A 71526-nucleotide genomic window follows, 5' to 3' on the forward strand; every position below is an offset into this window, starting at 1 on the left:
ATTTTTTATTAGTGTTACTTATGCCCACTTACTATAGAATAATATTTATTTTATTTTGCCATGAAAAAATTTTAAAAATTTAATTTTGTATTAGAATATAGTTGATTTACGATATTGTGTTAGTTTCAGGTGTACAGCAAAGTGATTCAGTTACACATATACATATATCTATTCTTTTTTGAGATTCTATTTCCCATATAGGTTATTACAAAGTATTGAGTAGAGTTCCCTGTGCTGTACAGTAGGTCCTTGTTGATTTATCTATTTTATACATAGTAGTGTGCACATGTTAATCCCAACTTTTTAAGTGTTCAGTTTAATGGAAAGAACATTCACATTGTTGTGCAACCAATCTCCAGAGCTCTTTTCGTCTTGCAAAACTGCAGCTCCATACTCATTAAACATCAACTCCCAGGGACTTCCCTGGTGGCGCAGTTGTTAAGAATCCGCGTGCCAATGCAAGGCACATGGGTTCGAGCCCCGGTCTGGGAAGATCCCACATGCTGAGGAACAACTAAGCCTGCAAGCCACAACTACTGAGCCCAAGTGCCACAGCTACTGAAGCCCAAGCGCCGAGAGTCCATGCTCTGCAACAAGAGAAGCCACCACAATGAGAAGCCCATGCACTGCAACAAAGAGTAGCCCCTGCTTGCCACAACTAGAGAAAGCCCACGCACAGCAGTGAAGACCCAATGCAGCCAATAAATTAATAAATTTATTAAAAAAAAAACTCCCATTCCTTCTCCCCCAGCTGCTGGCACCCACTGTTCTGCTTTCCCACTCTATGAATTTGACCTCTCTGGGTACCTCACATAAGTGTAATCATACAGTTTTTTCTCTTTTGTGACTGGCTTATTTCATTTAGTGTAATGTCTTCAAAGCTCATTCATGTTGTAGTATGGATCTTCCTCCTTTTAAAGGCTGAATAATATTCCATTGTATGCACAGATCACATTTTGTTTGTTTATTCAGCTGTTGATGGACATTTGGATTGCTTCCATCTTTTGTCTACTGTGAATCATACTGCTGTGAATATGGATATACAAATATCTCCTTGAGACCCTGCTTTCAATTCTTTTGGATATATATCCAGAAGCGGAATTCTTGGATCATGTGGTTATTCAATGTTTAGTGTTTTGAGGAACTGCCATACTGTTTCCTTAGTAGCTGCATCATTTTGCATTCTTACCAATGATGCACAAAGGTTTCATTTTCTCCACATCCTGGCCAACACCTCTTCTTTTCTTCTTTTCTAAAAAAAATAGCCATGCTAATGGTGTGAGGTGATATCTTACTGTAGTTTTGATTTACAATTCCCTAATGATTAGTGATGTTGAGCGTCTTTTCACGTGCTTGTTGTCTGTTTATATATTCCTGGAAAAACGTCTATTCAAGTCCTTGGCCCATTTTTAACTTGGTTGTTACGTTTTTTGTTGTTATTGAGTTGTAAGTGTTCTTTATATTTCTGGATGTTAACCCCTTATCAGATACATGATTTGCAAATATTTTCTCCCATTCCATAGACTGCCTTTTTATTTTGTTGATCGTGTCTTTTGATGCATAGATGTTTTTAATTTTGATATAGTACAATTAATCTATTTTAAATTTTGTTGCCTTTGCTTTTGGTGTCATATCCAAGAAATCATGGCTAAATCATTTTGAAGTTTTCCCCTATGCTTTCTTCTAAGAGTTTTCTAGTTTAGCTCTTTCATTTAGGTTTTGATCCATTTTGAGTTAATTTTTTGTATATGGTGTAACATGAGTCCAACTTCACTGTTTTACATGTGGATATCTGGATTTCCCAACATCATTTGTTGAAAAGACTGTCCTTCCTCCATTGAATAGTCTTAGACTCTTTGTCTAATATCATTTGACCATATATGTGAGGGTTTATTTCTAGCATCTCTTTTCTATTTCATTGGTCTATATGTCTGTTTTTAAGCCAGCATCACACTGTTTTGATTATAGTACCTATGAGATTAGGAAATGTGAAACCTGCAACTTTGTTCTTCTCTTTCAAGATTGTTTTGGATGTTTGGAGCACTTGATATTCCATGTGAATTTTAGGGTGGGTTTTTCTATTTCTACAAAATATGCCAGTGCGATTTTGTTAGGGATTGTATTAGGTCTTTAGATTGGTTTGGGTAGTATTGACATTGTAACAATATTAAGTTTTCCAAACTAGGAACATGAAATGTCTTTCAATTTATTTGTATCTTCTTTAAATTTTTTCAGCAATGCTTTGTAGTTTTCAGTGTACAAGTCTTTTATCTCCTTGATGAAAATTTATTCTTAGGTATTTTATTCTTTTTGGTGCCATTGTAAGTGGAATTGTTCTTGAAATTCCCTTTAGAAATTTAATGTATGAAATGCAATTGGCCTGTTGATTTTGAATCCTGCAACTTTGTTGAATACATTTATTAGTTCTAACAGTGTGTGTGTGTGTGTAATCTTTAGAACTTTCTGCGTATAAGATTGTATTGTTTTTGAACAGAGATAGTTTTACTTCTTCTTTTCAAATTTGGATGCCTTTTATTTCTTTCTCTTGCCTAATTGCTCTGGCTGGAACTTCCAATACTATGTTAAATAGAAAATGCAAAGCAGGCATTTTTGTCATGTTCCTGATCTTAGAAGAAAACTTTCATTATTTCACCATTGAGTGTGATACTAGCTGTGGGCTTTTCTTATATGGGCTTTGTTATGTTGAGGTACTTTGCTTCTATTCCTAGTTTTTTAAGTGTTTTTTTTTTTTTTAATCATGAAAGGGTGTAGAATTTTGTCAAATATTTTTCTGCATCAACTGATATAATCATGTTTCCCTCTTCATTCTGTTAATGTGGTGTTTTGATTGATTTTCATATGTTAAACCATACTTGCATTCCAGAAATGTCACACTTAGTCATGGTATATAATCCTTGTAATGTGCTGTTGAACTGTATTTACTAGTATTTTGTTGAGGATATTTGCATCAATATATATCAGCATTATTAGTGTGTAGTTTTCTTTTCTTGTAGGGTCTTTGCCTGGCTTTGGTATCAAAGTAATGCTGACTGCATGAAATGAGCTAGGAACTATTCCCTTCTTTTCAATTTTTTGGAAGACTTTGAGAAGGATTTGTGTGAATTCTTTCTAAATGTTTGATAGAATTCAATAGTGAAGCCATGCAGTCCTGGGCTTTTCTTTGTTGGGAGGTTTTTGATTATTGATTCAATCATTTTATTAGTTATACATCTGTTCATGTATAACTAGTATCATGTATAAATTTTCTATTTCTTCATTATTTATTCTTGTTTGGGTGTGTATTTCTAGGAATTTATTTTATCTTGCTTATCTAATTTGTTTGTGTACAATTTTTTCATTGTATTCTCTTATAATCCTCTTTTGTAAAAATCATTCATAGTGTTCCCTCTTTAATCTCTGGTTTTATTTATTTGAGGTTTCTCCCTTAGTTTCTATCAATCTAGCTAAAGGTTTGTCAATTTTATTATCTTTTTCAAAGAACCAACACTTGGTTTTGTTGATTTTCCCCATGTTTAAAACTATTTTGTTGAACTCTGCTCTAATATTTATCATTTCCTTCGTTCTGCTAGCTTTGAGTTTAATTTGTTCTTTTTTTCTAGTTCCTTAAGGTGTAAAGTTAGGTTGTTGATTTGAGATCCTTGTTCTTTATAATGTGGAAGCTAATAGCTACAAATTTCCCTCTTTGTACTATTTTTAATGCATCTCATAAGTTTTGGTATGCTGTGTTTTTATTTTTACTTGTCTCAAGATATAGTCTAATTTCTCTTGTGATATCTTTTTTGACCTATTGGTTGTTTGAGTTGTTTAATTTACATACATTTCTGGATTTTCTAGCTTTCTTTTTGCTGATTTCTAGTTTCATTCCACTGTGATTAGAAAAGAAACTTAGTATGGCTCCAATCTTTTAAACTTTATTAAAACTTATCTTGTGGCCTAACATAGGTCTACCCTGGAGAATGTTCCATGTGCACTTGAGAAAAATGTGTGTTCTGCTGTTGTTGGGTGGGGTGTTCTTTATATGTCTGTTAGTCCAAGTGGTCTGTAGTGTTGTTCAAATCTCCTGTTTCCTTATTGATCTTCTGTCTGGTTTCTCTATCAATTATTGAAAGTGGGGTATTGATTCTCCTACTATTATTATGTTGCTGTCTATTTCTCCCTTTAATTCTGTCGTATATTTAGGAGTTCTGATGTTTGGTACACATATTTATAATTGGTATGTCACATTAGTGAATTGAATTAACTCTTTTTCTTTTTTTTTTGCCTTACCGTGAAATATATAAGTCCTTATATTTATGACTTCTGAGTTTTCTGTCTTGTTTAGAGAGGCCTTATCCACTTCAATACCAATGAATGAACTAACCAATGCTTTCTTTTAGAACATTTTGTTTTGTTTTGTTTTAGTGTTTGATCTACCCAGTGGTCCAAACACTATTATTTAACGTGGACCTGGGCCTTTAACACTCTGAACTGACTGTGACCCCTCACATAAGCGCAACCCCCTCAGCTCTCTCCCAGTTTTTGGTCTGCCTGGCTTAGCCTTGCCTTACTCTTGCCCACTTTACCTACCACTCTCCTACCAAAGTCTAATCAATTAATTGTCTCTACCCACCTCCAGAGTGGCCTATCTCTGTCTTTGTTGGCTTTCCGTATCTGTTAAATAAAATGTGGGATTCAGCCAACATTTTACCCTTGCCGGGCACAGTACCTGGACAGTGTAAATACCTAATAAAAATTAATTAAGTGGATACATGAAAGATTGCTGTGATCTGGATTCCACACATATCCTGAGGATATAAAGAGAGACTCAGAGACAAGAAGATGAGAGATTTGCACGTCACACTCAAGTTCGGGCCAGGTCAGTCATTCTTTAATGTCACCTGGTCTGGGAGTGGAGGGCTGAACCCAGAGAGGAAGTTATTTTTGCATGGGATTCACCACCTTTCCCATGAAGAGGGGAATGTTGGTGTTTTCATCCTTGATGATGATTAAGAAGGGCATGTTGAAGTTGATGGTCAGATGCTCAGACCAGGCACTCTCTTCTGAGTGGTGGCCTCAGCATGTTCTGTCCCATTCTCACTGATGCTCATCATAGCCTTATGAATGGCCTGGAAGGGAGAGAGGACAGAAGCCTGTTGGAGGCAGAGACAGCCTGCACCATCCCCCACCCAGACCTGGGAGCTGTCCTGAGGCTCAAGGAAGAGCTCCCTCCAGAGCATTTTAAATGAAGAACCGCATGATTCACAACTGAGTCATCATGGTGTAATGGAATGAACATGACTTTCCATCACAAGGATCTGGGTTCAATTTTCCCCACTAACTCACTGTGTCACTTCAAGGAGAAGACTCTTCTTGAAACCCGTTTCCTAAATAGGAAAATCAGAGCTATGGGAGAGGATGACCCACGGCCATGATGGTGCTTCATGTGAGGAACTTTACTCAGCGTAGGTGCTCAATAAATGTGTGTATGTGTGCACAAGTGTGAGCATGTGTGAGAGCTGTGCATGTGTGTACATATGTGTGTGGGTGAATAAGGATAACAAAATCAAGATCTTTGCCTGGTAAAGCTCCATGAGCTGGTCACACTTACTTTCCCAACCCCATCCCACACTCCTCTTCTTAACCCTCCCCTCTCTGGGGGACTGGTCTGTTCTTTGTCCTTCATCACCATGCTCATGCCTCTCTCATCGCCTGGCCTGTCCTCCATTCCTGTCCTCATCTCCCTGCAGGGGACACACAAGGTATCCCTCTCAAGGACTTTGTCTGACCCACCAGGGCACCCTCACCTCTTCCTGACCAGCCTCCTCAGCATCCCTGGGAAGCAACCCACCACCTCGGGAGGTAGAAGATTTTCTTGTACTTTGTCTCCTTGGCTCCTCTCTTGTTTGTAGAACCAGATTCTAAACTCTTGGGGACCAGGACTTTGATGGGGACCTTCACACGCCTCATCCCCACCCAGACACTCGGTTCAAAGTCACTGAACTGCAGTTGTTTCTTTGGGCACCTGTAATTCTCCTGCATAAATGGCATCTTTGGTCAAAATCACTCTGTAACTCAGACTTGTGACTCACAAGTAGCTCCTGGTGTCGCAGACACAGGCGCCAAAGGTCCTTTGCAATCCCTGAGCCTAAGCGTCTCTCTGTAAATAGGGGTTTATTGGGACCCAAAGAAGGAAGGTCCCTGGTCAAGGATGAGACACAGGGTGAGTGACACAACCTCAGAGGAGGTCCCTAAAATGCACTGAGCACGTGAGGCCCCCTTTTCCCCCTCCGTCATCTGACCACATTGCAGTCTTGGTGGAGTGATGGCATTCCTCAGGGACCTCAGTCTGCAGGTGTGCCTGTGTCCCTTTGTCCCTTCCTCAGCCTCACCCCTGAGCTGCAGCCCCCGTGCACATTCTGACGTACAGACATCAAGGACCCACTCACCTTAGACAGCTTCAGAGGCTGTTCCTCAGTGACCCCTGGGAGATCAACCCCGTCATTGAATACCCTGGTGATGCCCAGTTTGCTCAGGACAGTTTTCAGATCATAGGTTCCAGAAATGGACAGTTTGGGCAAATGTAAATTGACAAACCTGTCAAAATGGTTAGAAAACAAAGGACCTTCACAGAATTGAAATATTTCCTTTTCTGGCTGTTCCTCCCACTTGGTGCCCTGTCCCTCTGCTCATACTAGGATGTGAGGTCAGCCTTGGTTTATTCTACTTTTAGTTCCTCTACATCCGAGGTCAGAGGATTTTAGAATCACAGGGGTCCTCTTGTCCTGCAAAGCCTCTCAAATGCCACCTCCTCTGAGAAGGCCTCCTAGAGTATCAAGGGTGTCTTCTGGAAGGACTGTGTGTACTATTTCCCTGCAAGGTTTGGTCACCCCCCAGACTGGGACTTTTCCAGGGCTGGGATCCCAGGGGACCATGAGACATGGTAGCATGTTCTGAGTGACATCTGTTCAGTGAATGATGAGTACTTCTCTGTATTTTCATTTTTGTTTTATATTGTACATGATAAAATAGCTCATCTGGGCATGGGCATGTTTATAAATACAGAGACATGGCTAATTTGGGGTGCATGACAGGGACCTGATCAAACCACACTCATATAATGACAGAGGAACCAGAACCAGCCTCAAACATGTCCTGGGGTTTCCCGCTCTGGGCCTTTGCTTTTCTGGCCTCTCTGAGCAGGTTTTCCCCTGTCTTGCCATGGACTTTCTATCCTGTAACTCCACACTCAACTGCCACCTTTGCCAGGAAGCCCACCTCTTCCTTCTGGGTTTGCCCACGACATGGGTTGGCATTGCTCTCCCTGCACTGGGCAGTGGCCACCAGGAAGGGGCAGTGTCCAGACTGCAGAGGAAGTCCTCAGGGACAGGACTTTCACTCCTCACCCCTAGACACCATCCCTCTTACAAAGCCTGGTCAGTGCTTCCTGAAAGGATGCTCAGTCTGTGAACGTAAGATGATGTATAGGATCTGGGTCCCCCCTCACTCCCTTGGGCCAGGCCCAATGAGGCAGCTCCTGGGTCAGCCCTGGCCTGAGAATCACCGTATCTCAAGGTATTTGAGGATTCTGGTAAGGTGCTTCTCGGAGAGCCCGTCCTCCAGCAGCTGCATCTTCCCCAGGTCGGGCAGAAGCAGGAAGGTGGCCATTCTACCCTTGTAGTGTTGCAGCAGCACCCAGCAGGAGAACTTGTTGTCTTGGTACAGGTGGAACTTGCCCAGGCAGTTGATCATAGGCACCTTGACCATGATCTTCTCGTTCATGTGGAAGTCTCCTGTCAGCAAGCGCTGAGCCTCAAATTTATCCTTCCATTTGCCTAGAGAGAGATGAAGGTGCACATCAGCTAGGGGTAGGAGCAAGTTTAGAAAAGTGCGCCAGATAAAGGAGCCCTGAGGCCCCCTGGTAACATGCTGGTCTCTGAGCCGCAGCTTAGCCATCTGTAAATTGGGGCAAAAACAAAATCATCAGGCTCCTGAAGGGCTTTGTGAAAATAATTTGAGGCTAGGGAAGGATCCAGAGTTTCTGTATTGCAGAGGCTAAATGGCTTCAACCTGGGTGGGTTGAACAAGCATTTTTTCTTGGATATGATGTTTATATAATGCATGGTCTGAGGCTGATTAACAAAAGTTATTGGGAGTGGTTGGAAGCTCCCCAGGTCATACTGGGAAACTTCCAGTCTGAATCTCCCTGCCCCTTGGTAATTGGCACTTCTTATTATTCAGGGAAATCACTCTTGTCCCTACTCTAATAGCCTTTCCCTGGACGAACATGTGACATGCAGATGCCTGGGCAGTGCTCCCTCTGCTCTACCAAGAGAATGCCACTATCCTGCTAAGACAGGGTGGGATGGTGCCTTGGGGACCCCGGGGCCCAATTTTCCCATTTGTTTGGAGGAAGAGACTGAGGCTGGGGGTGGTGAAAGCCACGTGAAGTCCCATGGCAGAGCTGGGACCTGGGATGTGCTCACTTTGGCCTTGGCACTCTCCATCATGCTATTCTCCCTCTAGAGCAAGGAGCCAATGGTGTGAAGGAGGTAGCCCCAGCCTTGATTCTCACCTCCCCTACTAGGTTACCTCCATGTACTGTTTAAACTGCCTTAGAATTCCCTCTGGGGCCCACAGGTCCTGACATTCTCATCACTCAGAGGGAGGAAGGCAAGCTGGGATTCAAATTTATTTGAGCATCTTCTGTGTGAGCGTATAGTCCCATGCTCTTTGTAACTTATTTTTTTCCCTCTAAAATTCTGATAAGAAGGGCATTATTATGTCCATGTTACAGATGGGAAACTAGAACCTCAAAGAGGTAAAATGACTTGCCCATAGTCAAACAGCTAATGTGTCATAGAGGCACAATGTGAGCCCTGGTCTTTCAGTCTCCAAAATTGTCACTATTTCTACTACACAAGAGCTGTCAGAAGTGTCTTCTGTGAAATCCTATTACCTTCATATGCTCTGCCAAAATTTGTTTTTATGGCTCTCTATTTTGAGATATTGTATATTTTGCCTCCCTCCCTGGTAGGGATTTACAATGCACATTAGGACATTTAAGGCTCTGAAAAGTCCTGCAGAGAAGATGATGATTAGACTGTTTAATCCACAGTCTCCTGACCTTATTTGATCGTGTAAAGTCCTTTTTTTTTTTTTGCCATGCTGTGCAGCATGCAGGATCTTAGTACCCCGACCAAGGATAGAGCCCGTGCCCCATGAGGTGGAAGTGCGGGGTCCTAAACCCTGGACCACCAGGGAACTCCTCACGCAAAATCTTTTAATGGTTGTGTGTAGAAAATTGAATAACTGAGATTCATAGCTACATTCCATCCACTGCCAAGGAAAATCTAAAGAACCAGCTCAGACTAGTTGTGCAACCTTACTGTCAAAAATTATGTAGTTCACCAGAGCAAAAGCCGTGTCTTCATCAAGCTCTTTGACCAAATCCACAAGTTTTCCTTGAGTTCTTATCTCTATTTGATGGTTGATCTCTTTCTTCGCCTCTTTGATGTTCCTGAAGTTGATAGAGAGGGGTCTTGAGTGGTACAGCTTTTTGACATCGTCCAAAAACTCAGGCTTTTGCTTCAGATGCTTGTCGATGAATAGCATAGCGCTGGCAGTCAGGTGGAACTGATTGTTTGGCTCCTTAAGGGTTTCAAGGAGACTTCCTAAGCCTTTGTAGATATCAGCCTTAGGCACTTTCTTAAACTTGAAGCCTATGCCCTTTAGGATCTGGGTGTAAGTATCATCTTTGGTTCCCAGGGAGAACCATAGGCTAGAGAGATGCTCACTGGGGAGAAGAAGATGTTGTTGTTGGAATGACGGACCAGTTCATGGTACAGGTTAAAGGCGAAGGTGGAGAAGTGTGGGAGATTGTTTTCATGAATATCAGGGCTGGATTGACGCATGGCGCCAGGAACTTGACCACACAGGACTGCCAGCAGGAAGAGGCCCCACGTGATGGAAGATGCCATTGTCCTGCAAGAGAGAGAAGGGGGTCAGGCCACACAATGAGTCTCTTGGCCACTGATTGATGCCATGTCAAAGCAACCACTGCTTATTGAGCATCTATGTGCCAAGCACTTTCTTACCTCAGCATCACTGAAAGACTAAGAACAATGGCAAAGACTTCATGGCGATTACCACATGCCAAGTTCAATGCTAAGCACTTTTCTGTCTTATCTCATCATGTTTTGGCAACAGTCCTATGAGGTAGGTCATATGACAATCCTGGGCTTACAGATGAGGAGACCAAGCTCCTAGAAATTGTCACTTGTCCAAGGTTCCAGAGCAGAGAAGTAGCAGGACCAGAATCACACCCCCAGGTAGCCTGGGTCTGGAGTCCATGCTCTCAATGGCTCCACTAACAACTGCAATGACCCCGAGGTATAAGTGCCACAGCCCCTATCTTGCAAAAGAGGAAAGTGAGGAAGTAGGTGATTATCCAGGAAGTGAGCCAGATCAGGCCCAGAGATGACTGGACCTGGAAGAGCCCAAGGAGGACTTCCACTGAACCCTGTTTTTTAATGGCCAGAGAGGCTGCAACCCAGAGTGGGAAGGATCTTTCCCAATGACACACAGCCAGGACAGAGAAGAGCTGTAAGGAAACCCATCTTGCCTGATTCAGGCCCAGATTCTCCCTACCTCCACACACTTCCTCCATCTCCCTTTTTCTTGAAACTATTACAGCCCACACTTTATAAGCCACGTGAGCCTGGTTGCTATCATCTGATTCTATAATGCTCTAGGCCTGGAGAAGGCTGTTCAAACACAGCACCTGAGACCCTTCCACCTCATGGCACTCACACACATTTTGTCTCATGGAGTGTTTTGCTATCTTCATTTTACATGATGTGAAAAGTGAGGCTCGGACAGGGTCATTAACTTGCTCAAGCCTGCATAGCTGGTCAAGCAGAGCTGAGACAGACAGGTCTTGTGCTTCTTGGCCTGGTGGTCTCTGTGTCCAGCGGATTGTTCATCCGATAACTGCCTTCCGAAGCAGGAGCTTGGCTGCTTCTAAGGGCTGGGCACACAGGGAGTCAGGAGTCTCAAGCTCAGTACTATTTCTGGGCCAGAAAGTTCTATGCTATGGGGGGCTGTCCTGTGCATTGTTGAGTGGTTAGCGGCATCCTAGATAAAACTAGATCCCAGTAGCCCCTCCCCAACCCTCAGGTGTGCAATCAGCAATCAAAAATCATTCAGGCATTGCCCAGGGTCCCCTGGGGTCAAAGCACCCCTGTGGGCCTCCCCTATTGAAGGAGGAAGTTCTCAGAGCATGAGACCTACTTGGGAGGCCTCCTTCTTCCCAGTTGAACAGACTTTTCTCATTTCAGAATGGGTTTGGCTCACACGATTCCCATTTGAATTTGCTTATTGGGGCCAAAGAGTTTAGTGGACCTCAGTCAGTTTGGGGTGTTCATCCTTCTTGGGTGGGGACCTTGTCAAGGAATCCCAAGATTCTGCTGTGGTAGGTTGTGCCAGGTCTTTGGGAGACTACAGAAAGGTCTCTTCATCTGTCACCTTGGGAGCTCAGATGCCTCTGTGGTCCTTTGGCTGCCAGGAGCTTGATGACCAGCACCTTTAAGATGCTTAATGCCAACAGCCCCTGAGTGTCAGGCCTGTTCCAGCCAAACACTCACATGCAGCCACAGCCTCAAGAAGCCTTTCTTGAGCTCTCTGGGGGAAGGGGATGGTGGGTTTTGCAAACTAAAGCCTTTAGGATCAGTGAGGGGCCAGCAGATAGAAGACAGGGCCATGAACCCAGATAAGAAAGGGGAGGAGGTGACAGAAAAGCTAGCAGGGTTATCTGAGGAGTTAATGAATACACCTTAACCTTTCAGAGGAGGAGTTCTAACAATGAGGTCAAGGCCAGGGGTCCACTATGCAGGAGGGTGGGGAGACCTTAGGTTCTCCTCTGAAAATCTGGGGGACAGGCTATCATGGCGGAAAACTAAAAGGGGATCTGCTTTCTCCAATAAGAAGTAAGTGGTGAGGCATGGAATCTACAGGGCGAGGCCAAGGACTCTGGCTCTGGCTGGAATTTAAAAGACCAAGGTAAGAGAGAAGACTCTTCTCAATAAAAAAAAAAAAAAAAAAAAGAAAGAAAAAATAAAGAGGAAATAATAGTACCTACCTCCAAACAAAAACAAAAACAAACAAGTAAAAAAAAAAAAAAGAGAGAAGCATCCTTAGGCAGAGAAGCATTTTAAAGAATGGGGAACAGGGGTGGGGGGGTCCTCCAAGGGGCCTTGTCCCTGCCTTCTGCAGGGGGGAAGCACACAGGTGAAGACCACCGAGGCCACGGGGTTCTGTCCAAGCCTGGGGAGGGTGGGAGAAGGAGAAAGTTAACCCTGAAGCAGCCCTGCCTACCAGCCTGTATTATTATAGGGGCCTCCTGTGTGCTAGGACCTTTTCTTTTTGTTGTTAAATATTCAGCTATATTTTCATCAGGTTGTTTGTGTTTACATTTTTTTGCCTTTATTTTGTTTTATTTTATTTTATTTTTATTTTTATTTTTTTACCTACATCCAGTAAGTTTATTATAAGTTATCATTTCCTTAGTTTTTAAGTAGTGAGGTTGTTTCCAATTTTAGCATTAAAAATAATGTTGTAATAAATGTCTTCCTGAATTTAGCATCTTCCACACACTGGACTATTTCCTAAGGATGAATGTTTCGTACGTATGCTTTTTCAGGGCAGGAACCATGTCTTTCTTCTTTCTTCTTAAGTTCCATGAGACTAGCAGAGGGTCTGCTGGTGTTGGAGGGTTGCCTGCAGAGGTGGGGGGCAGCTGTTGCTCACCGAGGAGACAGGAGCACTGGCTGGCAGGGGTTCAGGGAAGTGCTCATTGGCGTGAACCCTCCCAGAGTCCTTGCCTTTATTTTATAACATTTACTTCCTACCCCCTCAACTTTATTGAGATTTAATTGATTTATATCATTGTGTAAATTTAAGGTGTACAATGATATTTGGGATTAACATAGACACACTACTACATATAAAATAATCACCAGGGACCTACCATATAGCACAGTGAACTCTGCTCAATGCTCAGTCATAACCTAAATGGGAAAAGAATCTGACAAAGAATGGGAGGATTTGAATGATGTCATTCCATCCTCCCCATCGACTGTGCTTAGGCAGAGCAGCAAAGGCTTGACTGCCTGTCTTCAAATTCTGACCCTGCAAATTGGAGCCAAACCTGCCCGTGCCTCAGTTTCCTCCTCTGTCAAGGTGGCCCATCCTTACCCACCTGTGTCAGCTCAGGACGGGGCTGATGGAGAGCTACTCACTCAGCAGATGGACATCACTTCTTCCTCTGGGAGGCTTGCTGGGCTGGACTCACCCCACAGGCTGTCCCACACTGGCACACGCCTTTGCCTGCGTATAGGGCAGCCTCAGGGGGTTGGGATGCTCAGTCCTATGGGCCCCTACCCCCCACCTCCCGAAGTAAATAAGCCTGGGGAGCCTCCAGAGCTCAGCCAGCGATCTCGTCTGAGGGCCTTGCTGTTCTTCCCTGAAGTGGTCTAGTCCAACGGAACCGGCAGGTACAAGGCCACCTGGGAGGATGGGGTGGTGGGAGACTTACGACAACGCAAGACCAAGGGTTCATCTCTCCTCGAGACCCACCTCCCAGAGCTGTTGAGAGGCATAAGTGATTAAAGTCTGTCCAGAGTCTAGAACTGTGCCTGATGCATGGTTGACCTTTCTTTCTTTTTTTTTTTAAAATTTCTTATTTATTTATTTATTTTTGGCCACACTGCACGACGTGTGAGATCTTAGTTCCCTGACCAGGGATCGAACCCATGCCCCCTGCAGTGGAAGCACAGAGTCTTAACCACAGGACCACCAGAAAAGTATCCCATGGCTGACCTTCAAAAAGCGTCAGCTGCCTGAAGTCACAGGTTTGTCACTAACAAGGTCTCAGCCCTAGGAAACCTCACACTGGGAGCCAGAATCTGTGTTCTTTGGGGATCCAAAGCCCATTTTCCCAGGCACAGAAGGGAGCTAGGCAACTAGCAGGTGCCAAGGCTCAAAGAAATCATGTGAAAGAATGACATTGGACCATCCTGATGGAGTTAGAATCTTGCAGAATATCAGGACCTTGAGCAACCTTAATGCTCACATTTTTGCTGGTGATAAAACAGAGGGACGGTGATGTCTCTGGCTCCTGGGGCACGTGAGTGGTAGAGCTGTGAGACAAGATCAAGGGAAAGGGAAAGCAAGTCCCCAAAATATTACTTTTGGAATCTGTAGTCTTGATTAATGTTTAATATTTGGTAAGGGCCAGCACTACAAAAAGACACTTTGCACAATCATCCAAGAAGAAACCAGTGAGTTAGGTCTCTTTATCCCCATTTTGCAGGAATAGAAACTGAGGCACACAGAGACCAAATGACATGCTCAGGGTTGCACATTCATTAGAAGGCTGATTTGGGATTCCTGAATTCTTTCTACTTTGTTTATACTGCTGTTAGCATTTTCATCCTAACATTGCTGAAAATCACCTCCAAATTAAAGGAAACTGCATCAATAATATTGATAAAACTCCGGAGCATTTTTTAGGGCTATTAACACCTGAGGACTAAAGAAGAAATCACTTTTTTAAAACTTAATACATATTTCTAACTTGCTCTGTTTACTGTGCTCTCTGTAAAAGTCACCATGACATTAAAAAAATTCTGATGGCTCTGATTTCTCATTATATGATGTTCATATTGTTCTTAGAAAACCCAAGTGATACCAAATAATAAGGGAGTGCCTGGCCATGGAAAGTAAGCTTTGCCTTCTGAGAGCAAATGCCCTGGTAATCAGCTCCACCTGGGTCAGGGCCTCCCCTATGGGACTGACCTGCTGGTACCCTGTCCCACATGACTCAGCCTCGCATCCCCCAAATTTTCTGGCATGTTCTCACCACCACACCTGGGCTGACTGTCCCTGGCATGTACTTAGCACCCCTTTCTGGTACCTTCTAATTTGATTCCCTCCTAAGGATGCTCTTCAGCCTTTCTTTTCTGTCTTAGTCATCACTTCAGTCTTGCTTCTTAAGTGAAGACTTCTTTGAGTACAATTTCTTGAATTCTAGTTGTATTAGTCAGGATGGGCTGGGTTATGCTGCAGTAACAAAGAAGCTCAGAACCTCAAGGGCTGAACAGAGACAAGGTGATTATCTTTTTCACTCTACATATCTCCTGTGGGATGGATGCAGGGGCTCTGCTTATCACAGTGAAACAGAGACCAGGCTGCAGGAGGCTCCAAGTTCCTGCTTCAGTTCTTCTGACTCTAGTTCCTTTGCTCATTCCTTATGTAACCATTGCTACAGCAAGCAGGACACCAACAGCAACAGTGGTAAGAGTACTGCTACCATCAGAGTGCCTGCTATTGGCATCTTTCAAGCTTTATTAAACAGCCTTATCTTTTCTGCCTAACTGCCAAACCAGGTGAGTGAATGGACAAAAATAAAGCCTATGAGGACATATAGCACCTTCATTTTTGATAAAGCTCATTTTGGAACATGGGGTTTATTTCTGTGGGACAGCGGGCTTCCAGAAACTTGCCCCTGAGTTAGACAGCTTGCCACCCTCCAGCATTGTGAGACTGAGGCCAGGTCTCCCCATGACCTGACACCCAGCCCACTCTCTCCAATCTCTATCTGTTCACCAACCCCAAGGCTCTCTGAACCCCATCCTTTTGGCTCTTTTGGAGGCTCTGTTACATAGACACGATTGATTAACTCACTGACCATTGGTGACCGAACTTGATCTCCAATCCCACTTCCCCTCCCTGAGGTTGGGGTTTGTTTCTATGGCAACCAGCCCCTGACCTAGGAGCTTTCTAAAAGTCACCTCATTAACATAACAAAAACCACCTTACTGGTGCTCATTACTTAGGAAAATCCAAGGGTTTTAGGATCTCTATGCTGGAACCCGGATGAAGACCAAATGCATATATTTCTTCCTATTGATCATGACATCACAGCTGCATTCATTACCCATCATCCACAGCCAGAGACAAGCGTTTTTTGAGGGTGGGTCTCCTCCCCATCCCCGGGATATTGCAGATACCCAGTAAAGGTTTACTTCTCCTTGTTGAACTAATGCCCACCCCACAGGCCTGTGGAGAGGATCAAGAGAGCTTCTGGGATGGAAACCAACACGTAATCAGTATCTCCCATCTCTGATGTAGTGCGCATGTGTGAGAAGCCAGAAGCATCCCTGACCTTTGTCTTCATTTTATGAGTGAGTCTCAGATGATCCCACCAGTCAAGGCAGAGCTTGTACATAACCTCAAAGGTTCCTTTATTTACGCTTAAAAATCTAATTGGTATGTCTTTTTCCTGCAGACTAATAGGGAGGTGGAAATGTCCCTTCTATGTTGTCCCTGTCTGAGCCCAGAGCCTGCTTGTGTGTTTCCCTCTCATCTGTCTCAGAGCAGAGCTGGGTTCCTGCCTGGAGGGGCAAACTGACCTGGACCAGCCCAGAACCCCTAGTAGCTGTGCTTCAGCTGGTGCTAGGGCAGAGAGGCAGACCCCCTGTGGAATTCTTCCTAAGGTCTCAGGTGGACTGGGGAATATATGGCATGAAGGTAGTAGCTTAGGCTGAAGAGCAAGGGACCTGCCTTCCAGGACTGTGCTAGGCAGGTCTCCCAACCTGCTGGACCTCCACTTCCCCATCTGTACCTTGGGGATGACGATTCCCAGCTGGGTCCTTCAAGGACCAATTTTGAGGATCAGACTAGGCAGTGAATATATTTAAAAATTCTAAAGAGCAGGCAAAGCTGAGGCTTATGGTTGTCCTGCCTGGTTTGCAGCACACTCTTGTCCTCCTTATGACTTTGCCCCCACCCCCAATGAATGGACTCTGTTGGTTCCCATATGAACCAATGAAACCCCCTTTGGGACTTTAAACTAGTTTGAATTGGGTCTCTGCTAACCAGAGTCCAGACGAATGTAATGACAGGCCATTCTTTGATGTGAAATGATGGTATCTTAGGTGAATTCCCTGGGCTCTCAGCAATTCCAAGTGGCCTTTGCATCTGACCCTTTACTGCCCCAAAACACCAGTGTTGCGGAGCATGCCTTGTTGCTTGTTCAAGGCTGTGAGCCCTTTAACCTTGGATGGGAAGAGCTCCAGCAGATCCAGGGACTGTTTTTCTTGCAGAGACATCCTAGGCATGTGCTGTGGGCCCCCCGCACTCCTCACACTTAGAGGAGGAACTTATCTCTGCCTAAGTCCTGCATGGCCCATCTGGCATGATGTGGTGAGGTCTGGAGGAACAAGGAGAGCCTCCGAAGCCAGGTCTACCACTTACCATGACCTCGAACAAGACAATGAGCCTCTCTGAGCCTCTGTGTCTTCATCTATAGAACGTGCTGCATATAAGAGCAGAGCAGTTCCATTCCCAACACCACAGTGCAGCCATGAAGATTCAATGAGAAAATATTTGAATGACGCCTCCAGGGAGCCAGACTTAGAGAAGGCGCTCATAGAGGCAGCAAACATCGTCCCTTACACTCCCCTGCTGTTCTTTCTGTTTTAAAACTCTGATGTGAACTCCACTGCAACTCCACGTAGGTTTTATAACCATGATGAGGATACTGAAGATCAGAGAGGTTTGTTGACTCTGCTAAAGTCACACAGCCAAAAAGTAGCAGTTTGAACTTGATCCAGGTCTTCAGACCCTAACGTCTGGCATCATTCGGGTGCTGGATGATGTTTGTACCTATAGGAGTTGGAAGTCTCTAGTCAGAGAAAACTCAAGAGGATAGAGACTTATTGGAGAAACAGTCCAATCTTTATCCATTAGGTTAAGTTATGTGAAATTGCACAGATGTGGCCATTTTGACTTGAACGGTGTAAATTTTATGCAGCTCAAATCCCAGTGAGCAGCTAGATGGTGATCACTGGATTTGCGTAGGGTTGGGCAGTCCTTCCATGGGACATATGTATTCCCAGGAGAGTTCAGGGAGCTGGCTCCTTCAGGCTGGGCTCCAGCCAGGCCTCCTGACTGCAGCAGCCCTCCAGCAGGGCCTGGGAGGACCAGAAAGAGTCACGCGGCCCTTAGTGAAAAGGTTTGCTCCCAGGACATCCTCTGACTGTGGCCTAGGGAGCTGTGGTTTTCCTCCAAAGACCATGAGGAGGGAGCACCCTGGGGCAGGAACAAGGCAAGTGGAAATGTGGCCCTGGACACAGCTTAGCTAAGGGAGAGCGGGTGGAGCACTGGGGGTCGAGTGTCTACTCTACTTCCTCTCCTATGACCAAGGAATCATTGTCAGGGCTTTCCAGAGCCCTCCAGGGCACCCTGGCCCTGTGATCGGGGAAGACAAGAGGGTGTAGGGTAAGTGGTCTGGGGGCTAACATCTTGGGTGAGTTTGAGCAAGTAATACAGACTAAGACCTTCACTTCACTGGGGAGATGAGACCTGCTTCTAGGAGTGGTGTGTTTGAGGGTCCTGGGGCAGGGATGGAGTGACAGAGACAGAAATAAGTGTCCCCAGTCCAGCCCCCTGGAAAAGGGTCCCTGGAAAAAGCAGCCAGAGCCTTTTGCAGGAAAGATCTGTGAGTGGTCAGGGCTCAAGCCTGGCTCAGGTGACAGTGTGGGACAAGCAGAGGACCCGGTCTTCTCCCTCTGCTGCTGGCGACGCTGCAGCTCAGTGTCCCCATGTGAGCTGAGGGCTCTGGGAGCAGTGGCAGCCCTGCAGGGTGAGGGGCTCTCGCCAGGGGGCGCAGTGAGCACCAGCAGGTGGCGGGGGTGGGGGGGTGGGGCGGGGTGGGCGGGCCGTGGAGCACTGGATGCTGAGTAGGACCTGGCGGACGCCGGGTGGAGGTGGGGGCCACCCGCTGGATTCTGAGCCTGTGCGATTTTCCCTTGGGGATCCCAGAGGAGACTGGAAAGCCTGGAGCTTTTCCGCACGGACTGGGGCAGAGTCAGTAAGCTGTGGGTTTCAGCCAGCGTTTCATCCTGGTCTAGCCCAGGGCTGGACAGTGCAAATGCTAATAAATCCTGATGCAGTGGACACTTGAATGACCATGACCTGAATTCCACACTCATCCTGGGGACATAAAGAGAAACTCAGATTCAAGAGGGTGAGAGATTTACACACCACAGGCAAGCTCAGGCCGGGTCAGTCATTCTTTAATGTCACGGAGGGAGGGGACCTGGCCTGGGAGGGGACAGCTGAACCCAGAGAGGCAGTTATTTTTGCGTGGGATCCACCACCTTTCCCACGAAGAGGGGAGACTTGGTGTTTTTATCGTAGATGAGGAAGATGAAGGGTTTGTTGAACTCGACGTCTGGGGGAATTGACATAGGGATGGCTTCTATAAACGTGGTCCCTGCAGCTTCTGTCCCTTTCTCATCGATGGTCAGCACAGCCTTGTGCAGTGCCTGCAAAGGGGAGAGCACAGAGGTCCCATGTGAGTGTAGACAGGCTGCCGGCCCCCACCCAGACCTGGGAGCAAGGCCTGAGGAGGAGAGCCTTGCCCAGGGAGGGGGCCCACTCTTTCCTCTCTCATCACCTGGCCTGTCCTTCTCCATTCCTGTCCTCATCTCCCTGCGGGGGACACATAAGGTATCCCTCTCAAGGACTTTGTCTGACCCACCAGGGCACCCTCACCTCTTCCTGACCAGCCTCCTCAGCATCCCTGGGAAGCAACCCACCACCTCGGGAGGTAGAAGATTTTCTTGTACTTTGTCTCCTTGGCTCCTCTCTTGTTTGTAGAACCAGATTCTAAACTCTTGGGGACCAGGACTTTGATGGGGACCTTCACACGCCTCATCCCCACCCAGACACTCGGTTCAAAGTCACTGAACTGCAGTTGTTTCTTTGGGCACCTGTTATTCTCCTGCATAAATGGCATCTTTGGTCAAAATCACTCTGTAACTCAGGCTTGTGACTCGCAAGTAGCTCCTGGTGTCGCAGACACAGGCGCCAAAGGTCCTTTGCAATTCCTGAGCCTAAGCTTCTCTCTGTAAGTAGGGGCTTGTTGGGACCCAAAGAAGGGAAGTGCCCAGCCAAGGATGAGACACAGGGTGAGTGACACAACCTCAGAGGAGGTCCCTAAAATGCACTGAGCACGTGAGGCCCCCTTTTCCCCTTCCGTCATCTGACCACATTGCAGTCTTGGTGGAGTGATGGCATTCCTCAGGGACCTCAGTCTGCAGGTGTGCCTGTGTCCCTTTGTCCCTTCCTCAGCCTCACCCCTGAGCTGCAGCCCCCGTGCACATCTGACGTAGAGACATCAAGGACCCACTCACCTTGGACAGCTTCAGAGGTACATCCTCAGTGACACCTGAGAGGTCAGCCCCGTTGCTGAAGACCTTGGTGATGCCCAGTTTACCGAGGAGAGTTTGCAGATTGTAGGTTCCAGAAATGGACAATTTGGGCAAATGTAAATTGGCAGACCTGTCATGATGTTAGAAAATAAAAACGTTTCACGGAATTGAAATATTTCCTTTTCTGGCTGTTCCTCCCACTTGGTACCCTGTCCCCCTACCCATGCGAGGATGGATTTATTCTACTTTTAGTTCCTCTACACCTGGGGTCAGAGATTGTTAGGGATCCTCTTGTCCTGCGAAGCCTCTCAAATGCCACCTCCTCCAAGAAGGCTTCCTGGAGGATCCAGGGTGTCTTCTGGAAGGACTTGCACACTATTTCCCTGCAGGGTTTGGTCACCCCCAGACTGGGAATCTCTGGGGCTGGGATCCCAGGGGAGCTTAGAGGGTGGTGGCAGTTCCTAAGTGACATCTGTTTGGTGAATGATGATTACTTCTCTGTATTTTCGTTTTTGTTTTATATTGTACCTGATAAAATAGCTCATCCAGGCATGGGCATATTTGCAAATACAGAGACATGACTAATTTGGGGTGCATGACAGGGACCTGATCAAACCACACACATCTAATGACAGAGGAACCAGAACCAGCCTCAAACATGTCCTGGAGTTTCCCGCTCTGGGCCTTTGCTTTTCTGGCCTCTCTGAGCAAGTTTTCCCCTGTCTTGCCATGGACTTTCTATCCTGTAACTCCACACTCAACTGCCACCTTTGCCAGGAAGCCCACCTCTTCCTTCTGGGTTTGCCCATGACATGGGTTGGCATTGCTCTCCCTGCACTGGGCAGTGGCCACCAGGAAGGGGCAGTGTCCAGACTGCAGAGGAAGTCCTCAGGGACAGGACTTTCACTCCTCACCCCTAGGCACCTTCCCTCCCAGCCACCGAGCCTGGCTTGTACCACCTGCACGGATGCTGGCCTCTGTTGGAAGCACAAGGTCACGCAGAGTGGTCGTGGCCATGGGACATGGGTCTACCCCCCACCCTCAGGCTGGACCCGATGTGGCAGCTCCTGGGTCGGCCTCTGTTTAGGGAAGTCACCTTGTGTATCTCTTTTCCAGGAACTTGGAGAGGAGTTCCTTGGTGAGCTTGTCCTCCAGCTGGTGCAGTTTCCCCTGGTCGGGCAGGATGAAGAGGGCGGTGGCATTGCCCATGTAGTCCATCAGCAGCACCCAGCTGGCCAGCTTGTCACAGTAGTGGAGGTCGAACATGCCCAGGCGGTTCATCATGGGCACCTTCACCGTGGTCTGCTCGTCCACGTGGAAGTCCTTCTCTGTGGTGTGCTCCACCTCGAAGGGCTTCTCCCATTTTCCTGGAGAGAAGGGGCAGTGGACATCAGCCAGGGGTGGAAGAAGCTTTCATAATGATGGTAGAATAAAGGAGCCCTGAGCCTCCTAGTGAGATACTTCTCTCTGAGCCTCAGCTTTACCATCTACAAAATGGGGCTAAGACGAGCAATCAGGCTACAGAAAGGACTTTTGGCAGGATAATGCAAGACTGGAGTAGGATCCAGAATTTCAATTTTGTGGAGGCTACTAAGTGGTAGAGGGAGGATTTGCATCTTGGTCTTTCTGACTCCAAACGTGTCACTATTTCTTCGGCACTCGAGTTGTCAGAAATGTGTTCCAGGATTTCCTATTTCTTTTGTACACTCTGCCAAACTTTGTTTCTCTGGCTCTCTATTTTTGGCGACATTGCATATCATATGCCCCTCCCAGGTGGGGATTTACAATGCACATTAGGACATTTAAGGCTCTGAAAAGTCCTGCAGAGAAAATGATACTCTGACTGTTTAATCCATAGTTCCCTAATCCTATTTGATCACAGAAAGTTTTAGTGGTCGTGTATGGCAAATTGAATAACGGGCAGAGATACACTATATCCCATTCTGCACTGCCAGGAAAATTAAAAACTGAGTGTTTGTGATTATTCTGAGGTGTTTCTGTGGGAAAAAGCTCAGGCTGGTTGTGCAAACTTACCTTTAAAGAATATGTAATTCACCAGAGCAAAAACTGTGTCTTGGTCAAGAGCATCTACCAAATCCACAATTTTTCCTTGGGTTCCCTTCTCTACATAATCGTTGATCTTTTTCTTGGCCTCTTCAGCATCCTTGAAGTTGATGGAGAAGGCTTCGGAGTGGTACAGGTTCTTGACATCCTCCAAGAACTTACTCACTATCTTCACACTTTCGTTGATGAATAGGCCATTGCCGGTTGTCAGCTGCAGCTGGTTGTCTGGCTGGTTGAGGGTGTGGAGAAGATGCTGGAAGCCTTCATGGATCTCAGCCTCTGCTCTTTCAGTGAGGTTGAACTCTAGGCCCTCCAGGATCTCGGTGTGAGTGTCGCCCTTGGTCCCCAGGGAGAGCATTGCAAAGGCTGTAGCGATGCTCACTGGGGAGAGGAAGATGTTGGTGGTGTTGGACTGACGGGCCACCTGGCGGTACACGCTGAGAGCGAAGTTGGCCAGGTTGGGGGCAATCTTGTGGCAGGCTGCTTCCTGCTGGTGCTCATGGTCATGCTGGGATGCATCTGTCTCCTGGACAGCGTGTCCTTGGAGACCCTCAGCCAGGGAGATGGGGACCAGGCAGCACAGGCCTGCCAGCAGGAAGAGGCCCCACGTGATGGAGGATGCCATTGTCCTGCAAGAGAGAGAAGGGTACCACGCCCAAGTCAGGCCACACGATGAGTCCCTTGGCCACTGATTGACACCATGTCAAAGCAATCACAGTTTATCGAGCATCTATGTGCCAAGCACTTTGCTACATCAGCATCATCGAAAGACTAAGAACAATAGCAAAGACTTTACAGTGATTATGACATGCCACGTTCCATGCTAAGCACTTTACTGTCTTATCTCACCAAGTTCTGTTGACAGTCCTATGAGGTAGGTCATATGGCAATCCTGGGTTTACAGATGAGGAGACCAAGCTCCTAGAGGTTGTCACTTGTCCAAGGTTCCAGAGCAGAGAAGTAGCAGGACCAGAATCACACCCCCAAGTAGCCTGGGTCTGGAGTCCATGCTCTTGATGGCTCCACTAACATCTGCAATGACCCCAAGGTGTAAGTGTCACAGCTCCTATCTTGCAAAAGAGGAAAGTGAGGAAGTAGATGATTACCCAGGCAGTGAGCCAGATCAGGGCCAGAGATGACTGGACCTGGAGGAGCCCTAAGAGGACTTCCACCGGACTGTGTTTTTTAATGGCCAGAGAGGCTGCAGCCCAGAGTGGGAAGGAACTTGCCCAATGACACACAGCCAGGACAGAGAAGAGCTGTGAGGAAACCGAGCTGGGGAGCTGTACCCCTTCAACACTCACAGTGAACCTCAGCCCCTCGTGGATTTTCCTGAGCTGGAGGGCTGCCCTCAGGGGGAGTCCATGGCCTCAGTTGCAGCAATGGGCTGAGTTAACGTAGCTGCTCATCCTGAGGCACCTGTGTCCTGGCTTTGCTCTCAGCGTGGATTTGGATGTTAGAGGTGCTGGTTCCTCCAGTCAAGTGGGGTTTGTGTGTGTGTGTGTGTGGGGTGGGGTGGAGGGCGGGTAAGATTTCTTTTCAGACAGACCTGGGTTCTAATCCGCATCTCTGCTACTACCAGCTGTGTGATCCAAGCTGAGTCATTTAGTCTCTCTGGTCCTCATTTTGTCACATGTAGAAAGTAAGATTGTTGGAAGAACTTATTGAAATAAGTTTAGACACCAAACCTTACACTGAAGGCATCTGAGAGAGATTGCATTGAAGTGAGGCTGGTAGGAGTGCAAGCTAGAAGCCTTCCGAGGATGGCGGGGAGGAAGATGAGCTCCACGGCAAGAGGAGACAGTAGGGAATGGCAAGCCTTGTGGCTGACCCAGCAAGGTCAGGTTCTATCTAGTGAGAGTCAAAGTCAGTGTCACCTGCAGCAACACAGGGCCAGCTCTGCCCCCACAGATAGCCCAGTCTTGGGCCACTAGGCTGAGGATTCCTAAGTACAACTTCCTCTCTTCTCAGATGGAGAAAATGAGGTTCGCGCAGAGGAGAAGGGTGTGACTGCTGCTAGCTGTTAGTCTTATAACTAAAACCATCATTTTAATAAAATACAAAGACAAAGGAGGCCTTGAACTTGGCATATGAGAACCTGAGGGGAAAAAGTTGGATATAAAGGACGCTGGGTTTCATCTACCCCCTTGGACTTTAAAAAGTTTCCTATGAAACAACAAGACGAAGCACAAAACTGGTTTCTTTCCACATCTTTTTTCTGGCCTTCAAGCCTCTAAATAGTCCAAATAGAGCAGGCCGCCTGTTATGTAACACCTGTTTATATTTTTCTTAAACGAACCAGTGGTTTTAGGGCTGATGATTGTGCTAAGATTACTTCTGTATATTTCCATCGTGCTTGGGTTTCTCTCTGCTTCCCCACTGGATTTTGGTGTGGTCCTTCAGGGTTTATGGAAACTCCCCATCTTTGCAGGGCTTGGAGATCATGAGGGATTTGGGCTTCTGCAGGGTGGGGACACTAAATATGCCAAGTGGTCTCAGGGCCAGAGGCTGTGGCTTCTGGTCTTGACAGGGCTGCCTCTGTCCACTTGGCCTTGGGCAAGCATCTTCCCTCTCCCCAACTGTATAAATGGAGGTGGGGGGACCTAAATGAGGTCCCTGTGCATCAGTGCTGGATTTTTAATTAGAGGGATATCTGGGTTTGGTGGAAAAAGATGGATTGAGACATCCCACGTGGGGGATGGGGTGAGGCGCCCTCCCACTAAGAGGGCTGTTGGCCTTAAGAAGGTAACAAGGCCGGCATGGGGCTGCGGTGAAGAGGGGCTACAGCTGGGGTGCACGCAGCCCCGCCCCCCCAATCCATCTGCCTGGGGGTTACATCACCTACTCTGGCTTCCCCCTTTTACAGTAAATGGTCTGAGGCCAGGAAAGGGTCAGTGCCTTGCCAAGGCCACACAGTGAGTCAGGGACAAAGCTGGTTTGAGCAAGCCTTGGTTTTCCCACCACGCGAACTATAGACGGGGCAGTGTGTCCCCAGGTCTCAGACTCTGTGAATGTCAGAGTAAGGTCCTGAGGACTCTGACGTTGGCCTTGAGTCCCTGTTGGCTTCATTTTGCCTCCCAGTCTGTTCCTTCAACTTTGGGGGCCTAAGACTTCTCTCTCTTCACCCTTCTATCAGAGACAGCACCACACACACCCCCAACTTCTAGTGCCGGGGAGCCAACCAGAGACGAGGAAGTAAATAGTGAAATGCCCAGAGGTGTAGGGACCAAACTTTACATCAATAGAATGAAGATGTCACAGTGACACTTCTGGAGTCTGGCGCAGGTCAGGGAGAGTAAAGTGAGACATCCCTTTGCCTAATCTCATGCCATTTCCTCCAGGACATAAAATGAGCAACCATGAGTGACCCAGTGGGGTCCAGGGAAGCGACTGTAGCCTAAGGTCACAAATTTTGCTGACACCTGGCACTAAATAAGCCCGGGGTGACCCAGCTCTGCCACTTACAGGCAAGTGGCCTTGGGCAAGTGACTTCGCTTCTTTGAGCCTCGGCTTCCTATAAAGTGGAGAAAAGAATCTCTTGCAGGGCAGATGTGAGGAATGAACAAGATGAGGAATGAACAAGGTGATGGGTGGGTGGGCACCCAGTGGGTGGGGAAGCCCTCCCCGTACCTGTACTCGGGTAGGGTTCAGGCTTGAGAACTGGCAGATTTCTTCCTGGCCAGTTGCCACACTAGCCAGGACCAGAGAAGGGAATGCTGCTCAGCAAAGAACAGCCTCTGCGATTGGAAAATGTTCAATTCAATTCTCCAAGGCTTTACATATTGCCTGTTACCTGCTAAACCCTATTCATCATCCAATGTTAGCATCCTCTTCCTCCTCTTCCTCTTCATCACACTTCATAAACAGCAGGCTTTTCCTGTGCACAGTCTCATATTATTATTAGCCCCATTTTATAGATGGAGAAATTGAGAACTACAGAAGAAGTAAATTACTGAAAATCACAGAGCTGGTTGCTTACAAAACTGGATTTAATCCTAGGTATTTCAATTCCCGAACCTGGCATGTAAGCCTTCTCTGTATAAAGCTGAATCCAGAGGAACTGAAATAGAAAACCTCACAGGTGGCCTGGTTAAATGAAGAGGGGCAACATTACTTTGTGGCTAAGATCAGAGGCTATGAGGATAGAATGCCCAAGTTCAATTTGCTATCAGCTGTGTGACCTTAGACAAGTTACTCAGCCTCTCTGAATCTCAATTTCCCAGAGATGATAAGGGGGTACTTCCCCATGGAGTTATTATGCAAATGAAATAAGCGCAAAGTGCCAAGAAATTTCTGGCACGCAGCCAGCTCTCAGGAGGCATTAGTTGTTATTGACATCGTGGCTCTTTCAGAGCCCCCTCGGGGAGCCTGGTTGCCTTGGCCTTGGTCATCTCTGTAGACCCCATCTCCAAAAACCAATGACGAAAAAATCATATCCTTCCTAAACTCCAGAGATCAAGGAGTTGGGTAGGAGCAGGAGGGGAAAGGTTATCTATTTTTTGACCAAAAGGACAGAGAGGTTGAGCAACTGTCCAGGGTCACCCAGCATTAGCGGGGGCTCGAGGCCGGCCCCGGGCTTCCCGTTCCCCAGCTGGTGCCTGCGACCCAAGGAAATATCTTGGCAGTGGGCATGGAGTCAGGAGCAGGGGCTCTGGAATGAGGTGGCCTGAGCTTGATTCCTGGATGGTGTGTAGTTGGGTCAAGTGATGAACTTCCCTGTCCCCGAAGTCCTTATCTGTGAAAGGCGAATGCCATAGTAACACCTCAGAAGGTTGTCGTGAGGCTTAAATGAAGCCGCTTGTCCCCAGCGAGGGCTCAAGAATACAGCTCAAAGCCTCCTGGTGATGGTTCCCCTCCCCGGCTTCCCATCTTCTGCTGTACATGAGGATGCCCAGAGGCCCACTGTGCACAGCGGGGGCCACTTTGGTACCTCCAGGCTGAGACCTGGTGAGGTTCTGTTCTGGGCATTTCTGCAGAAGATGGAGGCCTGAGGAGCCGCTGAAACTCTGGGCTTCTGGTTCAGCCTGGCTTCCCTACCAGGTCCCTACGTAAGCCTGGGCTTACTGTCCCCCTCTGAGCCTTATCTTTCTCATCTGTAGAAATGGAAAAAGATACACACTGGAGCAGAAGGGGAGGTGGCGAGACCTATAGAAGACAACCAACGGGAAAAACACAGGAGCTGTGCCAGCAGAAATGAGCTCCTTCCTGGGTCCCAGACACCAGAGCCAGCCCCCCACCCCCCACTTCCACTTCCTCTCACAGAGGGCCAGTTCAGTCACTGGGAGGTATTGGGGAGGCTCTGGACAGGCTTGGGGAGCAGGAAAGAATCCCCAGGGCTGCTGTTGCTATGACAACAGGAAGCTCAGCCCCAGCCCGCTCCATCTCCCTGCATCCTCAGGGCCTTCCTTGGGCAGCACAGGAATCCAGAGGCCTCTCTGGAAGCTCTTGCCAGCGGGAGGCATACTTACGATTTGCTGTCCCAGGTCGGGGCTGGTGGCCACCGCTGAGGAGACAGAGCCCTGTCCTTGCCCGTATTTAAGCAGTGGACCCAGAGGGACGATGGGGGAGGTTTCTGGTGAATATTAACCAGGGTCACTGCAGTTATCAGAGGAGCAAACAGGGACTAAGTCCATTGACTGGAGGCTGAGTCGCCTGCCCACGCTGTCTGAATGTGCTCCTCCTGGGCGGCTCACAGCCTCTATTCCATACACCAAAGTCAGTCCTTGTGCCCAGCGCATAAACCACAGCATCCTGCGTCCGAGCTGGGGTGGCATGTGACTTCAACCCTCTTTGGGACGGCACGACTTTGCTGGCCTGCGCTCCCGCTGGGGAGTTCTCAGTGGCTGCCCCACCAGTAGCAAGAGCTACCATTTACAGAGCCACCTCGAAATGCCCACTGCTGAAGATGCAGGGGGTGGAGTAGATTATGAGTCCAATTGGCAGATGGGGAAACTGAGGCCCAGGGTGAAAGGCTTCTCATCCATCCAAAGCCACCACACCAGATGCAAAAACTCTCACCTTCCCTGGCAAGAAAATGGGAACTGACTGCTTTTTTAAGGCTGCTGTGGGTGGCCATGGGCACAGGCCAGGCGTCAGAGAGTAAATCTATGAACTGCTGTGTGGCCTCAGGCAAGCTGCTCCATCTCTCTGAACCGGGAGGTATTTTCATTGGCATCGTAGGGCTTTGAAGGTCCCGCTTCCTAGCACGGTTGTCAGGGATACACAAGATCACTTAGGTAAAGTGCCGGGCACACACTAGCCTCTTGATTTTGGTCTGCACAGTCCTCTGTTCAGACCTTCTCTCCAGGCTTCTCCGGGCAGGAAGAGGCTCAGTTCCTGGCCAGCCTCAGGCCCGTGTCTGTTTCCACTGGATGCGGCTCCTGGCAGACTAAAGGGATCCACAGGTTGCTTGAATTTTCCTTGGGACCGTGGCCCCGTCCAGGAGCTACTTCAGGCTTTTGGGGGCACTGGTGGTGTTTGGGGGTGGCGGTGCAGGGTTGAGGCCAGGGGGGCCCTACTTTACCCTGACCCATTTAAAAACCTAGGGCAGTTGGCATCGCACTGTGTGCACTGCCCCACGCCCCCTTGGCACACAGTGTGTGCTCCGTGGATATTTGTTGAGTCAGTGGACAAGTGCGTCTTTGTCCTCCTCTTATTCTCCCGGTCCCATGTGTGGGACTCCACCAGGTAAATAGCCTGCAGGCTCCTCTAGCTCACGCGTTCAGACCAGGGATCCCAGCACCCCCATTCATTGGCTGTGTGATCTCAGGCAAGCTAACCTCCCCGTGCCTCAGTTTCCCCATCTGTAAAATGGGGATGGTGACAGTTCTTACCTCGCTGGGCTGCTGCAAGAATCAAATGCAGCAGTTTCAGGTAAGCTCAGAGCCCAGTGTCAGGGGTGCACAGTGAGCCCCCTGTGATGTTGGTGTCCCCATGCCTGTGGGTCTCCCTGGTGTCATTCTGGGTGGGCGGCAGTGGTGGGGGCGGGGAGGAACATTCCAGGAGCTTCCCTCCAGGCCTCCCTCATTCAGTAGTGTCAGTACCCCCGTGAGGGGGGTATGTACCACCCTCCATAAAGAAGCAGAAACGAACTGAGGGAGGGGCGGACTCCCCGCTCCCGTCCCTCCCGACTCCCTGGTTCTGCTGGCTTCAGAACCCTGACTCTTTCCCCCATGCTGGTTGAAGGGTCATCTCCCCCAGGGCTCTATATTTGCCCACAGTTTGGAGGCTAAGGGTGGGGTGAGGTGAGGCCCAGGGTGGGGTGAGGTGAGGCCCGTCCTCCGTATCTCCTGGGCATTTCTTTCCCTCCTCGTGCCTCAGTTTCCCCATCCATGCAATGGTCTCCCTCCACACCCGGCTGCCCCTCCCAGCTCTCGCACTGAACGGGCAAAGGCAAGTACCCAGGCTGTTGTCAAGCTTAGCCCTTTCAGCCAGGTGGCCTGGGGCTGGTAGGAAGGTTCCGCCGCTGCCCCCAACCCCTCCCTACCTTCGATTCCTGGTTCCTGCAGCAGAAGGAACTCCTCCTCCCCCGGGGCTCCTGGAGGCAGTGTGCTGCTGAGCACAGCGCACGGGCTCTGCCAGCACAGGAGGAAGGAGGCTCTGGGTGGCTTAGGCAGCAGGTCCAGGAGGGGCGGGGACCTGGGACAGGAAGCTGCCTTGCACAAAGCTGCCAGGAGACCGGCAGATGCCAGATTGCTCTTCCTGGCTCAGGCGTCCTGTGTGTCACTTGCTGTCCCTGCTGTGTCTGGCTGTGTGGTCCAGGATGAATCACCCAGTTCCTTTGAGCCTCTTACTGTAAGCGAGGTGGCTACACCTGGCAGAGAAGATGAATGGAGATGACAGGTGTCACCCTTTGGCCCAGAGCCTGGCATCAGCATCGCGGCAGATTTCCAGGGCCACCTGTAGAGGGAAGAGGCCTGAGCCATACTCTGAAATGCACAAGAGGAGCCCTGCAGAGATTGAGATGGGCCTGTGTATATGGGAGAGGTGTGCGTCACAGACCCTGGCTGCAGGGAGAAGGGATGCAAGGTGTCGGGGGACTGGGGCACTTGCAGGAGTGAAGAAAGAGCATGGTGGGGGAGAGTGGGAGAAAGTGAGGGGCTCGGGGTTGGGGCCAGTCCCTTCTGAGTCAAGGGCTCCAGGCTCAGCCCTTCCATGTCGCCCCATCCTCACACTTGCCTCTCCCCTAGTATCTCATGCTGCAGAGAGCTCCTCTGGACATGCATCTTGGGAAGAAGCAGTGGGATGATCTGGAAAAATGGGCAAGGACAGAATGCCCGGGGTGGGGGGCACCCAGTGGCCATTCTCCAGGACATGAACCACAAGCCAAGGTGGAGAAAGTCCTTTCCACTTGGTTACCTTTGGAATTGTCGATTGTAGCGTCTGGACTGATCCCTGGGAGTGAATGTATCCTAGGAAGATGCTGTGGGCTGGCTGTGAATAAGAGGTGTCTGGGGAGACCCTATCCCCGCATAGGCCTGTCTAGAGATGGGGAAGGGATGGAGAGAAGCATGAGCGCTGAAGTGAGGGGTCTGCAGCAGGAAAGGAGTGAGAGGGAGAGGTGTGCGAAGGGCCCTGGGACAAGTAGACCAAGGACCAGAGGCCCTGACTGATCCAGAGAGTGATGGTGAACTTCAGGGATGCTACACCCATTGGCAGAGTTCCCCATAAAGTGCAGGAACCAGCCTGTACTGACTGTTCCAAGCACACACAGAGACAGGTCACATGTATCCCCACGCTCAGATCCCCCCCATACTCACCCCCCCCCCCCAGGCACCAGCTCCCTTCTTCAGGGGGAGTTTTGCTCAGTGGTTCAGTCATTGGCTCAAGGGCTAAACATCTGAGCATTCACTCACCATTCTTTCTCTGAGATCTTAGCCATTTAACCTCTCTGTGCCTCTGCTTCCTCATATGTGAGATGGAGACTAAGAATGGTCACTTCTACCAGGATTGTGGAAAGCCAATGAAATGATAACATATAAGACTGAGGGCAGCCTCAGGCACAGATGGACCCTAAGTCAATGCCAACCACGTTTGATCTTTGATGTCCTGAAATTGGGATACCTTTGAGACGTGTCCCAGGGGCTGAGCAGGAGAAAGACTTGGGGACCAGTGCGTTTGCCCAGGGATACCCCTTCAGATTCAAGCTTCTCCGTATACCCAAAGGTTACCAATCCCCTCTTCTGGGGGCTGGGCTCATTTTGCTTCCGGAGGGCACAGGGCCAGGTGTGAGTAGTGTCTTTCTGAGCACCTGTGACCTGCAGAGGGTCGAGTTGAGTGAGGGGTGATTGGAGCCGGAGGGATTTGGATACAGGGGAGGACCTCATTTCAGTTCTCTGAGCCTCAGTTTCCTCCCCTGTAAAATGGGCATACTAAGAGTCTCTTTTTTTCATATGGTTGTTGTGAGGCTTAAATGTAGGGATGTTAGTGGGGTGTTTGACATCAGGCCTGCTCTGCTAGCATAACCGGCAATGTGTCTGTCTTCTCATAACTCCTTTAAATTAGTAGGATTAGTTGCATGGTCCAGGTTTTCACTTCCAGGAGGTGGACTGAGTTTGCATCATTGGTTGGCCTCCTCCTGGCATCTTGCAAATCTATTAACTTGCAATATCCTAGTGGACCCTCTTTCCTTCTGTACACAACCTCGACGGCTGCTTCCTGGGCGTGGTTCAATTTTCAATTTTTCTGGAACTATTTAACTTATTCACAGCTTCCTGTTTCACTTTTCATCCTTAGCCGGAGAAAAAGAAGGCAACTCTATGCATTGTAAGAGATGATACAGTTACGAGTAAGAATAAAACCCCCGGTTATTGCTTCCTCCCTGCTTGTTAAAATTAATAAAAGTCATGTTTTTGCAGACATAGATACACTACCAACTGTAAATAGATAGCCAGTGGGAAGTTGCTGTATAACAAAGGGAGATCAGCTCGATGATGGGTGATGCCTTAAAGGGCCAGGACAGGGAGGGTAGGGGGGAGTCACGGGAGGGAGGGGATATGGGGAAATACGTATAAATACAGCTGATTCACTTTGGTGTACCTCAAAAGCTGGTACAAGAGTGTAAAGCAATTATATTCCAATAAAGAGCTTAAAAAAAAAGTCAGGTTTTTATTATCACTAAGTTTTTCCTACACTTTAACTTTACACTTTTGAATGTACGGACCATTACGGCCATTATGGACTTTCAGCTTTTAGGATGCTCAACCTGTCCTGTTGAACAATAATTAGCATTTCCTTTTGAATGGTCTCAAGTGGTGGCATTTTGGCCAATAAGAGTCTCTTTAATTTATCTCTTTTCTCCATTCAGCAACGCTTGCTGATATCTCAGAAAGCACACACCTGTTTTCTAGCAGTGACACCATGTCCCAGGCCCATCTCCTTTTTCTTCTGCCCCAAGACATGGTGTCAGTGACCGTCTTAGGGAGAGGAAGAGAACAGGAGTGGTAAAGGTCTTTTGGGCACCACAGGGAGGGCTGGATGTGAAGGACTTTGGGACTTGTTTTTCAGAAATATAAGCCCTGCGTGGGTGTCTCAGATAACAGAGAGCAATAGGGCTCTTCCAACTTGCCCAACACAGACCTTGGGTTGCAATGGTTCGATTTACCTTGTCACCTATTATCCTGTTGACTTCAAACATTTCTGTTTGCTTGGTTTTCACAAGTCTCTTGATGCTTTCATTTTACAATACAACCCCCCACACTAATGCCAGTGTGTGGTCTGTCACCACCTGCATCACATCATGGCTGATCCTTCGTGAGCACTTACTACCCCCAGCTTCTGTTTCAATCCTGTGCAGTGGGTTCCATTAATGTCGCCATAGTACAGATGAGGAAACTGAGGCATAGTTAGCATGATGCTGACAATCAGCCCCTCTGCCTCCCTCCCTCCTCTGCTCCTCCCTCTCTGATTCCTCCCTTCCTTCCTCTGTCTATAATCAGCTTCTGGGGTCGTCTTCCTGAATTTCCTCATTTATTTATTTTTAACAGATGTGGCTGCATGTGGGATCTTAGTTCCCCAACCAGGGATCCAACCCATGCCTCCTGCATTGGGAGCACAGACTCTTAACCACTGGATCGCCAGGGAAATCCCTTCCTTATCTATTAATGCATCCGTTCATTTGTTCATTCACTCACTAAATATTATCTATTGACCACCTATTGGCTCAGAGTTTGAGAAGGTGAAAATGTGTGGTCCCAGTTGCTCAGAAACTCACAGCCTGGGGGCCCAAGCCCCCTGGGGACCACAGAGGCACTTTCAGACATCCTGGTGAGGGAGAGATGGGGGTGGGGGATAGATGTGAGAGAGAAACAGAAGGCAGGAGCAGCAGACTCAGGTAGACATTGGGAGTAAGTACCAGGAGGCACTGGGGTGGACCCCAGGGTTCCCTGGAAGCCCTGCTGCAATCCACATGTCCTGACTTTCTGTTCAGTTCTCTTTCTGCCAGCCCTCCCATTCCCTAGGTAGAGTCTCTCCCATTTCCCATGAAAAGAAGGAGCAAAGACTCCAAAGGCAGATTCATGGCCAGCTGACAGGGCCCTGCAGACAGGGGGATTCCACAGCATCCTTCCTCTTTTCCTCTTTTCTATCCCATCTTAGTTCTGGGGCTCAGACCCCCATCACCTCACCCAACTGCCTCTCCTCATCCTGTGTACTAATCAGGTAGCTGAGACCCATCTTCCCCATAGAGCTTACTTCCCGTGAAGTCCTCTCCAGTAGCGGCTGTTTATTCTACAACACACTTGCCATGAGAAGGTCCAATTCTCCTGACCCCCACCACTGCCTCCAAACATTTCCCCCACTAGCAATCATGTAGCTACCTCCCTGGACAGTCCCACTTCCCCCAGCCCCATCCTTGACATCCACAAGCCCATGGATCCCATCCTATTGATGCATCACAGGAGAAGGGCATCTTGCCCAGCCCAGTCTGTTCTGCATCACTCACCATCCATGTGGATGGCCCTCTGAGCCCCTGGCCCCGTGCTTCCTGTCCATCTCATCTCCCACAACCTCCTTCACTCCTCTCCACCCACTATGACCCACCTTGACCTTCGATGTCAGGTTGGAGGTCTCTTTTGTCAACTCTTCGTCTATGGCCCCCTCTTGGTTGCCCGCTTCCCTCTGTCCCTGATCCTTATGGGATTGCCAGTGTGGACACATGGCGATGGTGTAGTGTCATTTGCTTAAACCTCATGGTCCATCCCTTTGGTCCATTTCTGTCACTACCTTTGTGATCAATAGAATAACGTCCCCAGAGATGCCCATGTCCTAATCCCCAGGACCCGTGAATGTGTCACCTTACACGGTAAAAGGGATGCTGCAGACGTGACTAAGATTAAGGATCTTGAGATGGAAAATTATCCTGGATTATCCAGATGAGCCTGGTATAATCACAATCCTTATAAAAGAGGGGCAGGAGGGTTGGAGTCAGAGAAGGAGACGTGATGATGGAAACAGAGGTCAGGGTGACTTGAGGAAGGGGCCTCGGATCCAGAGATGCAGGTGGTTTCTAGAAGCTGTAGAAGGCAAGGGAAAGGATTTCCTTCTAGAGGCTCCAGAAGGGATTTAGCCCTGCTTCCACCTTGATTTTAGATTTCTGATCTCCAGGACCACGAGATAATAAGTCTGTGTTGTTTTAGGAAGTAAGTTATGGTAATTTGTTATAGCAGCAACAGGAAACTCATACAACCTTCAACTCCCTTTATTTTTCCTTTATGCCCACCCAACAAACTCTAACCCTCCATCATCTAGTCAGGCTCTGTTCCCCTCTTCTTACCTGCTACTGGGGACCACAGCTTGAGCCCCGACACTGGCTTCTTGTTGTTGTAGCTTCCACAGCCCAGCCCATCTCACTCCCCTGGGCTCATCCCAGCCTCCCCTCCATAGGGGTTGACAAATAATGTCCCATAGCCCCATCTGGCCTGCTGCTTGCTTTTGCATGGACACCAACCCAAGAATGGCTTGTTTGTGTTTTAAGGCTTGATTAAAAAAAATCAAAAGAAGTATAATATTTTGTAACACACACTAAAAAATATGAAATTCAGTTCTCAGCATCCACATTTAATGCTTTATTGGGACATGGCCACGCCCGTTTGTTCATTGCCCAAGGCTGCTTTCATGCTTCAGGGGCAGGGTTGAGTAGTTGTGACATAAAACCATATGACCTTCAAAGCCTAAGATATTTACTACCTGGCTTTCGCAGAACAAACTCACTGATCCCTGACCGAGACCACAGTCCCTTTCACACCTCTATCTCACTGTCACATTGTCATTGGCCTGGCATTGCCTCCTAGGCTGCCAGCATTTGCCAGGCTGCTCTCCATCCTGTGAGGGAAGCACCTTTCTCTTCCTCCTCTTGTGGCTGACATCTGGGTCCAGGACAGACTCATCTATAAGCCTTCCTGGTCCCCCACTCCCACATCCTGGTGTCCCTTCTGGCTGCTTCCACCTCCTTTATAACATTGATCATAATAGCTGACACTTATTGAGCACATTGTGCATGCCAGACACCATCCTAAGCATTTCAGAGAGACGAACTCTTCTTGTCCTCACTATACGCCTATTGAGGTGGGTACTTTTGTTATTCCCATTTTACAGATGAGGAAAATGAGGGTCATAGACATCAAGCAACTAGCTCCAGGTCATAGGGTCAGAGAATGGTGAAGAGGAGATTCAAACCAAGCTGTGTGACCGCAGGGCAAAACACAAACCCCATGACTCAGCTCTACCACCAGACCGAGGTTACCTGAGGCCAGGGCCCTGTTCTTTCCATCTCTCTGATCTGACTCTGGGCTGAGCCCAAAACAGGTGCTCACAGGGTGCTTGATGAACTGAGTGAAAATAAATGAAGGAGAATAGAAATGAAGCGTTTTTTTTTTTTTTTTTTTTTAAATCAAGTGGTTAAGGTGCCTTGCTGGGGTAAAAGCGTGAAAACCTTCAGGATGCTAAAAATTTGCACGAGGCATGCAATTTCTTAGATTAAAAAACAAGAAATTGTTTTGGCTATTCGAGCCTGACCAGAAGTCATCACCTGAGGATTCTGCCATGTGCCCCCACCATGGGAAGGCCGAGGGGAGAGTGGTGGCCGGTTGTCCCTTACAGCCTGGACCTGGAGCCTGGTTGTCCTGCTCGCCACGCCTGGCCTCCCCCCACCGCCCAGAGCTGCTTCCCCATCTGCCTCCTCCTCTGCACCACGAGAAAAGGGGAACAGTTTATGGGATGACAGCAGAGCGGGGGCTGAGCCATAGTGGTGAAATGCCACCGAGGGAAGGGTATTGTGTCATAGCCACTGTCCCCCCTTCCTTTCTCCCTAAGGCTCAGCCTGGTGAGTGCGGGGGCCTGTCTCCTTGGCCCAGGAGCTGACCCTGCCATTCCCCCTTCCCCCAGCTGCTCACAGCAGAAGCTCCCCAGTCTCTGCTTGGCTACTGGGAGCCGGGCACTGTGTACACAGACTCTCATCTTCCCAACAGCTCTGCAATAAAGACCTTGTTATAGCCACTCTGCGGGTGAGGCTCAGAGAGAGTAAATAGAATGAATCTATAAAACCTCCCTCTTGAACCCTCTTCTCAATTGCTACCACCTTGATACGTGCCATGCTTGCTTCCCTGCCTTACTTTTTATGTATTTATTTTCACCAAAGTGTTACTTACACCCAGTAAAACCATAAATCCTGAATGCACAGTTCAATAAGTGTTTACATTTGTGTACATCTGTGTAACTGCCGCTCTGATTGACATATAAAGAACAAATCCCTCAACCCAGGAAGTTCCTTTCCACCTACTCCCCAATCCCCTCCCCGAGGGTAACTTCTGTTTGGGTGTTGGTCTTCATAGATTAGTCTAGCCTATTCTAGAGGGGCATGTAAATGGGAGAATACGTTCTGTACATTTTTATGTCTTTTGTTCAGCGGCATGTTTTTGAAATTCATCCAAGTCATTGCCTCTATCAGCAATTTGCTCGTATTTCTTACTGAGTACAGTTCCATCGTAGGGATGGACCACAATCAGCGTATCTGCTGAGAATGTCTGGGTTGTTTCCGATGTTGACTGTTAGGAATCAAGCGTCTATGTGAATTCATGGGCAAGTCTGTGTGTGAACCTGTTTTCATTTCTCCCGGGTGGAAAGGTTAATGATAAGACCTCTTACACGGAACTTTATAAGGAACTGCCCTCTCTCCTCCACTTTCCCCTTCCTGATGTCCAAAAAGGCTTCCAGGATTGGAGCACAGAGGCAGTTCAAATCCAAGACCTGACTTTAGGAGCTGAGAACCTGGATCCAGTGGCCTCATCTACTCTGCGGAATGGGGATGGTGATTTGGCCATCATGGGGTTCCAGGGAGCATTGATCACATGAGATACCAATCATGAAAAGTCTGGTTCAATAAATACGATTTCCCTTTTTTTTCTCATCCTTGAGGCTGTGTGGTAGTGATTTTAACAGCAGGCAACTAGGAATGAAATAATTCAGTGAAATGACTGGGAACAAAAAATAATATTGCTCCCAGAATTTAGGCGAAATCAATGATTTCCATTCTACTTATTCAGGTTTTGGGGCCTCGTATTCAACCGTCCACCTTCCAGAATGTTGGGCAAGGAAGGCAAACACAGCTAGGTCAACACTGACTCCTGGGAAGAGGGTCTGTACAGAGCAAACAGTGAGGACGTGTGTTTTCAGGGCCTTCCTCTGCCCTCGTCCTCCACCTCTGGCCTCCATGGGGTAAAAGGGAAGCAGGTGGGCGGGGCTCTGTAAGCAGATGGGGGAGGCTCAAGCCCTGGAAATTGAGGGGACGGGACTCAGGGTGACGTGGCCTCCTCCCGTGGGCTGGAGCCTCAGGCTCCTCAAGGAAGCTGGGGCCATTCGGGGGGTCGAAAGCAAACACTTTGGGCACACACATGCACACACACACGTAGACATGTTATCCCCCCACACGGGACTTCAGGCTCCCCCTTCTTGTACGCAGAGCTCTGGAAAAATGGTGGTGCTGACACTGCCTGTGTCAGTGTGGACTTTGGCAAGAAGGTGGGATTTGGGGACAGTCAGAGCTGGTTTCAGTTCACTGTGAACAAATCACTTAACCCCTAATGGCTTCACTGTCCTTATCCGTAAACGGACAAGGTCGTAGGGTGACTGGTAGGGTAAAATCAGCGAGTATATGCAAAGGGCTGGCGTGTCGTGGACACTCAGTAAATATTGATTCCCCTTTTCTTCCCTCTTCCTTCTTGGTCTTTTGGTTTGGTTTGAACATGAAGAAGAGAGCAATGCCATTCGCAATACACTGTAGAGGGGAAGAACCTATAGATGTGGAAACTAAGGAATATGCATACAGGGCTCTGAAAGGAAACAAACTCCGGATTATCCTGGAATGATGCACACTTACCAGTTGGGGTGACTTTGACCTCTTTCTGCATATTCTTGTGTGTTCATGTTTTCATAAGAAGAATGGGTTGCTTCTATGAAAAAAAATACATCTTTGATTCTTTTTAACTTAACAACCAAACAGAAGGATGCTATATTCACATAGGTGACAGTTTCTTGCGGGGTCTTTGAGAAAGGAGATTGCCTCAGGACATCTCTTTTACCACTTTGACTTGGACGTCCACCCGATGGAGTGGAAAGGCTTCCATGTGGAGTCAGATGGCACAGGTCTCAATTATAGTTGACTGTTTACCAGCTGCAGGACCTTATGAAAATTACTTAATCTCTGTGAGCCCAGCAATGAAATAGAGATGGTGTCTATTTTAGAGTGTTCAGTGGAGCTCTGAATGAGATGATGGTGTACAGCCCAAGTGTATAAAAGCTCCTAAATGAAAGCAGTGGCAGTTTTCCTCCCATAGATTGTGTAGATCACAATCTTTGTGGCTATTGCCTCTGGAAGCCTCACAATAGCCTCGTGAAACAGTCACTGCCTGTTCTCATCTTGCTCTGCAGATGAGCAACCGAAACTCAGATAATTTAAGTGACTTGCCCAGTTCTGCCCTGGAATACCAGCAGTGTTCCTCCTTCTCTGTCTGTACATTGCAATGTATATATTATGCACACTATGGAGGTGTCATACTTTGGCTTTGACTCTGGTGCCTGGAGAGGTTCTAAGGTCTGGTTTGGCTTTCACTTGTCCTCTTGCACTTCACATCACATATGTTCCCTTAATCAGAGATTGGATACCTCCTTCGGGATGGGACTCCCCATGGCTAGACTTCCACATTATTCTGTTAGCCTTATTAATAAGGAAAGACTCTAGGAAATCCAGTATTTTTACAGGTAAAGAACATCTTCTGGATGCAAAATCAGCATCCATCAAGGTCCTTGTTCAGATATTTTGTCTTAATATCCAGCTGTGTTGGTCAACTGGTCAGCCAGGCAGGTTAGAGCTGTTCTCCTGAACAGCTGAGGGCAGCCATGACTCGCAGCTATATATGTGACAAAGTCTTGAATAAGCCTAATGGGCTTATGCATCTCTATTAATAAAATGAAAAAGTAGTATCTCCAATATGTTTCTTCATTTATTTATAAATTATATACATGTACGACTGCCCAGATGCATTATTTGCCTTAATGAAATACATAAAAATAGACATTTTTAAAAGGAGGAGATAAAAATTTTAATAAAATTTTATGATACTTTTTCTGTACTTTAACAGATCTATTGCATCCATTTGTGCACCCAGGGATTAGGCAGGGACAGCCATGTAGGGCTGCAGAAACCTAGAGCTGGGGCATCAAAGAGTAGGTGACCATCGCTGGAAATCCACATGGATATTAACATGAACAATGCAAAGTGTGAGCTTAATAAGCTCTATTTGGGCTTCCCTGATGGTGCTGTGGTTAAGAATCCACCTGCCAGGCTCTCTGGTGCCTCTTCTTACGGCACTAATCCCATCATGAGGGCCCCACCCTCATAATCTCACCTAAGGCCTCCCAAAAGCCCCATCTACAAACATCATCCCATCAGAGGTTAGGGCTTCAACATATGAATTTGGGGGAGGGAGAATAATTCAGTCTATGACAGAGACATTCTTTAAATTAATTCAATGCTTCTACAATCCTTCAACAAACAGTTAGCACCTAACACCCGCAGGTGCAGTGCCAGGCAGGAAGGCAGAAGAATGAAGAAGCCTCAAAGCTTGCCTTTACCAGTATCTGGACTGAAGAAAACAAGGGCATGTTACAAAACCACAGTGGGCCCAAAGCTTTAACTGAATAGGAGTTTTAATCAATGTTTACTGATTACTACTGCTCTGATATGGAGTAAGATATTTAACCATAGATCCACAAGAAAATACAAACAAAAATGTTTGAATATGGTTTCTGTCTCTAATACATGTGGCTGAGAGACTCCTAAGGTGGTCCCATCATCCTTGCCTCCTGGTGTCCATGGCCACATGTGAGTCTCTCTCCTTGAGTATGAGAGGGGCCTGTGACTTGCTTGTAACCTGTATGATACAGCAAAGATGACAGAGGTACATGACTGTGTGATGTGTGTACATGATTATGTGATGACATTACAAAAGATGGCAGTATCTGCCTTGTTCTCTCTCCTGTTGGCTATGAGGGAGCAAGCTCCCATATGTGTGGGGGTGGGGTGGGGGGGGAACCTCACATGACAAGAACTGTGGGCAGCCTCTAGGAGCAGGGGGAGCCCCAAACCAGCAAGGAAATAAGGCCCTCAGTCCTATATCTGCAAGGAAATGAATTCCACCAACAACCTGAGCCAGCCTGGTAGTGGACCCTTCCCCAGGTGAGCATCCAGATGAGACTCCAGCCCTGGGCAACATCTTGACTACAGTCTTGCAAAGGACTCAGCTAAGCTGTGCCCAGACTCCTGACCCACAGAAACTGTAAGATTAATAATAAGTGTTATTTTAAGCCATAAAAAAGAAAAAAGAACCCACCTGCCAATGCAGGGGACACAGGTTTGAGCCTTGGTTGGGGAAGATCCCACATGCCGTGGAGCAACTAAGCCCATGTGACATAACTACTGAGCCTGCGCTCTAGAACCCAAAAGCCACAACTACTGAGCCCAAATGCTGCAACTACTGAAGCCCTCGAGCCTAGACCTGGTGCTCTGCAGTAAGAGAAGCCACCACAATGAGAAGCCCACACACCACAATGAAGAGTAGCCCCCGCTCTCCGCAACTACAGAAAGCCTGTGCGCAGCAACAAAGAACCAGTACAGCCAATAAAATAAATAAATTAATTAATTAAATAAAAAAAATAAGCTCTATTTGCTCAAAAATGCATGGACACAGTTTCAACCCGAAGTATAATTTTGGTCAAATTATTGGGAATATAGATTTGGGAGCCTAAATTATTTTCCAGAAATGTGAGTTGGCCCATCTAAGCCTGACCACAAGCTTTCCTTGCAATTGGTGGATCTGCCTTATCCCAGAATTTGTGCACAGATCCTGACCTGCCAGAATGGCTTTGGTACTTGCCCTCATTGGCCTCTTTTCCAGGAATATTCTCCCCCCAGTTGTCCTTGTGCACGGCCCTGCATTGCATTGAGGTCATGCCTCAAATGGGTCTTCACAGAGAATGCTTTCCTTGGCCACCCCATCTGAAACATCAGTCCTCCTACCTTATGACACAATGTTTTTGACCTGCTTTGCTTGTCTTAATGGTACTTACCACAACCTGACATTATATTGTATATCTATATTTAAATTATATATTTTATTTCCTAATCGTATTATATATATATTTGTTCATTTGTTTATGTCTGTCTCTCCCACTGGAATATAGATCTTACATGAACCTGACACACTGTTTTACCCATTGCTGTATCCCTGGGTCCTAGAACAATGACTAGTATTGGGTTGGCCAAAAAGTTCACTTGGGTTAAACGAACTTTTTAGCCAATCCAATACAGAGTAAGAACTCAAAAACTATTTATTGCATGATTGTACTAGTGGAATTAAACTCTAAAATGCCAATGTTATCAGCCATAATTTGTTTTCAGTAGCATACTCTGCACTTAAAACTGAGTTTAATAATTTTGGCGCAATCTGAGGTCTGAATTCTAAAGACAGTTGCAGAAACTTAGAGCACCATTCCCATTAGAGTGTAGCCTCCATGAAGGCAAGGACCATGTCTGGTTTGTTCTATCCTGAGTCCCCAGACAGGATCACTAACACTAGCTCTTACAATAACTTCCACATCCCAGGGACTTAGCACAACAATGTTAGGGACGCTTCTCCATATCGTAGTTACACATTCTGGAACACATAGCTACCAAGGGGCAGGGAAAGACAGGGCAGGCACACTGGTTCTTAACTGCATTGGCCTGGAAGCCACACACTTCACTCAGCTCACTGCCCATTGGCCACATCTGGTCACGTGACCCTCACATTACTGCAAGGGAAGCTGGGAAATGAGGAGGACACTGTAGATACTTGTGAGTGTTAATGTCTTGGCCACGCCCAGCATCTAGTCTAGTGCCTGGCACATATATCACAGCCTTTGGAGAAATAATTGAGGAAAGCATTTATAATCTCTAAATTTCATGCATAAACTCCTCTGAAATTGTGACTTGTTTTCTACCCAACACTTTGGTAATTCTTGATGATTTGCAACTCTTCTGAGCTCAGGGCAGTTCTGAAATTGGTCTCCAGGTGTGATTTTCTAAGTCACGACTGAGGATTCAGTGTGAGTGTCTGCATGCCTGAACTCGTGAACGAATCAACAAAAAGTGCTCTTGGTATTTTCCCCTGCAACTTTAGGTTCAGTGTATTAAACCATCACATCAGGAAAGAGCAATACATCTGGGAGTCATTAGGGTTCTAACGGGTTGGATCTCTCAGAGCCCTAAAGTCTTTAATCTAAGTTGCTGAGTAAATACCTTTATTCCACAGCCTAAAATTTTCCGTTTTACTCCAACTTCTTTCCTTGGTTGCTTAAATTTGGTTAATAAAGGCCCTAGCAGGAAACCAGCTGATAATCTTGATTGTCTGTCTACCACACTGCAATGAGTCTGAGCAGCAAATCTCTCAGTGTGCCTTCCCAGGTGAATTTTCCCATGGAGGCTAGGAGCACCGCCGTGATCTTATGATTTACTTGAAATTATTATAATATTATTTCACCCTTTTAAAGAGTACTGATGGGCTGCATACACAATCACTTGAAATCTCCTTATCCCTTTAGTTTCATGGGTTTGTCCCACCCTGTGATGGGCTGTGAGTCATTACAGGAAGTTTAATGTACTTGGTGTGGGGGTACGCACATTCATATACACACACACGCACGCATAGGAGTTTAGCGCCTGACAGTCTAAGCACCTTGGAAATTACATCTATTCTGCATTTGCAACTAAGGAAGATGGGCCGGCCTCTCAATATGGGCAGCAAGGAAGTATGTAATGGAAGAAAAGGAGAAGCGACATATTGTCCTTCTAAATGCGTTATGTCTGGTCTTGATGTCAAGAAATTTAGCAAGTAGCAAGAGCCAATTCCAGAATTCCTGTGCTTCCTAGGTCCAGCCAATGGCTGACTTTACATCCTTTCCTGCTGGCAACTGGAGGAACACGTGCACCACAGACCTGAACTGAGCAGGGTTTACAAGGCTGGGCCATTTTATGGCCAATGGACCTGAATAGACATTTTTCCAAGGAAGACATACAGATGGCCAACAGGTGCATGAAAAGATGCTCAACATCACTAATCACCAGGGAATGCAAATCAAAACCACAATGAGATATCACTTCACACCTGTTAAATGGCTATCATCAAAAAGATAAGAGATAAATGTAAGGGTGTGGAGAAAAGGGAACCCTTGTGCACTGTTGGTGGGAATGTAAGTTGGTGCAGCCACTATGGAAAACAGTATGGAGGTTCCTCCAAAAACTCAACATAGAGCTACCGTATGATCCAGCAATTCCACTTTTGAGTGAATTTCCAAGGAAATGAAATCAGTATCTCAAAAAGATTTCTGTGTTCCCATGTTCACTGCAGCAGTATGCACAGTAGCCAAGATATGGAAACAACCTAAGTGTCTGCTGACAGATAAATAATAAAGAAAATGGGATATATACGCGTGTATAGATAAACCTGTAACCAATGTACATGAGACAGAAATTTTGTCACTAAGTCACTACAATGGTGGAGGATTTCTTTGCTGAAGCATAATCTAATCTATCCTGACTAATACAGTATGACATTGATTATTTTCTGAAGCTACCTCATGCTACGGCTTGGTTCTTCTTGTCACTAGAGAACTCCTGTTATAAAAAGTGTCATTTTAATCAAAATAATAAACCTCTTGTTTACCTGGAAGTGGTCAGGGTTATTACTTTGGTTTTCAGCAAACCACAAATAGGAATAATGATTCCTTATGTTTGATGTAAGACTAGACCCTAAGCCTTATTAATACATTGATGGATGTATGATCTCAACTTTTACATTTTAAGACCAAACCTCTCAAAATTATTGTACCAGCAGGAGAGATGTTTCTACTTACCCGTGTGATGGCTTATTAGGCAATTAATTCTTTTCTATAGAATCTCAGGCACATCACATTTGGGGTTTTTATGTGGCTTCTATGAAAGTTGTATAGAATCTATTTTAATGACTCTCCAAATAAAGCTGATTGCAGTGTGTCTGGACCACAAACAAATATTTGGGAACAGCTAATGTAGGTGATGTGACTGGCAAAGTGAAGTGAGGGCTGGCTCACATGTCAAATGATTGTTTCCAGATTTATGCTCCAGTCTGTTGACCTTGCATCTCCTTCCCTGACAATTCTTCTTTCTTTTTGTCCTTCCTATTTCTGTGAACAGTGCCACTGCATTCATCATCTCACCCCTAAACACTTCTTATTCGTATGTCATAGTATGTTAATTATCAGCCCAAGCTGACTCTTGAAAAACCCTCTAAATTATATAGCTGCTATTTCTCCATCAGCTTTCGCAACTATTTTACAAGTACCAAGTCAGAACCTGCAAACTGACATCCACAACAGGACATCTGCTTGTGAACACTGGACACTGCTCTCCAGCGGTGATGACCCTTGGTTGAATTTACCTGAAGGTATTAGTTTCCCAATTGCATCCTGAGCTGTGGAGGTGAAGTCACTCAGTTCTGAGATGTGCACAGAAAACACATCATGGCTGGAACTGAGTTGCACAGATTGATAAATAACAAAGACAGATTTCTCAAGGTCAATCAGCAAAATCTGTTTCAAACACAAGTGAGGCTTGAAGAGTATTGCAGTGCTTAGATCCCAGCAGCCAGGGGCCTTACCTAATGACTCTGGGTAACAATTGTCATGGAAGTAACTGTGAACAGTGTTTGACTCCAAACCCTGCCCTGAGAAGTGGCTGGAACTCCAAAGATCCCTACTCAGTGGCTGACCTTCTCTCTTTCCCTTGGCAATGAGCTAGGCGATTGGCACATTGTTCCTGGAAGCTATGAATCCCCCGGTGAGAATCAATGCCTCTCTTCTCTGCTTTAATTCACAGTGATGCCCCTTTGGCATCCTCTCACGCCCCAATCTAATGCTACCTCTCCCTTATTTCCTTATCTACAAGAGATCACACCAGTCTCTAAAATCTTAGGGTAATTTCATTCTTAGCTGTTTTATGAGTAACCTGAGTTCAGGGAAAAGGTGAGGTACCAACCCCTTGGCAGATTACCAACATTGACCCCACCTTTTCCAGGGGCCTTGGGTCACTGCTCTGTGTGTTTGCACCCAGGGTCCCTGGATGCCCACCCTTTCCCCATGGGATGAGACTGGTTCCCAATATAGCTGAGCAGGCTCACTTTCCCTATTAGGGGCTTCCAGTTTCTGAGGGAATGATGGCCAGGAGAGAACAGATTGAAATTACTCAAAACTTTTCCACTATGTCTTGTGTGTTCCAGTGGGTGGTTCTGCCTAAAGCTCCCAACTTCACCTCCCATCACCCCACAGAGAGAACAGAGAATCCCTTTGTCTCATGTCACAAACCACATTATGAGTACTTATAGGAAAGGGTGACTTCTGAAACCTGCTTATTCATCTTTGTGCATCCTGGGTACCTGCCACAGTGTTTGACAGGAAGATGTCCTGTTTGTTAGCTGAAGGGCATGATCAAGTGGAGAAGAAACTATTGATGGTGCAAGGGTGAGAGGGGAGTATTCCTGGAGTGTGTTCCTTGAGTTGGTGAAGGAGGTGGGTCTGGTACACAAGTAGAGGTGTTGGCCTTGGCTGGAGCATGGATCCTTCAGCCATAATTAAACTGTGGGGAAGGAAGAGCTTAGAACATATTTACAAGAAAGTAGAAGAATGTTGAGCTGGAACCTTGTAAAAGTTCTCTTTTGATTGCTTCAATTTTCTCAATGCATTAAAAATAAAGTCATCAGCTGAGGAACAGAAAAATGGGAAAGAATGGATTAGAGATACACAGTGTAATTTCTGAGTGGCGTGAAGGGTCCTTTGGGCTTAGGGTGAGTGTAAAGTTGAGGAATGGCCAGTCACTATGGCCACGTGTTTTTCTGTATCTCTTTCAGCTGTGCAACTGCACACATGGAGTAGATGAAGAGAGGGATTTTTATCAGGGTTTGGTTTTGCCAATAGAACAAAGGGAGAAAGGAGCATGTTAGTTGGGTGATGGTAACAGTGATCACACAGTCATTGGTAAATAAGAGATCAAGGGTGTGACCATGGGAGTGAGTGTCTTAGACAGAAGAGAGGGAAACATCACTGGAGGAGAGGAGAAGATCCAGGAACTGGAAAGTTCTGATTATGCAGATGTTGAAATTGTCAAGAATTTAAAAAGGAGGAGTGTTGGAGTGACAATGAACCAGTAGCTAAAAATCTTCAAAGAAAGATAAACAAATAGATAAGATACACGTTATGTCAAGAAGGAAACTAACAAGGAACTAACATGAACAATAAGTGTGTGTATGGTAACCCACTTTCAGTTGGGTGGTCAGGGAAATCATTTATGAAACAGTGACGTCGAGTCAATACCTACACGGCTGAGATAAAGACTGAAGGGGAAAACATGCCGGGCAAAGGACACAGTAGCATGTGTAAAGGCCCTGAGGCAGGAAAGAACTTATCCCAGGACCTACAGGAAAATTCGTGTGGCTGGAACATAATTGCAAATGGGAGTATGGTGGGAGATAATTGTTGCAGAGAAGGCGAGCAGAGGCTAACATACACTGTGAACCTCATATTCCAATATGGATTTCTTTAAATTCACCAAAAAAGCCTAACAAGCTCTGGGCCTTCTTTTTCATGGTAGGTGGTTCAGGGTGCAGCAACTTGCCTTTTGTCTTAGAGAGGGTATCTTGACATGGCCCAGACCACTGAATCCCCAGGATCTCCTGTGAGGCGGCAGGCCTCTGACTGCCTGCAGTATGCATGGGTGTTACTAAGGCAGCTAAAATCCGTGTTATTTCCTGCTCACTGGATGCAATCAGCACGGTGTCATCAATGTTATGAATCAGTGTGATTATGTTTGTGATACTCCAGAGTCCTTCTCCAACATCCATTTGACTTCGGCACAAGCCAGACAGGGGAGGAACTGGGTCTGGAGTCAGAAAACAAGCATCCCAGTTGAGCTCTGACACTAGTTCCATGGGCAACCTTAGCAGGGTGCTTCCCCAGACTGGACTTCAGCATAGGATTGGGTGAGTCTTTAGTGGTTACTTCAACTTTCCCTACGTGGAAGAGCGTCCCCTGCTGGACGGATGAGGGAAACAGAAAGTAAATGTTGCAGGAACTTGGCTGCGAGGGACCAAGGTATCTAAAAAAGACAAGAAAAGGCTTAGAAGACAGCCTGCACCCACCCTTGGTCACCCTTTTCTGAATCCTGTCCTTTACCAATGGGGTCCCCTTTTTCAGTCCCATCCCTTCTCCCCAAGCTCCCTGAAGACCTGCAGAATTCCCTGCCCTCTCATATCACAGACCTGTTCTCTGGAGGAACTCCGACCATGGGACACATGGTAGGAAAGACTGCTAAGGCTGGGAACCCCGCTGCTCCCTGTCCTGCTCCCCTGGTGGTGGAGTGTCGGGTATCAGTGATGAGCCAGCAGGAAGGTACTGAACAGTAGATTCCTTTCCAAGTCTTCTTAATTTCCAACAAAAAATGGTTGACTTTATTCCTTGCATTCACTGCTTTAACCACTTGTGTATGGGGTGGTCAAGGACCCCTAAAAAAAGCTGATGCATCATTTTGGCTCGTCTGCTCAGAATGCATGTACACAAGTGTGCAGGAGTAATCCAGATGCCAGCAGGGGTGTAGCTGTCCCTTGAGGGCTAGGGACCGCTGTCAATGGGAAGGTTTTAATTCCGTGAGATTAGCACACACCCTCAGCATAAAAGCAGCTTTTAGCTTGCTTGTGCCTCTGGATTCTTGCCATCTTATCTTTTTGTCCCAGTAATTAATTTTGCTTTTTCATCTCTTTGATGCTGTTAAGAATTCTATTTAAATGCAGGTTTTCTAGTTGTTATCAGCAGCAGAGTTGATTCAATTAAATAAGGTAGCCATTACCTACCTAGAAACGGGTCTTATTTAGTTTACTAGTTATCTTTTCATCACAGTAGATGCCTGTGTTTCCCCTTTCTTATCAGCTGTGGGAAAACAGAAACCTGTTCTCGTATTTCTCAGCCCTATCAAAGCAGCCAGCAAAGGGTCCTTTTACCAAAGCTCTCTCTCTGGTGGTCCTGAAGCAAAAATAGTCCGTGTGAGTGCGTGTGCGTGTGCGTGTGCGTGTGTGTGTGTGTGTGTGTGTGTTGCTCCCTGCAGCTTTTTAATGAACTTTTAATTCTCAAATAATTTTAGATATACAGAAAAGTTACAAAGATTGAGTTCCCATATACCCAGTTTCCCCTCCTGTTACATTTTTACATAGCCATGGTACATCTGTCACACTAAGAAACCAACATTATTATATTACTATTACCTAAACTCCAGACTTTACTCAAATTTCCAGTTCTTTAAAAAATTTAGTTGCCAGTATTCAACATCAAGAGATTTTTCATTTTTGCTTAGAAAATTAGACGATCCAGAAGCATTGGTATGTTCCTCCCTGGCAAAAACTGGCTGAGGCCAAATAACAAAAAAAAAAAACAATAACCATAAAAATAGTTAGCATTTATTGAGCACTTATTATGTGCCAAGCACTGTTTTAAGTGATTTACAAGTATTACCACATTTCCTCCTCATTACAAGTCTGTAGGCGATTCCTGGCATCATCCCTGTTTTACAGATGAGGAAATTGAGGCACTGAGAGGTTATATGGCAGGTCACCCAGCTGGAGTGTAGGTGAACAGGGTCCAGGGCCAGCTGTCTCGTGTCCCCAACCACCACGGGTACTGCCTCCTGTCCCTTTTGGGTTATCGTCCGCCATCTGACTATTTTACTCATTTACATTTCTTTTCAGGTCTCTGTAGACATTGGATTTCAAAACATCTGCTTTATGGCAATTGTCCCAGGCAGCCCTTCACAGTTTATAAACCCATCCCTTCACAGTTTATAAAGCACATGCACGCCAGTGACCTCATCTGATCCCTAGAAGTGAGGCTACTCTACCCCTGAGGGGCCTTCCTCATGGCCCAGGGGCGGGGATGTGGAAGAGCAGAGATACTGGAAAAGATGCTGTTAGAGTTTCGGGGGTGCCCCCAAGTCCCGCTCCCTCCACCTAGTTAGAGAGTGCCAATCATCTCCCAGCTTGGCCAGCCTCTGAGCTGAGAGGAACTTTAATGGCTTCAGCCTCTTCCAAGACCCTCCTGAGTTGCAAGTAGCAGTGGCCCCTACAAGGGGAGGGCCAGGCCTGTGCACAGTCACGGGAAGCATACCTTCACCCCAAGTGACCTCTATACTGCATAAAATGACCCCTGCCCACTGGACAGTGGTAGGTGTGACCCTATCGCTCCTCTACAGTTGGAGCCACACAAGTCACCTAGGCAGTGCCGGCACCAGCTCAAAGAGATTCACACCAGCCTGAGGTCCCTTCATCCCCGACTTCTGCACACCGGACATCATCTCAGACCTCTGGGCCCAGCACTGGGCTGGGAAAAAAAAAGATTTCAAACAGTTTGATTTAGATTCTTATGAATCTAGCCTCAAACTGGGTGCAATGCAGAGGTAAGATAATATCAGTGAGTGAAGAAGACACTTTTTGGCTGAACTTAAACTGTGTCATGGGCTATATATGAATCCCAGGTTTTCTGCTCTTGCTGTGTCCTTTTGTTAGAAAGAGAACTGTGAACTGACCATTTCTGGTAGCATTTATTCATGACTTCCCTGTGAGGTAGATAGAAGTGGCCAGAAAATAATCTAAGTTTCCCAAAGTGGACACTGAGGTCCCCTTCATGTGGTCCCTTAGCGGACTGGCTGAAAGGGAGGCTTGGTACTGAGACCACCAGACACATCCTCCTGATGTAGCCGTTTGCTTTATACTAACTCTATCTTTGGCGCCTGGTTTTGGTCTCCTTCAAAGCAGCTATTATGAGTGCTTTCTGTAGGCAATCTGTTCTGCCTGTTCTGTTAGAAGTGTGCTTGCTTGTGGTTATATGCCTGTTCCTTTCTACCCAGGTTGTATGGAAAAATTGGTATTAGAATTGCAAGTAGAAGATGGGAAAGTTCTGGGGTAAAGAATAGAAACTGTACAAAGAACTGGGAGGGTTGTTCAGGATAATCAGTCACACATAATTACAGGGTGTGGAGTGAGTCCAAGAGAGTGTGTGGTAAGAGGTTCAAAGGAAATACTCAACAGCGTGGGTTCAGCCTGTCATTACATGGCCGATGATGCAACTGGATGGCTCCACCGGCTTGTGAGATGAACAGAGTAGAAGAAAAAGGTCACGTGTGGTAGGAGAACGGTAGAGAGACAGAGAGTATCGGGTCTCTCGTGGCCTGAAAGCCAACTATCTCCACCACGTTGATTATCTTGGCTCTGGTGATCACTTCCTTTCCACGTTTTAAATAAATGTTTAAAAGGTCTTGAATTCTTCTCTAGGAATGCAGGATGACTAGGAATGGTATCTGCCAACCTGGTCAGATGTGGCACCTATAACTTTATGCCTCGAGGTGGTGAGGTCTTTGGCAAGAAGACATCAGTGAGGATCCACCAAGGGGTTGCCGTGGGTTGTTCTAGCTCTAAAGGAAAGAAGCAGAAAGGTTAACCCGACGCCTGCCTCATCCAGCAGAAGACTACCCCCGATGCTGTACCAAGCACAGTTCAGCTCTGCCCGGAGAATCCCCTCTTCCGCGTTTGTTTGGCTGGATATCACCCAGGACTGCCTGGGTCAGCGCTTTTCCAACTCTGTCATCAGATTCCCCCAAGCTGTGGAGGAGAGTAGATGTGTTTTCCTGGGGTCTGAAACAGGTGGATTCCTTTGAAAACTTGGCAAACTTCACCTTTTGCTCCATAATAAATCAGTGTTTGTTCTGACATGAAAACGTGTTAATCAGTTACTATTGAGTAAATGGAGGATCCCGTTATCTCAAGGCTGGTTTAGGACTTGGCACATGCTGTGGACCATAAGCCAGGCACATTGATTTTCTGTCAGGGTGCAACCTCTCTCTCTCTCTCTCTCTCTCTCCCCACCCACCCTTTCTCAAGAGAATCCCTGGTTACTACCATAGAGAATTAATAGGACAAGAGAGAAGTAGTGGCAGTCTTCCTGACCTGCTGGATTTTGAGTTTCTCCTAAAGATAGTCTTGACTGTGAAACCCCATCCTGCATTAAAATCCTGGTGCAACTTCTGTCCTCTTGGTGCCGGTACAAACGCCCACTTCCCAACCTCTGGGCTGCCATGCGGTCCCTCCAGCTGACCTTCCCCTCCTGTGCTCTGAAGCAGCTGGTTGAAACTCTGGCATCTCCTCCAGCCTGCTCTCATCCTGTCTGCTTGGTCTTAGCAGCCAAGGTCACCCACTACTCCCCTGAGACATCTGAGTTGATTGGACAGGATCAATCTCATTTTCTATCCTTGTTCTTCCTTTTATGAAAATTGAAGTAGAGTTGATTTACAATGTTGTGTTAGTTTCTGCTGTACAGCAAAGTGATTCAGTTATATATATATATATATATATATACACATATATATATATATATTCTTTTTATATTCTTTTCCATTATGGATTATCACAGGATATTGAATATAGTTTATCCTCATTCTTCCCAACTTCACTGCATTCTTTCTCCCCCACTTCTCTTCAGTTACAACCACTATTCCTTCTGCAACCTTGAATGCAGTCCCTCTGGGCCTGTTCCTTCAGCTTTCCTGTCTCCTTGTTTGTTTCACTTTTTCATTTGTACTTGCCCATGAGTTGCACTTATTGTAGAAACAACTCTTTCAAGCTGTGATATGAATAGTAAAAGCCCTGATGCAGAGCCTAGTAAGAGGCCCCTCACATAGCACAAGACCTTACCTCTATCATCCACATGGGTGATAACTTTATAAAGTACCACACCTTAATTCACTCATTTCATTTTCCAACAGCTGTTGAGGGCCCACCATATCTTAGGCGCTGGAGCTACAGAAATCAATAATACGGGTGTCTTTCCTACCCAATAGAGCTTAGACTCTACAAGGAAACAGATAAGAAAAAAAAATCATAAAATAAATACACAGTTACAAGCTGCTGTGATAAGTGCAATAAAAAAATAATATAGGGTGTTCTAAGAGTTTAACAGGGTATAATTCAGATTTTGGGGGGCTCACCAAAGACATTCTTTTTAATAAAACGAATTCTACCTAGGCCAATTGGAAACCCCAAATCTGATATAAAACATGATAATATAATAAACAAGGGCAAAATTGTCTCATTAAAAACTGATTTTATGACTATGAGCTCTTTTAATAGGATTTCCATTTATCCCCCAGTTGTGTGAGTGTGTATCTGAAGAGTTGCTAACATTATTAAACACTGTGGTCCTAGTTCCCTCTTTAAGTAATTAATACACATTCAAAATGTAGAGAATGTTTAGACACCATGATTGGAATGGTTATAAATAGTTACATTAAGTGCTATAAGAATAACATTGAATTAACCAGCCAAATGCACCTCAATTCTTAGTTATACATCACCTATATTTAACGTGTGATTTGGGTGCATTTGCAATGTGGGATAAAAATGAAGCGATCTTAGACCTGCTGTAGATATATTCTCCATCCCCTGCCAGGCCCAAAGTGTCCAGAAAAAAATCCATCATCTTTCTTCCAAACCTCACCTCCTTCCTGTGTTTGAAATCTCAATTGAATGGCTCTTTTGTCCATCCTTTTGCCCAAGGCAGGAACCGGAGAGTCATCCTAGATGCCGGGCTCTCCCCAAGGCTAGATTGCCAGTCTTTGTGAGCCTCAAAACTAGAGTTCATCTCCTCCATTATGTTTTTGCTCTTTTAGTCTCTCAAGTCACATTTGGATGACAACAAAAGCTTTCTGATGGGAATCAGTGCAGGAACTCTTTTTAGGTAGACTTGAGTTCAAGTCTCAGCTCCAAACATGAACAAACTCAGTGATCTTATTGAGTTTTGAACCCCCCCTGGACCTCATTTTTCTCCTTGGGAAAATGAGATGACAAAACTTCCCTCTTACCGTTGTGTGAGGATTAACCAGGAGATCATGCAGGTAAAACATCTAGCAGGGCACCAATGGTCAACTCTTAACACAGCGGTCCCCAACCTTTCTGCAATCAGGGACTGGTTTCGTGGAAGACAATTTTTCCAGACCGGGGTGGGGGTGGGGAGATGGTTCAGGCAGTAATGCCAGGTAATGTGAGGGGTTGGGGAACCCTGTCTTAACACATGGTAAGTATGGTGATTGTGGTCTCCCTCCCTCCCACTTAGCCCTCCTTCCAATCCATCCCCCGCCCTGTGGCCAGAGATCTTTCTAAAACGAGTACTGCTCATTTACTACCACCACTGACACCCCTACCACTTTAAATCTCCAATGATTTCATTTCTTTTTTTTTTAATGTCTATTTATTTATTATTTTTTGGGGGTACACCAAGTTCAATCATCTGTTTTTATACACATATCCCCATAGTCCCTCCCTCCCTCGACTCCCCCCGCCCCCCTCAAGTCCCCCCCACCCTCCCCGTCCCACTCCTCTAAGGCATCTTTCATCCTTGAGTTGAACTCCCTTTGTTATACAACAACTTCCCACTGGCTATCTATTTTACAGTGGGTAGTATATAGATGTCTGTGCTACTCTTTCACTTCGTCTCAGTGATTTCATTTCATCAAAAGAATCAAGTCCAAAGTTCTCAGCACCAGCAGCCTTGTTGGCAGGACTTCCGGGTCCGACCATGATGGAGGAGCTGGTATTATATTTACCTTTCCTGCCATAACAAAACCCAATGAATATTTTTTAGGAAAAAAACCAACTAATCACTGTAGGACTATAATCCTTATAACCCTAAGAGATGGGAGGCACATGACATGAGCCCACACTCACTCCAGTTTTCTCCCCAACACTGTTTTCAAACTTATCATGAAGGAAACAAAGCCCGAGGAGTAATGGTTTCACTCTATGGAGAATACAGAAATTTGGATTAAGGGTTGCCAAGGTGGCTGGGACTTTTGGCTCAGAGTTAATACAGTACAAATTCACATAAAAATGCAGAAGCTTTGCCCTTGAATAGGTCTGTGTCCTCTCACCTTCACACACATCACACTGTTATAGGAATTGTAATTTGGTCATTATGTGACATCCATTATATTCTACCTACATCTAACCCCCACAAGAAAATGTTAGAATTTTAGTTTTAAATAGGCCTAGCTATTTTGAAGAAATTGAGGAAAAAATGTTTTTATGTTACCCATTTATTTACAAATTGAGAAGATTTTCTCCTGAAGATCCAATTTCCCGAGGGTATCAGCCTGATGAATTTCTTGTGGTTTCTGGTGGAAGTGAACGCTTTTAGTTTTTTCTTTGTCTGAAATTTTCATCATTGTGCCTTTATTCTTGAAGGATATTTTCTCTATGTCTATAATTCTGAGTTGACAGTCCTTTTCTTTTAAAGCCCTAACTCCCGGGCCGCAGACAGCTACCTGTCTGCAGCCCGTTAGGAACCGGGCTGCGCAGCAGGAGGTGAACGGCAGGTGAGTGAGCAAAGCTTCATGTGCCGCTCCCCATCGCTCACGTTACCGCCTGAACCATCACCCCTCTCCCCTCCGTGGAAAATTGTCTTCCACGAAACTGGTCCCTGGTGCCAAAAAGGTTGGGGACCGCTGTTTTAAAGAATTGTCTTAAGATCCCTTCCACTGTCTTCTTGTCTCCCTAGTTCTGATGAGATGTCTGTGAAAATTCATATTGTTATGATGTATCATTTTGTTTCTGGTCACTGTCCAGGTTTTCTAATTTTGGTTTTTAGCAGTTGGACGGTCATGTGCCTAGGACAGTTTATTTATTTTTCACTCACTTATCCCATTTGAAGTTTATTGAGATTCTGTACATTCATGACTTCCACCAAATTTTGGAAATTTGGGCCATTATATATTTCCTGTTCTATTCTCTCTCTTTCTCATGCTTCTGGTACTCTGATTTTTGATATCTTAAATCTTTTGATATTGTAACAAAGGTTCTTGAGACTCTGATCATTTTTTTAAACCTTTTCTCCCCCTCTTTACCAGATTGGATAATTTTTACTGATACATTTTCAAGTTATATATAGCTTATTCCTCTGTCATTTCCATTCTGCTATTAAGGTCATTTGGTGAATTTTAATTTTTATTTTAGTGCATTTTCAGTACTAAAATTTTCATTTGGTTATTTCTTACTCTCTCTCTCTCCTGAAATTTTCCATTTTTCATTTCAGTTGCCATTTTCCTCAGTGAGCATCATTATACGAGTTGCTTTGAAGTCATTGGCTCTGTGTTTTAAATAATTTTGGATTGTATCCCGGACATTATGAATGTTATGGTGTGAAGATGCTGGATTTTGTTCTATTTTTCTGAGAAGTGTTGTGGTTTTGTTTTAGCAGGCAGTTGACTTGTTCAGACCTATGACAACATAGGTGAATCTCACATATATAACACTGAGTGAAAGAAGTTTGACACAAAAGGCTATGTATTGTGTTATTCCATTTACTTAAAGTTCAAAGCCGGTCTAACTAATCTGTACTGTTAGAAGTCAGGGGCTTCCATGGTGGCGCAATGGTTAAGAATCCACCTGCCAATGCAGGGGACACATGCTCGAGCCCTGGGCTGGGAAGATCCCACATGCCGTGGAGCAACTCAGCCTGTGCGCCACAAGTACTGAGCCGTGCTCTAGAGCCTGTGAGCCACAACTATTGAGCCCACATGCCACAACTACTGAAGCCCATGTGCCTAGTAGAGCCCATGCTCTGCAACAAGAGAAGCCACCACAATGAGAAGCCCGCACACCGTAACGAAGAGTAACCCTCGCTCACCACAACTATAGAAAGCCTGAACAAAGACCCAAAGCAGCCAATGAATGAATGAATGAATGAATAAATAAATAAATAAATAAAAAGGAGGTCAGGATGCTTGCTACCTTTGAGGGAGAATTAATGATTTGAATGGAGCACAAGATGGTGGGGTAGGAATTTCTGGAGTGCTGGTCATATCCATTTCTTTTTAAACAGTTTTATTGAGGTATAATGGACATGTGATAATTGTACATCTTAAAAGTGTGCAATTTGATAAGTTTTGACATATATATGCACTCACGAAATCATAACTACAATCAGTAATTATGAACATAACCCACCCCCAAGGGTCCTGGTGTAACTTCACTTCCATCCCTGTCTTCTACATGCCCAGGCAGTGACTGATCTGCCCTCTGTCACTACAGATTACTTTGTATCTGCTAGGATTTTTATAAATGAAATTGTACGTGATGTACCCTTTTTTTGTCTGATTTCTTTCATTCAGCATCTGTGTATCTTCTTTGGTGAAATGCCTGCTTAAATTCTTTTGCTCATGTTTTTAATTCAGATTTTTTGTTTTCTCATTATTCCGTGTTGAGAGTTCTTACACATTCAAGAGACAAGTCCTTGAATATCTGCAAATATTTGCAAATATTTTCCCTGAATAGTGTCTTGTCTTTTCATTCTATTAACAGTATTTTTCAAAGAGAGAAGTTCTTATTTTTGATGAACTTCCATTGAATTCATTTAGTCTCTTATGGACTGTACTTTTGGTGTCATATCAAAAAACTTTTACCTAATCCAAAGGTACAAAGTTTTTCTATGTTTTCTCTTAGAAGTTAGTGGTTTAAAGTTTTAGATTTACTTCTATAATACATTTGAGTTAACTTTTGTATAAAGTGTAGATATAGATCAAAGGTTTTTTTCTGTCAAATTGTTTCAACCATTAGTTGAAAAAAATATCTTTTGCCCATTGACTTGCCATTTGCAGTTTTGTCAAAAGTCATTTGAGCTCATATTTGTGGGTCCATTTCTATACTTTCTATTCTGCTCCTTTGATCTATTTGTTTATATTTGTGGTCTGTGCTCACACCACATTGTAGCTATACAATGTCTTGAGATCAAGTAATAGAAGTTCTCCAACTTTGTTCTTTTTTTTCAAAGTTGTTTTCTCTATTCAATTTCCTATGCTTTTCCATAAGGATTTTAGAACAAGCTTTTCAATTTATTCATTAAAGCACGGTGGCATTTTTTTTTTTGCAATTGCATTGATTCTATAAATCAGTGTGGTAGAATTGACATCGTAACAATCTTGAGTCTTCTGATATAATACATGCATTTTCTTCTGTGACAGAAAGAAATAGAATGACATGAAAAGGCATGAATCAGAGTTTGGGTTTCCTGAGTGGCCTCAGGCATGATACTTCCCTGCTCTGTGCCTGTTTCTTTTCCTGTAATTGAGGGAGAATAATGCTTTGTGTGATCAAAGCAGATGATGAGAGAACAGCTGGCAGCGTTTCAAGGATAACAAAGCACTTTTCACATACTGAGCATTATTATTATACAACTTGTGGGTTTGTCAAAATGAATGTCCAGTATTGAGGACATGGTGCTATTTGGGTATTATGTCCTCGTCCTCCTCATCATTATAATCATAGCAACTATCACATCACCCACTGCTAAGCCTTCCAGGTGGGTTTCCATGTACTCATGAAGTCAGCCATCAGGCTCATTTTGTGATCACCCCAATTCGATGTCCATTAAATGACACTCACAGCATCTCCTCTCTCGTTTGAAATGTTCACTGTACTTTGAGTCTAATTCCCAAGTCTTTCAATTTCCTTCTACATGCTGCCTATTTTTCTGACTGCTTCTGTGGACTCTTGTTTCTATTTTCTCCCTCCTTTCCTGGTAATGTCTCTTTTACCAACCTGATGTTTCATTTTTAGCTGCCATGTGGGCTGGTTCCAAAGCTAGTTCTTGCTTTACCTCCCTGAGTTTTGTGCCACCTAGTGGCTGCTGGGACCAGAGGTTCTTGGAACAAGGGTTCTGGCTATTACCTGTGACCAAGCCCTGGCTGGGTCCTAGCACCTGTTTCACGTGTCCATGGATTCTCTCTCCTTGTACACTTCAGCCGGTGCCAGCTGCAGCTGTGAAATCAAGCTGCTCCAGGCACTGACTTCAGAAGATCTGGTAAAAACATTCTCGTTTCTCTCTCCATAACTGTCTGGGCTTAGGACTCAGATGCCACATGTGCCAAGACTCATCCCTATTTATTCTACTTACATCAAGTGGAATACTACTATATTAGGATTTAAATTTACCATTTTCTACGTGCTTTCTATTTTATCTATTTAACAGTCCTTTTTCTCTCCTTTCTTGCTCTATATAGGATTGATATTTTTATTATTTCACTTTCCCCCTCTCAATTGTAAGATAAACACTTTTATTATTCTTTTAGTGCTTACCCTACAAAGTGCAGCACGCATTCTTTGATTTATCAAGGTACAATGCTAATTGGTACTTTGACCCTCCTCCTGGGTAAAATGAGGACCTTAGAACACCTTGATTTCATGTACTTCTCTCCTAACACACAAGCTGGTGTTGTCATTGTGCATTTCAGATTCCTTATATATATTATGCAATTATGTTATGCTTGTTGTATACAGCCAACATGTAGGCATCCTGCATGTTCTTCCTTTAGACTTTCCCTTAGTGAGGTCTGCTATTGGCAAATTCTCTCAGCTTTTTCTCATCTGAAAACATTTGACTTCACCTTCATCCCAGAAAGATATTTTTGCTGGTTGTAGAATTCTGACTTCCTTCATCAGTTATTTTCACTTCCTATTTTATCTATTCCTATCGCCTTCTGGTTTTGCGCTGTTGTCCTTGAGACACCACAGGTCAGTGTCCTGCTCTTTTGAAGATAATGTACCCCACCATCTGGGCTGCTTGAAAAATTATCCTTCTTTGATTTTTGGCAGTTAAAAATGATGCTGGGCCTCCGTTTTTTTTTTTTTCTTTTTTTAAAAATTAATCCCCTTGTAAGATTTATTAGGTATCTTGAATTTTGAAATTGATGTCTTTCATCGTTTCTGAAAAACTCTTAGCCGTTATTAAAACTTCCTTCTGCCCATTCTCTCTTTTCTGTCTTTTTGGGGATTTCAGTTATGCGCATCTTAGAATTTCCTGTGATATGATTCATGTCCACTGACCCCCTCTTTGTATCTTTTACCCTGTGATTGTGTCATCCTGTGTTCTGGAGAGTTTCTTCTGACCTATTTTCCAGTTCACTTACTTCTCTCCTTTTTTCAGAGCTACGAAATTACTTTAGAATTTTTGCCCAAGATTGCATACATAGTGAACATGGGAATAAAGTACTATCTCTGTAATCTCAAGTGAAAAGCATCAAAAGCTACTCATTAAATTTTCTTTAGATCATACTTTCAAGCCACTGTCTGAAGAAGAACAGGGGATGTGCTTATTTATTTATTTACTTTTGATGTACAGCTGATTTACTATGTTTCAGGTGTATAGTAAAGTGACTCAGTAGGTCCTTGTTGTTTATCTGTTTTACATATAGCAATGTGTACCTGTTAATAGCAAATCCCTAAGTTATCCCTCCCCTGCTATCCCTGCTGGTAACCATAAGTCTGTTTTCTGTGTCTGCGAGTCTATTTCTGTTTTGTAAATAAGTTCATCGGTATTGCATTTTAGATTCCACATATGAGCGATGTCATATATTTGTCTTTCTCTGTCTGACTTACTTCACTTAGTGTGATAATCTCTAGGTCCACCCATGTTGCTGCAAATGTCATGATTTCATTCTTTTTTGTGTCTGAATAATGTTCTGTTTTATATATGTGCCCCATCTTCTTTATCCATTCATCTGCCGATGGACATTTAGGTTGTTTACTCTTGTAAACAGTGCCACTAAGAGCATGGAGGTGCACGTATCTTTTTGAATTACAGCTTTTGTCTTTTTCTGGATATATGCCCAGGAGTGGGATGGCGGGATCATATGGCAACTATATTTTTAGTTTTTTAAGGAACCTCCATACTGTTCTCCATAGTGGTTGCACCAATTTACATTCTCACTGACAGTGTAGGGGATGCTTTTACAAGAACATGTTTGTGGAAGGACCAGGATTCGTTAGGTGAATTTGTGCTTAGCTGGCCACATCATATACCACATTGCTCCTATTTTAAAACTGGTTCTTCCACAGAAAATTTGTTTTTGCAATATCATACAACCTCCAAATAGTCACAGGAAAATATGCCTGTCTCCTGTTACCATGATGCTGAGTTGTTTCCCAGCTGGGCTCAGAGCTTTCTGCTTTTACAACATGATTCTCTATGTGATCTGCATGATGACTGGTACCCCCGTTTCCCTTTTTGAGTAAAGAAGGGAGTTTGTATGTTTCAGCCAATGTTTCCAATTCCTGAATATTCTGTATGTTTTGTGATCCAATTTTTTCTCTTTTGTCCACAATTTAGTCAGATTGTGTCTTTGCCTACTTTCCACAGTTCCGTGGTCATTATGTGATAAATAATCACAGTGTATCTTGTCCAGAGCTTTCCTCCAGAACTAATCTTTGCAGTCCAATCATTTGCTCAGAGAATGTGTCTTAGCCCAGACCAGCTTTATGTTAAAGGCTGTCAGTTTGTATGGGCTGATATAACAAAGTACCATTGACTGGGTGGCTTGTAAACAACAGAAATTTATTTCTCACACTCTGGAGGCTGGACGTTCCAGGTCAGGGTGCCAGCATGGTCGGGCTCTGATGGGAGCCCTCTTTCAGGTGGCAGACTTCTCATGTCTTCATGTGGTGGAAAGAGGGCAGTTGAGCTTTTCTAAGGGCAGTGATCTCATTCATGAAGGCTCCACCCTCATTACCTAATTACCTCCCCCAAACCCTACCCCCTAACACTATCATCTTGGGGGTTAGGGTTTCAGTGTTGATTTGGGAGAGAAATATTCAGTCCACGGCAAAGGCCCCTTGTGCCACGATGGAGCATTGGGATCCTGTAGGTAAGGGTAATAGTGAGTGTGAATATCCTTCACCATCACATTTTTTCTCTCTTTCTCCTACTGTGTTGTAAGTTCTGTGATGAAAGGGGATTTATTATATATTTACTGGTTACCCATGGGTTTAGAACAGTGTCTGGAACATATTAGGTGTTTAAATAGTATTTGTTCATAGTAAATAACATTTGTTGACCTACTATGTGACAAACACTCTTTTGCTGTCAAACTTACCCATTGAGTCCTTAACTTATTTTCTTTTTTTCTTTCTTTCTTTCTTTCTTTCTTTTTTTAAAGGTTTTCTTACCAGCAGGGTGACGGGCTGCTGCAGTCAGCGGCTCCATTTTTTTTTTTTAATAAGTATATTTATTTATTTATTGGCTGTGTTGGGTCTTTGTTTCTGCACACTGGCTTTCTCTAGTTGTGGCAAGGGGTGGGGCTATTATTCATTGTGGTGCACATGCTGCTCATTGTGGTGGCTTCTTTTATTGCAGAGCACAGGCCCTTGGGCTCTCAGGCTTCAGTAGTTGCAGCACACAGGCTCAATAGTTGTGGCTCACGGGCTCTAGAGCTCAGGCTCAGTAGTTGTGGTGCATGGGCTTAGTTGCTCCATGGCATGTGGTATCTTCCTGGGGCAGGGCTCTAACTTGTGTCCCGTGCGTTAGCAGGCAGATTCTTCACCACTGCACCACCTAGGAAGTCCCGTTCTTAACTTACTTTCAGTTCTAGAATTTATTTCTCCCAAATCTGCAGTGTTACTTTTCATATTTTCTAATTCCCCGTGAAGTTTAAAAGGATTATTTTTAATCTCCAGATACATAGTTGGTTTATCGTTTTTATTCGGTAATTCCAGACTTTTTTCCTTGTCTGTTATTTATATTTATTTTTGTCTGTTGTATTATATCTTCATGTTTCAGTGTGGTTATCTTTGTGCGTGTGTGTTACATCGTATTTGAAAAATTATTTGAAGGAATAATCTAGGATAATGGTATCTTCCTCTAGATAGGATTTTTTTGTTTTGTTTTGACCAGGTGTCCCGGATGTGATCCAGATATAATTTCGAGACCTAAATTGCACTAAGGTGATCCCAGTTCACTGGTACTCCAGACGTGCTGAGGTTGTCAAAAATGCTGCTCAGAAAAAAAAGGCTACTCAGCCTTTTAGCAGTCTCCTTGCAATCAGAAGCCTCTTCTGGATCAGCAAACATCCACTTGTTAATGGTGGTCCCAGGTGGTCCTCTTTTCCTGGAACTTGGCTCAATAAGCCTCACTATCCTGACAGCTCTCTTGATGCTTTAAGGGAAAGTTTTGAAAAATATTTAATCCAGATATTTTAATTGTCTTTAGTGTGAGGGTTGATTCAAATTACTTCATTATCAGAAAAGGAAGAAGGTTTATTTTGTTTATTTTTTGCTTGTTAATTTGTTGTTAACCAGACTGTTAATACTGGCGGTTCCTGGAACATGGGATACTAGGGGAGAGTTTTGCTTCTTGTGTTGTACACCATTTGTGTATTACTTTTATAATTAAAAAATGTAATTCCAGAAAAGAAAGAGAAACTATATGCAGAGGACTAGCACATATTGGGCATGTTTTCATTGCTCAAAAAATGTGATCTTTCCATTTGCTGTCTTCCTCTTCTTCTCATCCCCTCTGCCCGCATCACCACTGGGATAACACTCTGCCTTTCCTTGTCTTGCTGTCCTGGAGAGGCAACTTCCTCCTCTGTCACAGGAGCCCTGCATCTGCTCCCCTGCCTTCCTGCATAAACCCAATCTTCAGTTGTGGCTCAGAGCTCATCCTCAGCAGAGACTGGAGGAATTCCCTTGTCCTTGGAAAGACCAAAAATGTCATGGCAACATCAAGAGGTAGTGCTCTAACCACCTCACCATGGGAGAGACCCTATAGCTCTAGGGAGTCAACACTTGGGTAACCTCATAATCATGGAGCTGACTAAACCTGGAATAAATCGCACCAAAGACATACTGATTTTATTGACTCTTTGCTATGTCTTCCTAGAATAGGATTTGGCAAATGCCACTCTTGCAATCTTCCTGCAAAAGTGACAGTGGCAAGACTTGAAGCATCTGATAGCCTTTATTTCTGAAAGACTCATAGGAATAACCACTAAAGCACAAGCCCTTTGACTCTCCACGGAAGGGATGTGGGGGATTCTCCTAGTCTGTCAACTCCAACCTACTTCTGGTGCCTTTGCTAGAATCTGCCTGTCTTCTTCTTGGTGTCTAGTAGCATCTGAATTTTTCTACTTGATTTTCCATTCAAGTTTCACCCTATTTGATATTTGTTTTCCTGTTGAAAGCAGCCTCAAACCAAGTGTGGAAGCCAGGAACAAAAATGTCACAAATCACAGATAAGGGAACACAGGTGCTTTTGTGGCTTCCTCTGCCAAGGTAGGGGTGTGTTTCTGGTTCACTTTGGAGATGCAGTAACTTCCAGCTAATGTTTCTCACTCAAGTGCAGTAGAGTTTACTTTTATTTAACTAACACTTATGGCAACTATATTCAATATTTTAAAAATATTTACTTATTTATTTGGCTGTGCCAGATCTTAGTTGTGGCACTTGGGATTTTTAGTCGCGGCATGTGGGCTCTTAGTTGCAGCATGCGGTATCTAGTTCCTTGATCAGGGATTGAACCCGGGCCTTTTGCATTGGGAGTGCAGAGTCTTAACCCTTAATTAATTAATTGACTGCATTAGGTCTTCATTGCTGCACATGGGCTTTTCTCTAGTTGTGATAAGTGGGGCTTACTCTTCATTCTGGTGTGTGGGCTTCTCATTGCTCTGTCTTCTCTTGTTGTGGAGCATGGGCTCTAGGTGCGTGGGCTTCAGTAATTGTGGCACACAGCCTCAGTAGTTGTGGTGCACGGGCTTGGTTGTTCCACCACATGTGGCATCTTCCCAGCCCAGGGATCAAACCTGTGTCCCCTGCATTGGCAGGCAGATTCTTAACCATTGCACCACCAGGGAAGCTCAGTATCAAACTTTTTGTAAATTGTAAGTAATAAATTTTATCTGAGAGTTTGAAGTCAGTGGTCAACTTTCCTTTCCTCCTGGGTCTGATATGAGGCCAGCTGATTACATTGTGGACATAAAGACAGGGAAATGCCAGGAGAAAAAGAAGCAGAGCCTTATTATCTATTAGTATGTAGCTTCAAGCAAATAATTGGCAAATCTACTGGCATTCTCACCAGTGTGTCAGAAACAGCCTCGTCCTGCTGACCTTCCCTGACTGTCCAGCATGCAGGGAGCCTGCCTTCTCTTGCTGCCTGTGAATCTGGGCTCGGGAAAGACAAGCCAGCCAGGTGTTTAGGCCCCATCAAATGTTGTCTTAGATTATATCCTGAAGGCAAACAGACCCTGCTGGTGGGTTATCAGTAGATGGAGGGACAGCCATCAATCATTGGAAAGGGACAATGTTTTGGTTGGTTGGCAGGTTTTTGCTTTAGATTCAGTTTTCTTTTGTTTTAACAATTGAGTCTGTCCACTTGTTTTGCTTTGCTTTGCTAGAGCTGCCATAGCAAAATACCACAGAACGGGTGGGTTAAACAACACAAATTTATTTTTCATAGAACTGGAGGCTGAAAGTCCAAGATCAAGGCACCAGCAGGGTTGATTTTCTCTGATGCCTGTGTTCTTGACTTGCAGGTGGCTGCCTTCTTACTGTGTCCTCACATGGTCTTTCCTCTGTACATGTGCATCCCTGGTGTCTCTTTGTGTGTCCAAATTTCTTCTTCTTATAAGAACACCAGTCATATTGGATTGGGCTCACTTTATGGGTATTATTTTAACTTAATTACCTCTTCAAATGCCCTATCTCCAAATACAGTCACATTCTGAGGTTCTAGGGGTTAGGACTTCAACATATTAATTTGAGGGGACACAACTGAGCCCATCACACCATGTTTCTGATTTATTGGAGGACTGCTCTACGATGATGCTTTTTTATTTCCTTGCACCAGTTATCAATATATCGCCTCTCACCGCCACGTTCGCCTTCCAATCCAAGCTCTGTGGCAATGGGACAATGAGCATGATTCCTTTAGACGTTCTGCTTTACAAAGTTAAGCTTTCTTGGTAGGGGGCGCTGGAGAGGCACTGAAGCAGGAAGAGGGCTTCCCCTCGGCCCTGTCCAGCAGCTGCCCCTGCAGTTCATGGTGTTGGTGGGAGGACAGCAGGAGGACCACAGTGTGGGTGTGAGACCATCCAGTGATGCTTTGTCCAAGAACACACAAGGAATGGGCAGTCCCTCGGCCACCTCCCAGCCCAAGCCCAGCACATGGTTGTCACTGGTCCCTCCACACTGACTCCAGGCCTCCTGTCCACACTGGCGCCCCCACTGCCCCTGCTTGCATCTCCCTAGGGAGTTCTGTCTCCTGTGGCCTTTCTGATGCTGCGGTCCTCCCGATAAGGGCACCATGTAACCTCCTGTCTGTACAATAGCCCCCACTCCCTCTGTAAGCCTGTACACCCAGCCACCAACTGTGGCCTCTCTGTGCCTTGGAGGGCTGCTTCCTGCTTTCCCAGTGCCTACAGACAAGCTCTGGCCTGGGCAAACCAGTGGCCTTCTCTCATACCAGTGGGATGCACATGCACCTTCTCCCCTTGGGGCAGAGACCCTCCCTTCCAAGTTTGTCCTTCCTTGGATACTCTCTGTAAGTCCTACAGTACCCTCTAGAGTCCTTATATATCTTACAGTTGCTTTTTTATCATGGCTTCATAATTCTTTATATTAAATTGCCCTGTTTAAATCATAAGATGGTTTCTGTCTCCTAAATGGATGCAGATTGACCAGAAATCAACATGTAATTAGCACTTACTATGGGCCATGAAGTTTACAGATGCTATTTCACCCTATGTACTTAATTTCACTTAATGTGGTGTGGGGTAGTGGATAAAAGCATGGGACATGGACTTGGGTACCAGGCAGGTGTGTACGACAATTCTGTCTCCACCACTTACCATCTCTGTCATGTTTGGGTAGAGGATGCTGTGATGCACCACACCCAGATCCCCCTTCAGGGTCGAAGTTCTCATCCATGCAGCTGCCAACAACGTTGGCTGCTAACAGCTCATGGCTCTGTTTTGCCCCGAAATTCATTTTCTACTGAAGGAAGCTACCACGTCCAAAGCGACAACCCCTCTGGAGAGAAATCCGCACCAGTGGCTGGTTGATATGGGGCTGCAAACACCTGGTCTCGCATGCCTTCAATAAGCCCATCTCCGTATCAGAGTGTCCTGTGATCTGAAGTTGCTGTTGCAGTTGCATCAAAGCTCCCCCTCTGTCCAGACTAGCTTTGCTTGCTCCTTCACAGGGATGGTTCCTGAGAGCATTCCCCAATAAAACTCCTGCATGCGCATTTCAGAGTCTCAGAGTGTGTTTTCTAGGAACTCAAACTGAAACAGTAAGTTATTGGACCCCTCTGAGCTTCTGTTCTTTCACTCACAAAAGGGAGAGGATAATTGCAACTATGTCAGAAATCCCTGGGGGGATTAAATGAGATAATGCATGGAAACTGTGGCAAATTACTTGACACACCCTTAGCTCTCAAAGGAACTCACTATTAAGATCGTTGATAAGATCCCCATTTCATACAGGAGGAAACTGAGGTTCAGAAAGTTTAAGTAACTGTCCAAAGTCACATAGTAAAGAGTGGATTTAAGCCTATAAATAGTTTTTTTTTTTCTTTTTCTTACCACTTTGTGCTGTCTCTTGCTCTTTGGAGCTAACGTATAAGTTCTGATAGAAGTTTTGATTCGAATAAAAAGTTTGTGGTGGAAGTCGGGAAGGGCAGGTACACGGTTGTCTTGGAGGCTTGTGGAAAATGTGTGACCATCAGCATCAAAGAGGCGGAAAGAGGACCCAGAGAATAGATGTGTGCGAAGGCTTGTGTGGGAATCGAATGAAAAAATGTTAAAGCAGTGAAGTTTAAGAAAACGCACCAAGCCATTGTTTGGACTGCCATTCATATCGTCGAAAGGGAAAAGTGGAAGCAATGTACCTCCCAGAAATTTTGATGGTTTTTAGAGTTATTTTTAAGTACTTGCTAAATTCTTAGAACTGGGGGAAAAAGCTATTCGCGGTTTTGCTCTTTCCACAGTTTGCACATCCACAGGTGACTTTGCTTTTCCTCTTTCCACTCTGGGATAATGGAAATAATAATTCTCTTTGTAAAGGATTCTCCTGAGCACCTCTGGTTGAGAGTAGAAGAAGCATAAAATGAAAAGCAAAATGAATAGGCAGCCCTGACTGTAGAATTGGGAACCAGCAGGAACCAGCAGGCAAAGAGACAACATTTAAAACATCAATGTAACAGTTGTCAATATCCACTCCTCTGGGCGTTACTGTCCCCAAGATACTTCCTGTGGGCTGAGATCTCACTATTGATTTGGTGCAGTGCAAGATCTAAGAGGGAATCTGTGAAAGCCTCTTGATCTTTCACCTCTGCCTGCTCTGTTCTGGACCCCACAGGCCACTTAAAGAAAGCAAACATCACATTGAATGAGCACGTGGGTAGAAACATCATTAGCTGCCCCAAGATACAGCCTAGGGACAGGAGAGGCTGGGCAGTGCAGTGGATCACAGATGGGCATCCTCTCTCTGGAAGAGAAGGCAGTTCTCTCAGGCTGAATCAGGGGAGCTTGAAGGCCACTACAGTTCGTGTGATGGGGCATAAAAAGGAATGTTTAACCAGGAGCTATTGTGTGCACCAAGTCACACTTGTCTACAGATGCAGATGGATCACAGCCTCTACAGGTAAAGAATTGGAAGCTTTGGGCAAGGAGAGTAAAAATCCAGTTTTAGAGAACTTTCCACCCAAGGCCACCTTTGGCTGAGGATAAGTGATAAACTGTTGCCCCACCCTGCTTGCAGATCCAAATTTCAAGATTCTCCCTTCCATCTCTGGCCCTGAGTGGAATAAATCATTTTGAGAAAACAAAAGAATCATTTTATGCAAATGACCCGTGTTACAGTGCTAGAAAAGCCAAGAGAAAAAAACTGAAAAGTTATTACATATGATTAACACATTCAAAATATTCATTAAGGTCAGTTAAGACATGAGTCTGTAGTTTTCATATAAATGGAAGAAAAGGCAGAGAGCAAACGAAGGACAAAAATTTTACAAGAGTAACAAGATGTGTAATACCCTCATGGGTGACATTAACAAGAGATGTGCTGGATCTTTTGAAAAAGAGGAAAAGAAAAAGGAAAACTTGGTTAGGGCCACATACAGATGAGTAAGATAAGAGATTCATCTTATCCTTTGATGGAAAGACTCTACAATTTATAAGATGTAAATTTTCTCTCCGTTGATTTATACATACAGTATAATTCCTATCAATGACCCAGCAGAATTTTTCTTGGACTCTGACAAGGGGATCCTAAAATTCATCTAGAAGGCTCATTTTATTTAAAAAATCCTGGAAAAATCTTTAAAAAAATGAGAATAATGTGGGGGAACTTGTTCCATACAATGATACTAAAGTATTAACACACAAAGTACCAGGTACAAAAACACAGACAGTTCACTCCAACTGTGATCATGTGTGGCTCTGGTAATTAAACATTAATAATAAAGGCAGCTTGTACGGGGGGGATTGAAAAGCCCTCATTGGTAGAGTAGGTATGTCTAGTTTGCCGAAGCATACAATTAATGACATCACTGTGTGTCCTATTTATCCAGCCATGGGGCATTTATCCTAAGGGAGCAGCAGTGTCTTGGCAGACAGTGAAAAATCTGAACCTCCATTTAGTTTCCTATTTGTCTCACCTGAAAGCTGAACTTCAAAGCTCAATTGCTCACATTGTCTTTTGTAGTTCAGCCAAAGCAGACATCATGGCATCTTCTTGACCTTTCTTTCTGATTGCAGGCATCAGTCATTTGAACAATGCTTCTGTGTCCCTTAAAATCAGAGCAGGAAAAATTGAGTTAATACAAAGACCAACTGGAGCTGGATTCCAAGAAGAAATAAAATAAGATTTTAATGCCCACAAACATCTATGCTCTCTCTAAGCGCTATGTAGCTGACATATTTTCTTTTGCTTCGAAAGCCAAGAACTTATATTTAAATTCAGTGTACATGTATAGACAATATAAATGATAGACAACTTCTATTTCTGCATTTTTTCATACTTTTAAAATGGCCTTTCTTGCATTTAAAAAAAAAAATCTTGAGTTATGTTCTTTCATATTATTTCATTCCATAAACAGCTTGAAATCCTTTTGGAAGAAAGTTAGATTTGGGAGCCCTTCCCAGGGAGGCTGAGAACAGAAACTGTGACCTTCGGAGATATGTATAGACAACCTGGCTTGTAGGGAGGCACAGAGATTGTTACAGAGCCCGTGCCGCAAGGTCGAGACTCAGTCCTGCAGCAATAGTGGGGGGTGTCCTCCTAGTGGCAACACTGGCAGGTGCAGTGGGGTCTGTCTGATTTCCTCTCATTTGTAAGGCCATAAGGGGGAGCACTCCCAGCACTGAAGACTCCGGCCTCAGCCTCCAGGGTGGTTGAACCCAGAGGAGGGGGAGCCTGCCGTGGGTGGAGGCATCTGAGCCAAGGATGGTGTCTCCTCCAGCATGTGGAGGGCTGCAGGCACAGACAGTGAGGCCCAGTGGTGGTGGCTAAGGTTGCAATGGGGATGTTCATTCCATCACTCAGTGACAGGGAGCCCTTAGTGTTACCAAGTTCCTACTGCTCGCTGCTCAACAGGCCAATAAATTGAGAGACTAGTTGTTGAGTAGACCAAGAAGATGGTGGACTAGTGTCTCAAAGAACCATCTTACCCAAGTTAGAATTCAGGCTTCTTTTACACTAAAAGAGGAGGAGGTGTGGCTGGTTGTTGCAAACTTCTTGATGTAGGAATCCTTTGTTCTTGCAGCTGTCTATTTAGGTATGGTCACAAGGTTCCTGTAAACCTCCAACAAGACAAATATTATTCTCTGTTCTGCAACTTTTTATCTCTATATGAATGGGAAAACATTATACCTTTATAGGTCAGAGCCTTGAAAATGGGATATCATGTATATTTCAGGCTATAGGCAATATTCTTTTACAAAAGTGCAGAGCCAGCATGACTAAGCACAGGCAACAGAGCACAAGAGTTAGAGCTAAAGGAATATGGAGTCAGGTTTGTTCGTCTCTGTTACATTTGCTGTTCTCTGTTATATTTGTTCTTATCTGTTACATTCTCTGGCTTCAGGGGTTCTGACCCTTCATCAATGCACCAGACACTCATGGCCCATCTGCCAATTCATTCAACCTACTCTGACTTGACAGCCCCATTCCCCTGTGGTCCAGCCTCTGCCTACCAGGTGCAGGGAAGTTACCCAGGGTTTATGCACAGGTGTACAGAGATGAACAGCAGACACAGAGATGAACAGCCAGGAGCTTGTTGCTGAAACTTGGCCTCTGTTCACCAGTGCCGAATGGAAATGTGGAGACAGGGTTTTGGGTGAAGTAGAAAAGAGTAGCTTTTATTATTTTACCCGGCAAAGGGGGCCACAGAAGGCTAATGTCCTCAAGCCTGCGTCCTGCCCTGGAGGGGGCAGCGAGGAGTCTTCTAGTGTTCAAGGAGCAGGGCATGATCAGCTCGTGGACATTCTTCTGATGGGTTGGTGGTGAGGTAATGGGGACTCAGCATCACCAACATTCTGGTTCCAACCGGTCTAGAGTCTAAGTTCTTGTGGGCAGCAGTTTTCATCTGGTGGGGGTCTGCTTCCTGTAAAAACAATTTAGGAATTGTCTCAGGGCTTTATATCTTTCAGGAAACTGTGAGTTTGGTGATTCTGCTGCGTGGCAGATTTATCGTCTAAATGGCTAACAGCTCCCCA

General features: G+C 45.5%; 2 protein-coding genes across 3 annotated transcripts; both read right to left on the reverse strand.

The window, feature by feature from the left end:
- Positions 1-4935: 4935 nt before the first annotated feature.
- On the reverse strand, positions 4936-12851 carry LOC130851991 (alpha-1-antiproteinase-like). Its single transcript, XM_057732641.1, is given in 7 exon segments — positions 4936-5048; positions 5051-5126; positions 6447-6594; positions 7562-7832; positions 9387-9735; positions 9795-9981; positions 12805-12851. Coding segments are annotated over 7 exon segments (1191 nt in total).
- Positions 12852-19118: 6267 nt separating this feature from the next.
- Positions 19119-29936, reverse strand: SERPINA1 (serpin family A member 1). 2 transcript variants are annotated; one of them, XM_057731835.1, is made up of 5 exons: positions 29827-29936; positions 22311-22969; positions 21373-21643; positions 20259-20406; positions 19119-19388 (listed from the first exon to the last, which is right to left on the reverse strand). In XM_057731835.1, exons 2-5 carry the CDS (start codon positions 22963-22965, stop codon positions 19197-19199), a joined length of 1266 nt encoding a protein of 421 aa, XP_057587818.1. In that variant the 5' UTR covers positions 22966-22969; positions 29827-29936; the 3' UTR covers positions 19119-19196. The 2 variants fall into 2 exon arrangements, with proteins under 2 accessions (XP_057587818.1, XP_057587816.1); XM_057731833.1 differs by lacking the exon at positions 29827-29936 and adding an exon at positions 27809-27856.
- Positions 29937-71526: the final 41590 nt, after the last annotated feature.

This window comes from Hippopotamus amphibius, chromosome 4 (genome assembly GCF_030028045.1).
Source record: "Hippopotamus amphibius kiboko isolate mHipAmp2 chromosome 4, mHipAmp2.hap2, whole genome shotgun sequence".
Taxonomy (NCBI): domain Eukaryota; kingdom Metazoa; phylum Chordata; class Mammalia; order Artiodactyla; family Hippopotamidae; genus Hippopotamus; species Hippopotamus amphibius.

Coding starts and splice junctions, on each gene's coding strand:
- SERPINA1 (XM_057731835.1), bottom strand. CDS start 22,965: ATGGCATCCTCCATCACGTGGGGCCTCTTCCTGCTGGCAGGCCTGTGC. Junction 21,644..22,310: donor GAATTACATATTCTTTAAAG/GTAAGTTTGCAC, acceptor CCTTCTCTCCAG/GAAAATGGGAGAAGCCCTTC. Junction 20,407..21,372: donor CTGGAAAAGAGATACACAAG/GTGACTTCCCTA, acceptor ACATCATGACAG/GTCTGCCAATTTACATTTGC.